General features: G+C 38.5%; 1 long non-coding RNA gene across 1 annotated transcript; it reads right to left on the bottom strand.

Annotated features, from left to right (window-relative positions):
- Nucleotides 1-22,188: 22,188 nt before the first annotated feature.
- LOC132645447 (uncharacterized) lies at nucleotides 22,189-63,441 on the bottom strand. Its single transcript, XR_009584109.1, has 4 exons — nucleotides 63,371-63,441; nucleotides 61,195-61,273; nucleotides 23,483-23,550; nucleotides 22,189-23,356 (listed from the first exon to the last, which is right to left on the bottom strand). It is a non-coding gene; the product is annotated as an uncharacterized LOC132645447 (long non-coding RNA).
- Nucleotides 63,442-72,089: the final 8,648 nt, after the last annotated feature.

Below are 72,089 nucleotides of genomic sequence, written 5' to 3'. Positions count from 1 at the left end.
ACTGTAAAAGAGAAATATCAGCATCTAAAATTTCCTCGAAGGATTTGAAGAAAACTCGTTCCAAAAATCAATAAAACTGTGAGATTTATACACAAAAAAAGAGCAGGAGAGTCAAAGGTAGGCCAAAGAAGTATTGTGGAGAGGTGATTAGAAAGGGCATAGCGCAGAGCTTACCGAGGACATGATCTTAGATAGGAGGTTATGGAGGACTCAGATTAGGGTAGAAGTCTAGTAGGTAGTCCCGCTTATCCTTTCATACTAGTAGTCGAAGTACTGCTCAATAGTTTCTTGTCCTTTGATTTCTGCAGTAATCTATCGTTTCTTGTACTTCGATTATCTTATTTATCTGTGGTAGCTACTGCTCCTTTTTTCAGATTGCTTTATCATGGCTTTTTCGCTTTCATTATTTTCATTTTCATACTGCTTTGAATTGCTTGTCTTTATCTGACCTTTTCTGTCATGTTTTCTCTTGAGCCGAGGGTCTTTTGGAAACATCCTCTTTACCCCCCAAGGTAGAGGTAAAGTCTGCGTACACTCTATCCTCCCCAGACCCAACGTTGTGGGATTTCACTGGGTATGTTGTTGTTATTGTTGTAAAAGGAGCAGTATATATGGTGCTGGATGAAGGGTTCTCACCACAAATGAATATAATAGTTGGTCTCAGAAGAAAGACTAGGATGAAATTATAACAATTCCGAGTTTATCAAATACTGTTCTCAATATGAAAATACACTCCAGTGGGTCATTTATGTTCTCCTTTGCCAATTTACATTTCACTCAATACAACATACACAGATGATCAATTACTACTGCAAGCAGTAAGCTACAGATATGACCACATATTTTTCCCAATTAGCAACTCAAAGTGGTGAACACAGCACCACCCTATATGTCACTATTTGCTACAAATCACAATTCCTTGATCCCAGTCAAGGTTGGTAGATCTTGTCAAGTAGTCATTTGAATTTAGAGATCTTACGCTTACATTACTCTTGCATTGAAATCTTTAGGCTTGACTTGATATTGCTCAAAAATCATCAATTCTCTCAAGTCACAGTTACAGATAGATAATCTAGGACTGGATTGGACAAAGTCTTGTCTCAATACATGGATCATTTACAGGAACCTTACTGCACCTTCAGCTCAAGCTATTCTTTTTCTTCTGTTTTTTTTTTTTTTTTTGAACAGGTAACAACTTTGTATTATAAACCAGTACTTGGAAAGTACTGAAAACTCCTTTACAAAAGAAAAAGCAAAAAAGAAATAAACAGAACAAACTGAAGCAGAATAGCAATCCTAACATGAGTCTAAAACATCTAGGATTGTCACTGCGTCTTCAGGATATGCCTTTGTACACCAAAAACAAAATAGCATAACACAGTTGAGCTTGATCATCTGAATTGTGCTACTGCTAAAAAAAAAAAAAAACTGTCATTTCTTTTTTGCCAGATTGTCCACCATATACAGGCTGGGCTAATCCTCCAGTTTCTCCCAGCTCACTCCCAGCTCAAAAAAGTTTGAACAATCTTACTAGCCATTGTCCAAGAGATGCCCCTGAGATTGAGAAAAATCTTCCATAGCTAGCCTGTGACCTGCAGTGAAGAAATTAATGTCTTACAGTTTCAGCTTCAGTCCCACATAAACAACAGTTTGAGACTAGGGTGATGCCTCTCTTCATAAAGTGCTCATGTGTTAGCACAGATTCCTTGGCTAACAACCAAGTAAAGCAAGCAACCTTGTGTGGTATCTTGACTTTCTAGATATATTTCCAAGGTCAATTAAAGGTATGTGGCTCGATTGTATTCATAATCTTGTACCCAGATATCACCATATACGGCCTTTGATGTGTCAAGTCCACCAAAAAAGTCATCCCCATCTTACACCCCTTGAAAAATTTCCCTAAGGCTATAAAGTTCAGTCAATCTGGGAATCTCCCCATCATTCATCATTCTCCTGAAAGTTAGCTCCCAACCTTGACGTGATCACATCTCAGCCATTGTCTTATTCTGATGCTGAGACAGAACAAACAGATCAGGAAATAAATCCTGCAAACTTCTACTGCCCAACCACTTGTCTTTCCAAAAGATTGCTTTGATACCATTATGAACTCTAATAACAGAGTATCTCTTTAGGAAAGGCCACCAAGCTCTTCTTTTTTTTTTTATGACATGGGAACCCGCAGCCGCTACCCTTCGGGTGCGCACAGGGTAAACCCAGCTCCTATGGGCCACCAAGCTCTTCTAGACCTCCATAAGGTCACGCCATAAGGATTATTTTCTTCCTTAGTGACCCAGCAATCTAATTCCCCATACTTCATCTTGATCACACTTACCATAGAGATTGAGGCTCCCTTTGAATACCTCCATAGCCACTTCAACTTTTTTTTGACAATGGTAACATTAATTGCCACTTCAACTTTAATGCCTTGCTATGGTTCTTCAGATTTTTTATGCCAAGGCCACCATGTTTTTTGCTAGTAATCAGTTCTTTCCACTTGACTAAGTGAAAGTTTCTTTTGTCCTTGTTCCCTTGCCAGAGGAAGGATCTTCTAATCTTATCCAATCTTTGAACCACTCCAAAAGGAATAGGGAACAAAGATAGCATGTAGTTTGGTAGAGCATCAAGCACTGCATTAATCAAAGTAAGCCTGCCTCTTAGAGACACTAAGATTTTCATCTGGACAACTTCTTTTCACACTTCTCCAAAACTGCATCCCATATCTCTTGGATTTTGATTTTGCACCCAGTGGCATCCCAAGATAGACATTGCGTAACTGACCCACTTCACCTCCTAAAATTGAGACCAACAGTTCCAAATTAGGAGTAGAGTTAATGGGATAAATATGGCTCTTCCTCCAATTGATATGCAGTCCAGAGATTCCTTCAAAGAAAATCAGAACGAGTCTCGGATACTTAGCCTGTTCCTCCTCTGCATCGCAAAAGATTAAAGTGCCGTCTGCATATTAGAGGTGAGACACCTCCAGGCTCCTTTTCACCACCACCTCTAGCTACCTCAAAGCCTGTAATCCACCTTTGATTTGGCTACTTTGATCATGTTGTTTAGACCCTCCATGGCTAGAGTGAATAGAAAAGGAGACAAAGGATCTTCTTGTCTAATCCCTCTGTGAGCATCAAAGAAACCCTCAGGGGCACCATTGATAAGAATGGAAACTTGAAAGTGAACACACAAAACCTGATCCACCTGACTCAAGCTATTCTTTTCTACACTTTCTTTTTTTTTCTACAGTTACAGATAGCTAATCTAGGACCGGATTTGACAAAGCCTTGTCTCAATACGCGGATCATTTACAGGAACCTCACTGCACCTTCAGCTCAAGCTATTCTTCTACACTTCCTTTTTTTCTTTTCTTTTTTTTTTTTCTTTTTGATACAACCCAAGTTGCATCAAGGCCCTTTACAAGAAGTCAAACTCGTGAGCTTCAAAACATGCAAGGGTTGTTCATGAAGAGGGATTACTTGAGTACACTTTTGAGCCTCACCGTGGGACCCAAGTTCAAGTGTTGATGATGATTACATGGAGCAATGAAGGGGAGAAGGAAGGGCATCAAGAGGGCCGTTTGTGTGAAGAGATGGCTATGCATGCAAAGGAGGTCATTCCTTAAATTGGAGATTTCAACAAAAGCAGACTAGCCAAATAAGGCCCTTACTTCATTAAGGGTAGAAATGTAATAGCTTATTAGTCTTCTTTCTCTATCTAGTATAAGTAGTAGTTCTTTTATTTTGAAGACTTAGATTATGTTGATTATTGAAATTGTAAAACTCTTGAGAGTTGAGTGCTTGCTAAAGCTTGTGATTGTGAGAATTGTTGAGAGGCTGGTTGCTTGGGGACTTAGTTTCCCTTGAGGTCAACTTAAGAGTTTGGTGCTTAATAGAGTGTGATTAGGAGGTCTTGATTATTATAGAATCTTGGTTGCCTAATTGTGCCTATCTTTGTGTCAATCTATATATCCCTTTTATTTCTTTGTTATTTTCTTGTTTTCCATATCCGTTCTTGTATCAATTTTGGTTTGACAAGTACAGATAATAAGCTATTGATTGTGCACTTACAGCACATGTAGGTTATCATCATGGATGTTGTTTACGATTAAGAAGTTTGCAAGATCATAGATAAGAGGATTTTTTTCGTTCAAATCGCAGCGGAGGCAAAAAAAACTCTAGGTGATTTCTTTCTGGTGGACACAGTTACGCCAGTAGTTGTGTTGGTGGGAGGTAGCGGGTGCCCCGTGTAATTCGTAAAGATGCGCGCAAGTTGGCCCAGACACTACTGATTAAATAAAAAAGATAAGAAGATCTTTACAAGAAACTGAAATTACTTTTTTTAAATAGGCAAGAAACCTGGAGCTACTTTCAGACATGGAAATACACCCTATAACAATTGGTTGCTACAGATAAACCAGCTACCTGTCAGAGGCCTAACTACAGCTCAAATTTAATGGAAAAACATCATTCTTCAACTAACTTTCTGGTAGCTTGCTCACTGCACACCACAAAGCATGCCATAGATGGCAAGGGTTTCATCCTGCTTACCGCTTTTTTTTGACACGGGTATTTGCATTTTCTAGGCACTTATGGAAAGTCAAATGAGCATCCATTATAAATTGTTAGCTTTCCATATTTCTTTTGCAGTAGAGATTATCCGAAAAATAAGCACGCAAAATGGGTAGTGTTCGTATAATCAGCAAATGCACATCCAAGGCTACATGCACTCCATTTACTTTTGTAAACATAATCCTTGATCATATGATAAGAGCTACATACCGTTTATGCCTTCCATGGCACCGCCAACTACATGCTGTGCAGCAACATCATAGACATGACGTGTTGTGGTGGTAGGACCAAAAACCCTATCTGCAGAGAGTCAACCACATTTGTTAGTTAGCCTATGAGAGTAGTTAGATATGAAACAATTGTCAGACAGAATACACGAAAAGCATTGGACTGAATAATTATTATAGTTTTGCTGAAATAAGCAGTCTAGTAAAGAATAATGAGCTCAAACAGTCTTAACTACTGTGAAACACATGAAAGCTGCAATAAACAATCAAACCCCCTGACTCAAACAATCAAGTCTGGCATAGCATGCTGAAGCGTCCTTATGCTAAATTTTCAGTCACATACAAAGTGAAGTCCTTTCCTTGGGATGACCTCAATTGACAAAGTGGCTCAAGTTTCAACTTCTTGTTCCTTCTTGATCAAGGAACTCACATACCTTCAGCAGCATGCAAGAAGAAACAATTTGAGATTTTTCTAGAATCGTTTTGAAAATGTTATCACTGGATATATGATTGAGTTTTCATTTCTACCATTGAATGTGAATTAGGATATCTACAATTTGTTGATTTGTCGTGCTAATTTAACATTTTCTCTGGTATTTAACAAACAGTACTATTGCACTGCATATTTTATTTTGTTTTTTGATAAGTACTACAGCACTTCATAATATTATGACGTAGTTGACAAATATTGTGGTATCTATATCAGTAGAAGACGTGGATTCTTTTTTGATGAAGTAAATAGCTTCATATGATGGCATCAAAAAGATGCCAAGTAGTAAAAAAGAGGTTACAAAATGTAATGAGTTAGCTCCATCACATAACTGGCTATTCTTTATTTTACAGAGATTCTGGTGAAAACTTCAATCTTGAAGCATGGGAGCATTCTAAACCAGGGAGCTAACAAAGTTCATAAAATTATCAGTTACGTAGAGGGGACAAATTGTGCCAGCTAAAAAGATACAAAAGGGATCTAGCCTTAATACAGTGATTTGGAGTTGATAAAGCATAAGAAGAAATTTTTAACTCTAGTCATAAATTAAGTTAACTGCTAACGGAAACCAATTTTGGGTTGAATAATAGGTTATTAGGGGACTCCTCTAAAATAGAAAGATATGAACTCCAAGCAACAAGGAAGCAAACTCTATGTTGTCTATACTATACAGAAAGAAGACATACCATATGCATAAGCTAGTGGAAGATTATGCTCATTTCTAACAATAGTTTCTCCATCTGCGTACCATGAGATTTCCTCCCCTTGTCGAATCTCCCTGGGGCTAATCACAGTAACGACCAAATTAATTTCAGAAGAAAGTAATGCCAATTTTCCAAAACTGAGTAAAATCAGTTCCACCTTAGAGGTCGGAAACGCACTGTCACTGTAACATTCTCTTTGGGTCTCTCAGTCTCTGCTGCTGACACACTCTCCGAGTAATACAACTGCTGCGGCTTACTCCTCACAGATGAGGAAGCCGGCGAGCTCACGCCATCTATAGAATGTTCTGGAAACTGCTTAGATGATGATGCCGTTGATGACGTGGGCGAATTAGCTACTCTTGAGCTCAATTTTTGGGATTTCGACGCTTGTCTTGTCGCCATTTTATCTACAAATATACATTAGAAAAAAAGATAATGAAAACACTGACAATCAGAACCTACATTCAGCGAAATCTCAACAAAAGTTTGTAGCTCAAATTTCTGCTATTTTTTTCCAGGGCCGTATCTTGCTTTGAGACTCGAGGTTAAGTTAGTAACAAAAAAAGCATAGAAGTGAAAATAAAAAAATATGTCCTAGAGGAAAAATTGCTGAAGTAGGGGCATGCATTTACAGTTGAGATTGGGGGAAAATACCTTAATAAAAAAGGAGTATATATGAACAAGTACATGTTCACTTTAGTTTTAAGATCTAAAAGTAGGTGAAGAAAAACATCATCATTCTCTCTTCATCAATGAAAGAGTGCCTTTTAGGTGAGAAGGATTGTCTTTGGATTGGATATTCTGTTTCTCTCTCTATCTATTTTAGCTTGCCTTGGAAGCGATGTACACTCTCTCTATTACCTTCATGAAAGCTTAAACCAACTCCACTATTTAGCACAATGCCACCCTAAGTGTGTGTATATGTAGAGAGAGTAGAGAGAGAGAAAGGACAGTCTCACACTAGTGTGTGCGTGATAACTGTGTGTAGGTATAGAGTAGGCTAGAGAGAGAGAGTACGACTCCGTCAAGTCAAGGGTGTCACAGAGAGATAGCAGTAGTAGTGAAATAAAAGGTTAAAGGGTCAAAAATACCGCCGTTAAAAGGCTAAAAATATTCTTGGTTACAAATGAGGGTCAAAAATATCTCATATTATTAAAAATTTTAAATATACCTTTATCTTAATAAAAAAATTTAAAATATTTTAATTTTTTTTTTAAACTCGATCCAATTAAATAAAAAATTCATATGATTTACCGTTTATATGTCTAGTGGCTCCAGATGTAGAACTCAGAAACAAGTTAGTTGCGTATGGTTTTTTATGTAGGGTCGGATTTAAATAGAGCGGATTTAAAAATAAAATTGAGTTATTTTGGGGGATTTGAGAATTTCTGTTAATTCAGGGGATATATTTAAAAACTTTGATGACTATAGAGGTATTTTTATCTAAATTTATAATAGAAGATATTTTTAATCTTTTTTTCAAAATAGAGGGACATTTTTGACCCTTTTCCCAAAATAAAAGGAGTCGAATGCGGTGTGACTAAACTTCTGTATAAGGAAAACAGTCAAGGGGAAAGCTCACAGTGGAAGAGTGCAGGGGTGATATGCTAGTTTTTAGAAATTGTGGGAGTTTTTGTTTAATTATTTGTTTCATTTTTTGGTTACTATTACTGCTTAAATTGTGGGGGCAACAAGGGCAAATTAATTACAGACAGGTTCACAAGACTTGTGCTCGAAGACGGGTTTTCCTACTTTCTCAACATTCCCTATCATACTAGCTTTATCAGGAAAAGAACAACAATAAATAGATATAGATATATTATAAATAAATAAATGGATGAAAATCATTTTCTTTGAAGAAATATAAGTAGAATTAGAGTATTCTACTGGTATAAATTTGTTAATGAATTGCGGCTACAGTTAAAGAATTGTGGTGCCTAGAAAGAGATTCATTTGAACTCCCTTCACCTGAAAATCATACTATATGATAAGGTATGTTTACTTTTTTATATTTTGAAGTTACTTAATAATAATATTGATTCTTCATCTTTGACTCTGCTTTAAAAATCAAACACCTTCTTCAACTTTGGACAATAGACATTTTTTCTCATTTATTTCAATTTAACAATTTAAGTACCTAGTTTACCCTCTAAGTTATCAACATTTATGTCTTTCTACTTTTTAATATTATAATATATTTTTTTCTCGTTTAATGTATATTATGAACTTACCTATATATAGACGCATATATCGTTTAAAAAAAAATGAACTTACCTATAGAATAATTACTTTTTATAAAATAAAAAAGTAAAAACAAATTTTCAAGCATATATAATGTTGGAACAATAAAAGAATTAAACACTATTAAAAAATTAATTAGTATAATTTGTTCGTATAATTATTTTTAATAATAACAAGCAAAACTCAAAAATTAGTGTACACAATTGAGAATTAAAGTTTTTGTTAGATATTTATTTCGGACTGGTCGCCCATGTGAACTGACTCGACCCAGTTAGGAGGAAAAGATAAGAAGAGATTAAGCGTGAAGTTACCACACCTCTTATTACCTACGGTTATTAACGTGGAGTATTTGTGGGGAAGTTAATTAACTTCTTCTCTGCTTTAAAAGAGAAAACAGACAATGTTTTCTTTTTCAAGAAACAGAGAAATCTTTTTTCTTCTCTTATTCTCCAACAACACACAAGACATCTACTTTGTGATATCAATTTAGCCTCCCAGTGACTCAAAGTGGACTTAGGGCAAATTTTTTTAGTGGTAAGATTAACAACTTCCTCTGCAATTGAAAAGTACACAATTCGTTGTTCTTGCCCCGTTAATGATTTCTAACATTGGCATCAGAGCCTAGGGTTCTAATTAATCCCCTAGTTAGTAACCACGATTTCAAAATTGTTGTTATGTTTGCGTTGAAAGTTCCTTTGGGTTATTTGCGACTCTGGCCACTGAACCTGTTACATTCCGTACTTTCGTACGTTAAAGTGTGTCGTAAGTGAGTCGACGTAAGCTCGGAGAGAAAAACTAATCTCAATTTCACAAGTATTTAAAACCATGTACAGCACATGTTGGATGGTTTAGAAGTTAAGCGAATCGAAGAAAATAAGTTTCGTCGAAAGCCGGCAAGTTGGGAATGTTATAACCCATACTTTTGGGGTAATACTAGTAGTGCTTAACATGCTACGAAGGTCGTGTTATTAGGTATTTCAATAGTATAATCATCGTATGTTAAGTTTTGAAGTCAAGCAAGTTGTAAAACAAAAGTCGGGAAAAGTTATCGCAATTTAAGTTCATAAGTTTACTGAAATTTGGGTCTAATGTCATTGAGCTTTTCTCCCAATATACTTGGAGTTACGGGGTAATCCACCCACCAAATTGAAGGTCTAAAAGTCTAGTTTTTAACTCATTAAACCGTTTGTCGATATTGCATCGGAGTAGAGAGATATTCGCTTCTTCGTGAGATTGCGCAGGCAGCCCCCTTTGGAACCCACTTGAGGCGGTGGAATTTTCTAACTTTTTATTTAACCGGTGCTAGGATTGTTTTAGTCCATTTTTCAACCAGACCAGTCTCTTAACACTTCCCAAACTCTCTCTAAGTGTCCTCCCATGGTTCAAGAGTAAATCTAAAGGTAAACTATTCAAATCCAACATCAAAAGTCTTGTGAGACTAAAGAAAAGTGTTTTTATTGTGTTATTGTCATGTTGAGGGTTGTTTTAAGTTGAAGGAAGTACTTGTTGATGGTTGTTCTTGTTATCTAAGGTAACTTTTCCCCTCTTTTACTTGTGCTTCAGCATATCTAAGCTTTAGCTAAGTTGTAAGGATGAGTAAGTTGCAAGATAACATTTGGAAGTTGTTGTGATGTAATTGAGTTGCGTTGGGCTGTTTAATGTTGTTCTTATGATAGGTATAAGGCTGGAAATTATGCGAATATACTTGTTTAGATGTTGGGAGTATAAACATATAGTATATGAATTAGGTTGACGATTTGATTATGCTTAAAAGATGTAAGTTACAAGTTAAATTACTAGATGAGGTAGCTGAAGTGTTGTTTGTATTGTATAATGTGTTTGGGCTGATTTTGGTGATCGTTTTGTTATAAGAAAGGGGCTGGAAATGCTTAATATATGTTCATATGTTGATTGATAAAGGTTCAAGGATTAGAAGGGAGCTAGGTGAAGATATATGTCGTAAAAGCTTGTATAGGATGATTTGTCGTTCGTCGGCTTGTTGTTATGTTTCTCATTATTAATTATAGTATTGTCTTCTTGATTGTAGCTTGAGTTGCAAGGGGAGCTGATTCGACATTCTGTTGAAGGTCGGCTTAGAGGTATGTAAGGCTAATCGTACCCTTTTCTTTGGCATGATTCCATAGCAAGTTCCTTTTTCAAGAAACGAGTTTCAAATGAAATATTCAAAAATGTTCTCTTCTGGGGTTCAATTGCCTTTATGCTCTTATTTCATTATTGCCCCGATACTATAAGCTTCCCGTATCTATTTATGGTTCGTGCTCCTCATAGGAAATGCAACTAAGTTATAGTGGCTTCCTCATAGAGGCATCCTTCGTATAATGACGCTTAGTATGAATTGCTCCGTATATGTGCTAGATAGCTCTAGAAATTTCCTTATGTAATGTTGCCTTAGTGATACGAGTTCCATATGTTCATTGGTAATCTCTTGTTTTTGTCCCACAACGTATACGAACCACAACGGCTCCCTCGTAAGAACTCATGTGTTAAAACAACCACTCGTAAGATTTGTTGTACCCATGCTCATTGGTAGTTCCATATATGAGGGATATCTCCTAGAATATGAGGATTTTTGGTGTGTTTCTTTTATCCAAATTGAAATTTGTCGGTCTAGTTTCCAATGCAACAAACCGTTCGTCAATGTGACATCGGAGTAAAAAGTTATGGGTGTTTTAAGACAGACTGTCCGAGCAGGAATTTTGACTGACCAGTTTGACGCCCCGCAGGAATTTTGACGGACCGCAGAAATTTCTGTGGTGTCACGACCCAACTAGGGGCCATGACGGGTACCCGGGGCTAACCACCGAGCACTGCTCATTCTGTTACTTATCATACTCGTTAAGCGTTCATTCATCAAATTTATACTCAAATCAAAGGAAAATCATTTTTCATTTGGAAACATAATTACCTTTATATACATAAGCCCTTCGGCTATCAAAATAATACACACATACATATATACATATATACACTTATCAAAATCGTGAGACCATACTACCCACACATACGTATCTACGAGCCTCTATTAGAGTACTAGACATATGGATGGGACAGGACCCCGTTGTGCCCAAAACATACATGTACATAAAATAGTAAATCAATGGCACCTCCGAAATAATGGAGTGCTTTCAAAAGTCTGCTTATCGGCTTCTATAAATTTGGATCGTCTCCCTGTCTACCTGTGGGCGTGAACACAGCGTCCAAATAAAACAGACGTCAGTACGAATATTGTACTGAGTATGTAAGGTATGAATGAAATTAACATAATAGAGAAGTCATAAGACATAAGATGTAGATATGACCTGCGTAACTCTTAAGGGAGGATACCTTTCATGCCTATATCGTATATAATCACAGTACATGTATCATCACAGCACATACATCATCGTCTCATACATATATATCATAATACCATATCTGCTCACACACATTAAACGTTATCCGTATTCGGCCACGTAATGGCTCGATAATATCACATACATATCTTTCGGGCTTTTCATACATATATCATATATAATCATAGTAGTATCGTGCCCGACTATGTAGGGTCGGTGTCTTATGTGCCCAGCTATAATAAAGCTTGGTGTTATATGTGCCTGGCCCTACCAAGGCTCAGTGTTGTCCGTGCCTGGCCCTACCAAGGCTCAGTGTTTTCCGTACCCAACTGCAGTGGTGCGCGCGCATCATCGTATATATATATATATATATATATATACAGATTCTACCCCGCCATATATGTCACGACCCAACCCCGTGGGCCGCGACTGGCACCCTAGCTGGGTACCCGTACATACCTATCCGACCGAATTTCGTATCGTACAGATTTTTTTTTTTTTTTTGAAACAGAAATTACAAAAGTAGGCCGATACAACTACGGCACGCGCGCAAACATATATATATATATATATATATATATATATATCTGAACATACAGAAACATACGGATAAGCCGACAGGGCTAACATACAGACGAAACCCGTAACCCACACATCTATCTACAGGCCTCTACAGACATACAGAGTCATATGACGGGACAGGGCCCCGCCGTACCCAGAATATCCATACATACAGAGTATACAGAAGACAGGAGATATATACCAAAAATATACGCTCCGGATCAAAGGAGCTCTTCAAAACAGCTGAATCAGAAACCCTACGCTGGCGGCGTATCACCTGGTGCGTCGGTACCTGCGGGCATGTAGCGCAGCCCCCGAATAACGGGGGTCAGTACGAAAAATGTACCGAGTATGTAAAGCAGAACATAACAGATATAAACATAGTCCGAACCGGAGTCACAGAAATATAACGAACAGAACCATAAATCAGACTGACGGACAGAGTCATGATCCAGACAGACATACAGAATCGTGTTCTTTACAGATAAACAGAATCATGGTTCGGACAGACAGACGGAATCATAATACGGACAGATGAGCAGAATCAGAATCCATACGGACATACAGACATAGTCGTAATTCAGACGGACAGACAGAAGTATGTCGAACAGAATTATGCATGCAGAGTAGTACAGAGTCATACAGAATCATACAGAGGCATGTGCTTATATAAATATAGATGGCACACGCATACATTCATACAGATCCCGGGCCTGTCTGGGGGCGCGGTAATAGAACCCGGCCCTCTTAGTACGGGACGCGGTGGACAGACAGAATCAGATCAGATCATATGCCATCCTGGCCGCCATCCCCATACACAGATCATAATATCATACAGACATACAGATCCCGGCCCGCACGCCGAGGGACGCGGTGAACAATGCAGAGAAATATGCACGATAACAGAACCTGGCCCGGGACGCAGTGAAGGAATGCATTGAGACAGACACGAACCGATAAATGAGAAACTACTTACATACAGACTCAACATACAGACTCAATCAAACTGAAGGATGCCAAACGGCGAGTCAAAATCAGAGTATCTAGATAGTATGCATAGTACGCGCCTACATCCTACTTGGGAAGGCACGACATATCATTATCAGAATCGAATTCCCAGATGTTCAGAAGTCATTTTGTAAGAATTTCATAAAAATAGTTGTATCATAATCAAAATAATAGTTCAATTGTTTTCTGAGAAAATCGGACAAAATGGAAGTATTTAAAGTATTACAGAAGATATCGGGCCTTGTGGGCCCGCCTCAGACCAACTCGAGGCAACATATGTAATTTACCGACAATAGACCTTATGAGGTCATCCGTAATCGTTTGGAAGTGTTCCGACTCCGTTTAGGGAAGTTTCATACAAAAATTCATTTTAAAGGCAATTGTAAGAAAATAGCTTCAATTGGATTGAAGGAATTGGAGCGGTTTTCCGTCTCAAATTCCGGGGAACGGAGTCGTACTTAAGGCTCGCGGCCGAGCCTATCACATCCAGAACATGCCTAGGAACAAAGGGAAATGCTTCACATACCTCGATAGCGCCTTACGCTCGCTTGGCGTCGACTTCAATTTCGTCCAAAATCTAGAAATGGTCAAGTTTACCATTTGTTAGTTTCAAACTTTTCAATAATTCAACTTAACACAGACTTGCCTACCGAAATTTCGGCAGCATTTCCTCTGTATATAAGACATCCCCGAGACTTAGCTCGGCTCAATTCATCATCACAACAACCCAGAAATAGCATCAATAACAACAATATGCATTAAACATACGATATGGCATCACTAGCCATCCTTTCGACATAACGAAACATCTTTCGTTTCCAACTTACATTTCCAAACCAAACTTGTTATTTTCATATTCATCATCCATCAAAATCATTACAACATACATCGGAGGCATCCATACCATTTTCACACAATATTCATAAGATATGCAAACATTCAAACTTTCCATTAAGCCATTACTTTTCCAATTTTTCCTAACCTTCAACATACAAGTTCATTATACATTTCCATCTTCTAAATTCCTCAACAATAATCATAATTTGCCTCTTGATACATTCATTTCCATTTTTACATAAATCATAACAAAGTTGCATACTTTCCTACAACAACTTGATAACCATTTTTCCAAAACAATAAAGATTGTTATCTTTTCCATTCACTTCACCATAACATACTTAATATACAAACAAGATCAAATTCATACTCCATCAACACATGACCATACCACACGGCCACCTCCTACATTCTTCAATTTTCACTAATTCATTCCACTTCCATTTCTAATACAATTTCCACCACACTACAACTAAATTACAACATGAATTCAAATCATCCAAGACATGTAATACATATACATATATTCGGCCAACATGCATATCTTTCCACACACAAAATTTCCATGTTTTTCATTCATTCACACATACTACAACATACATATACCATTTATAACATAACAAAAGCATTAAATCCTCACCTTTCTTCAAGTTCTTCACTTGGAGGATAGAATTGCTTTCTTGCCACAATACTTATACCAACTTGTAGAGGGCTTTGCACTTGGTAATATTCCCACAAGAACTTGATTTTTAAACCAAAGATTAGGCCTCAAAATTTTTTCTTTCTTTTTCTTTCTTTTTCTCCTTCAAACCCGAAATGGTCTTCCTTTTCTTTCTCTTATTTTGTTCTTTGTTCTTCTTGTTTTCTCTAGAAGGTCCTTAATATATGGGTGACTTATAACATAAATTGTCACATGGAAAATAATTCCATGGACTTGGGCTCAAGCTTGGCCGGTTGGGCCTCTCCCATTTGGGCCTTGTTTCCTTATTTTTTTTTTTTGAGTCCAATGGCTAAATAAATTGTAATTCATGGAACAAGTTTCCAAAATTCCAATTTTTGCCCTTGGCCACCTTTCGTAATTCCACACCATTGTATTCATAGCCTACACATTCATACCAAGTAATGTCCAAATGTGGCCTTATTTATTACAAGCCAAGTTATCTCAAATTTTTTCGAATATGCAAAAATGTCGGATGTAACAATATAAGCTCGAGGTTTCATAATAGCCATACATAGGCACATATATACATAAAAGCCCATAAATATCTTTAGCGTCATCACTATTATCATCGTTATCATTATCATCATCACTATTAACATCGTCGTCGCTATCATCACATATATCTCATAAGCTTATCATAACTTTTCATAGAGCATACATTTGAATTTAAAGACAATCTATGAAAACCATATCATATTCGTAGCATGAACTTCGTATAAATATCGTATGATAGACTTTATAATCTCTAGACTTAGGCTTATCATTACCATCATCGTATCTATGGCATATCTCTTACCTTTATCTCATATGGAACCCCCTATGAACATAGACTCGTAAGTTTTTCGGAAAATTGGTCATAGGACATGCTTTAGAGCTTGTGGACAATCTATAACAATGTCGGGGTAACATAAGGTCGAGAGCTCCCGATTCCATTATGGAGTAATCATATTAATCGTATCTCACCTTGAAGGAACTAACATTTTAAGGTAAGTGTGTACCATGAACAACATCAAGGGATCGTAAGTAGGATCTTTAACTTCGTAGACATCATATCTTGCTTTAGAATCTCTAGGCTTATGTCACGCCCCGAACCATGGCTTGGGCGAAACACGGCACTCGGTGCCTTACTGCATGTGACCGAGCGAACCACATGGCTTGCTGAATCATCATGAGGCATAACATGAGCGGAATATAACGTGAATGCATGATGAACCTTTATAAAACGTCGTAAGTCATAATACTTAATAAAAATACTTGTTTAAACATGAGTGCAGAAATAACATGAATGAGCCAAAATGGCTATACGACTCCGAATGTCTGACATAACATACTGACTTGTCTAGTCTATGAAACCTCTATCATGAGTCTGACTGGAAAACATACTTACTGGGACAAGGCCCCCAGCATACCTTAGATGCATAACTAATCATAAAGCAAAAGTTGACTAAACCCCGAATGAGATGGGGCTTACCAATAAGCTGATACGAATGATGTCCTACTGAGCAGATATGTCGTCCTGTAGATCAGTACCTGCATTGTGAAATGCAAGCCCCCGGGCAATAAAAGGGGACGTCAGCACATTGAATGTACTGGTATGTAAAACAACTGAAAGAAATAACATGGGACATGAAATAACATGATAAGAACTGAAACTGAAAACCTGGACATGGACATGAGCATGAGCATGAGTACATATATATATAACATAAGCAAAACATGATAAGTAGGGAGAGCATTTCATAAACCGACATGTGAAATCACCACGTGGGTACGTGGAGTCTGGTACCTCGCAGGACCAGCAGAGCCCTCATACCTTGCCAGGGTATAAGGTGGTAACGTGCCTGATGGATCCATTCAGTGGAAAATTAAGGTATCGTCCTATCTGGGCGGAGCGATCCTTGTCCTACGGTGGCTACGTAGTTTCAGGCTATCTGAGCCTTCTCGGTAATTCGTGCAACTCCCAAAAACATGAACATAATATAGTTGGCTAAGAAGCCTATGATTTCATGAATTAACTTGTACTAGTCTTGTAATCACGATTTCACGAAATAACTTGTAAACATGGTTTCATGAAATAACTTGTAAATATGGTTTCATGAAATAACTTGTATTTAGTATGTATGTATCTTGTATCATAACATGAAAGTAATTATATAATATAGTTGCATGAAAACTTGTAGACATATAGGATATTCATGACATAATCATTTTTATTCAAAAACATGCCTGCAAGAACCCATGGAATACGAGATATGGGTTTTCATGGATTACGGACTGATTCTCAATAATCATATGGAGTTATTAAGAACACAATGATAGAATAATAGCAATTCGTACATAATATAATCATGGACATGGACCTAGGGTTATCATGAGCATAGTATAGAATAGAAACCCTAGTTTGGTAAAGTTTCATACTTTATGGATTAGGAGGCGTGGGGAAGAACAATGATGTTCCCACACGTAGATAGTAACTCTACATACCTGATAATGCTCCAAAACTTGAATTAAAGACTTGAACTTTGAAGAAGATTTCCAAAATCTTGAATTCTTGAACCTTGAGATGGGTTTTCTTGAAAACCCTAGTTTAGGAATGATGTTTTCTTGTTTAGATTATTAGAGAATATGTTAGAATTCAGTTGGAATAATTAAAGTAGGCTTACCTTAGTGTTCTTGATGATGGAAGAGGGTAGGAGGTCGTTCTAGGGTTTGAAGGAATGAAAAATAATGATTTGAACTGATATGGACGAATATATACTGTTCTGGAAAAATTGGATTTTACGTCCAGCAAAATACTGGCCGTATTTTGAAATACTGGCCGTAATTTGAAATACGGACTGCACTGCGTCTCTACAGTAAAATGACCATAACTCTTTGCAAAGATGTCCGTTTGACCCCCATAATATACCGTTGGAAAGGTATTTCAAAGCTCTACAACTTTCATCAAGGAAGGTTTCCCAAATTCCAAATACATTTTGAAATATGGGCCGTATTTTAAAATACGGTCCGTATTTAACCATATGACATCCAAATGCCAAATTCCAGAATGCTCAGAAATCCTTGGTACCAGTTTACGACTTGAATTACGGGCCGTATACTGAAATACGGTCACTGTTCATGGGCGTAAACCACCATCTTACAACTAAAGAGGAAATTTGCAATTCCCACATTCTTTATCGGGTTTTCTAAGTCTAGGATCATGGTCAAAGCTTAGGTTAAAGGTACGGGGTGTTACAATATCTCCCCCTTGGGATCATTCGTTCTCGAATGATGGGTCATGGTTAAGAATATGGCTGGACATGGCTTGAATACGTGAACATGAAAGAAACATGACGTAAAACATAAGAGCTTGAAATGGTTACATGGGAACATGGTCATGGATCATGAGAACTTAATACGTGATTACATGGAAACATGTACATGGGCAACATGAAACTGACTAGCACCCACATGAATAAGAATCATGAAACATTTGTCCTCGATTTATGACTAGTGGTTAAGAATCGCTACTAACTCTGGAATCTACAAAATTTTATGGTAGGACTTCCTTCATAATTCAGACCCTCACGACATTTCTCAAATGCCTGTCAGCCAACTAAAGTACCAACACACAACTCACATAGCATCTTAATGTGCATGATGTGACATAACGTGATTACTAAATCCTGAATGTAGCTAACATAAATATTGAGCTGGCTTGAACACACGGATATTGGCTGAATGATTACATGATTACTATACATGGGGTTTGGAAGAAAATCCGTAGGCACGAATGACATGAGTACTGGAAATAGGCACGAACATGACATGATTACCTGGGCGTGAGATGCATCCGGGCCAGGTGCTTTATCTATTGCACACAACTTCAAGCACCTTAGCACTTCACTCTCATCAAAGCTACCTTGTAGAGAATCCTTATCCTCCTCAGATAAGACTGGGCAATTGTCATAATGGCATGTAGGTCTCCACTGAGTAGTTTCTTTGTACAGTTTCTGGAAGTAATCAATAATTTCCTCTTCTATTCTAGCTGGCTCCTCTGTTAATTCTCCCTGGATCATCAGTTGGTCAATATTGTTGAATCTTTTATGTGCATTTGCCACTTTGTGAAAAAACTTTGTGTTCCTGTCACCTTCTTTCAACCATAGGGCCCTAGATTTTTGTCTCCATGAGATTTCCTCATTTTTTATCAACTCCTCGTACTCCATTAACAGTGCTGCCTTCTTTACAGTTTCTTCCTCTGTTAAAACTCTGTCTCCCAGCACCTCATCCAGTTCTGCCATTTTGTCACGACCCAACCCCGTGGGCCGCGACTGGTGTCCTAACTGGACACCCATACGTACCTACCGGACGGAGTTATCGTACTAACCAACTAATCAAATTAGACATACACAGATTCATACGGATATAGAATACATCGCACAAAATATATATATATATACATAGACTTAGACATAAGCCGTTAAGGCTATCACAACAAGCAGGGTCCCTTATGTCGCAATCTCACACATACCCGTCAGAACAGTGACAACCCACAACCCACAAACATGTCTACAAGCCTCTAACAAACATAACAGAATCAGATGACGGGACAGGGCCCCGTCGTACCCCAAATGAGCACATGTACAGAATATACAACAGCAAAAAGTGTATACCAAAAGTATGAGCTCCGGATCAAGAGGGAGCACTCCAAATCGCAGAACAGAGATCCTATACTGGTGGTGTATCACGCTGTGCGTCTGTACCTGCGGGCATGTAGCGCAGCCCCCGAAGAACATGGGGTCAGTACGGAAAATGTACCGAGTATGTAAAGCGGAAATGTAACAACAATAATCATAATCTAGATCAGGGGTACAAAGTGTGGCTGACAAAATCGTAATCTGAGTCAGAGGTACAAAAATATGTCAGACCGACCCATAATTCAAATCAGACGTACAGAAGTGCAACAGACAGAGTCATGATCCAGATCAGATTTCCAGAAGTGTGACAGACAGAATCATATTCCAGATCAGACATACAGAGCTGTAACAGACAGAATCATGCATGCAGAGTCATAAGCATATACAGATGCAGATAGCATACACATACATATCAGATCCCGGCCCTTTAGTAAGGGACGCGGTAACAGATCCCGGCCCTCTTAGTACGGGACGCGGTGGACAGACAGATCAGATCATATGCCATCCTGGCCGCCATCCCCATACAAACACATCATCAAATCATATACAGATGTAAATAGAACCCGGCCCGCACACCGAGGGACGCGGTGAACAATGCAGTGGAATGTGCACGAGTAACAGAACCTGGCCCGGGCGCAGTGAAGGAAGCATTGAGGCATCCACGAACAGATTAATGAGAAACCATATGCATACAGACTCAATGAAACTGAAATAGTCTAGATGATAGATCAAATCGAATAATCGGACAAAATTCATAGTAGGTACGCATAAACGTTATTTGGGATGGCACGACAGATTATGTCAGAATAAAATGTCTAGAACCGCTCCAGACGTCAGAATATATTATGAGACTCATAACTATGGTCATAACGCTTGTCATATAGCAGACAGAATAATAACCAAAAGTTACCTGTGAGTTCGGACAGAAATGGGTTAATTAGAGCCTTACAGAAAATATCAGAATTACGTGGGCCCACCTTGGGCCGAGCCGAGTGGACGTACATGAAATTATGGATCATAGGTAATATGGAGTCATTCATGAGAGTCTTAAGGCATTCCGGCTCCATTTGTAAAAGTTGCCTACTTATAGGTCAATTTAGAAGAAACTGGTTCAATCTTACTGAATGATTTGGAGCCAATTTCAATCTCGAATTCCGAGGAACAGGGTCGTTTCTAAGGCTCGCATCTGAGCCTATTATATTTAGAACATGCCTAAGAAAGAAGGGAAAGACTTTACATACCTTGGTTGCGTCCTACGCTCGCTCAAACTCGATTCCCGTTTCGCCCAAAATCTATAAATGGTCATGTTTACCACTTAGAAACTTCAAGCCTTTAGAACTTGAACTTGAACTCATACTTTTCTACAAATATTTGGGCAGCATCTCCCCTATATATACGACATCCCCGAGATTTAACTCGGCTCCAAACATCAACAACCAACCCAACAACAATACCAACAACAAATGACAATCACCACAAAATACAACATAGTATAAATAGTCTTCTTTTCTACATAAAGCGACAACTTCTACCCAAACTTCATACCTTCAAACTAATCTTATTAATTTCACATTCCTTACTAATCACGACCATTACAATACGATTTGGAGGCATTTCATATCATTTTACACAATATACACAAGATACACAAAATATACAAGTTTTCCTTCAAAATCATAATTCACTCAAAACCTCCAACTTTCAACATAAATGTTCACAACACATTTTTATGTTATCATTTCACTTACAACCATCACTATTTGCACCCTACAACTTCAATTCTTATAATTACATAACCTACTACAAGGTTACATATTTTCCTACATCAACCTTACAACATATTTTCCATAACAACAAGAACCATTAACCTTCCATTTTCATCACAAGACTTCAACAACTCGATTAACATACTAAATAATTTAATTCATATTCCTCCCTCCAACTAGAGGCATACGGCCAACACACACATATCCCCAACACACAAAAATTCATACTTTTGTTCATTTTCACATGCTACAACATATATGTAGAATTCTTCCAATATAACAAGAGAAAAATTATTACCTTTCTTCCAACTTCAATCTTCCGCAAATGCCGCTCTCTCGCTAAACCAATTATATCACGTCGGAGAGCGTCTTGAGTTTACTATAAATACAAGAAGAACAAGATTTTTGGACCAAAGATTGATGAACACAATTTTTTTCTCTCTTGGCCGAAACCCTTGGCCCTTTTGCTCTCAATTTTTTTTTTTTTTTTTTTGTTTCTTGAACTTTCTTGAACCTTAGCCCCTTATTATAATTCTTGATCACATGATAAAACACATGACCAATTTATGGGCTTGGGCCTTTAGTTGGCCGGCCACCCCAATTGGGCCTCTTATTTGTAATAATTTTTTTTTTGGGCCAACCCGGTTGGTCACGAGTTGGGCCTAGCCCACTGACCTTTCGACCTTAAAACGTCCATATCTCCTTGTACCGACGTATCCTGGGAGCCCACGACCTATGGTTGGAAAGCTATTTCAATTATCTACAACTTTTATTTCTGGGCGTTTGCCCAAATTCCAAACTTATAATGCTGTTTTTGCCCCTCCAAGTCAGGTCATCTGAAAACGTTTTCTTAAAAATATTCGTTTGGAGGGCTTCCATTTTGATTTGGCCCCAGGGCCCTTCACGAGTTGTGTTTAACTTTACATATACGACTCATATAACTTGTCACATGTCCCAAAACAAATCTTGACGTGTGGGCCCCACCTCAGCTTACAATTAATTCGACGTTCGAAAATGCAGGATATAACACATTTGGCTTAACAGCTTCTTCCTTTGATGACCCAAATTTCCTGTCTCACTTCTGCTCCAGTCCTTGAGTTTTGATTTGAGAGCTTTTAATTTACAAGCCAGTACATAGTCAGGCATGCCTGAAAAAATGAAAGAGCTCCACCATTCTTGGACTCTGTCATTGAAAAACCAGTTGTTCCTAGCCACCAGTTCTCAAACTTGAAATAGTTTTTGCTCCTGTTCCACGTGCCCCCCTCTAAAGCTAGTGGAATGTGATCAGATGCTAATCTTTGTAGGGGAATCTGTTTTATATTACTAAAACTGTCATCCCACTCCTCAGAAATCAGGAACCTATCAATTCTGGAAGCTCTATCTTGATTATCCCCTTTGAACCATGTGTAGTTACCATCTTCTAATTGTAGATCAATTAAGTTCATGTCTTCAATGATATCAGAAAATTCCACCATACTCCTTGTTCTTCTCCTAAAACGAGTAGTTTAGGCCAGTAACAGCTTGTTTGGATGGTTGTTATACATCGTTACATAGTGTTTCGTATCATCTTCTATTGTATTGTTTTGATAACTATAAACGTTTGATAAATTGTATCGTTTTTCGTCGTCTCATAACACCACGTACCAGCAATATGAATAATTAACTCACAATATTAAAAAGAAAATGTTGGGCACGACTGGAATTATTATAAAAAATAAAAAAAAATGGGGTAAAGGGTAAAATAGGATTATTAAATATAATAAGGTCAAAATGAAAAGCGGGAAAAAAGGTAATAACGCGACCACACCAAATAGGCCGTTACATAAATGGCACTTTTGATCGTTACATTACAATGAATTTAACAATACGATACAGTAAAACTCAAGTAACCATCAAAACAGATATTGTATTTAAAGTAATAATTTGACACAATAAAATAGGTAACAACCATCCAAACAAGCTGTAAGGAATGTATTAAGGCAGCCTGGTGCACAAAGCATCACGCGTTAGCAGGGTCCGATGAAGGGCCGCACCCCTTTCCCAAGGGGTGTGATGTACACAGCCTACCCTAATGCAAGGAATGTATGATTTGTTCAAAGTAATTATGTTGAAGTCTAACAAGTCTAGAGCAGAGTTTTTACCAGCTGTGACAAAGTAACTGCCCCTCCTTCACTATATTCACCGCAGGGGCTACTTTCTATTGTCTGTCCAAAGAAAGTTTGCCAAAATTACTATATACGCATTGTTTCGACGAAACTCAAGATGCAAGTACGATCAAAATAGCATAACTAATCACGGATTTATAGTTCATTGGTAAAAACATAAAATACCAGCGTAAATATTGTATGACTTCTGCTACTGAGTAGATTGAAGTTTGTGGAACCAACATGCCTATGCTCTGCAAGAAGAAAACGAATTTTCATAAAACTTAAAACATTAATATATAACTGTAAACTCTAACGAAGGGCATAAAAGAGATATGACCAAGGCAACAAGGAGGATCAGGAGCCCTTTATTGTTGTGTTTATATGTTTGGTGTAATTAAGTGTTCCTTTATGTATAGGTCGTAAAACTTGGCACAATCTTGGTGCAATTAATAAAAAGACTTTTAACAGTTAAAATCACTGTAAAGTTAAAAATAAAAGAAAGAAGATAAATACAGCCTATCCAAGAATTGACCCGTCAAGATAAAAACAATATATGTCTGTGCATTATAGGTCGCATTTTTTTTTTTTGACAAGATAACAGAAATAGGTCGTAGTTTCAAACTCTAAGCTTCTGAACTAACATATCCTTGCCCTTCTGGCAGGAAGAATTCAAAAAGGCAGTCATTCTACTCGTATTCTCCACTTATTATGCCTTTCTGAGTTATCATCATATGCCATCATCCCATTATGCCTTTATGTTGTCATCGTCAATTGTTTCTATTCCTGAGTCGTCTATGGGATGTGATTGACCCGTAGCGCATAAGATGAAGGAAGCGAAATTGAGATGGTTCGGATATGTGAAGAGGAGGTGTGAGAGGTTGGCTATAACAAGAGTTAGGAAAGGTAGAGGTAGACAGAAGAAGAACTGGGGGAGGTGATTAGACAAGACATGATACAACTCAGCTTACTCAGGATATGACCCTATAGAAGGTTAGTAGGTAGCCGAGTATTCTCCTTATTAGTAGTATTAGTAGCAATTGCATAGATTCTTTTTTGTTGCTTCATTTGCTTTTTATCTTACTATTTTATTGTCATATTTTTTCTTGATACCATGCTTCAAATCCTTTTCTTTTTATTTGAGTTGAGGGTCTATTGGAAACAACCTTTCTACCCCACAAAGGTAGGGATAAGGTCAGCATACATCCTACCTCTCTAGACCCCACTTGTGGGCCTATACTGGGTATGTTGTTGTTGTTGTTTTGTACCCTCTACTGATACTTGAAAACTCATTCGTGTCCCTCCAACTAAATCTACTTTTGGTTGTCAGTAGGTCTTAAAAGTAAAGGTTAGTCTTGATAGTCAAAGTGATTGCCTCAACACATGTTAGGTTGCGAAAGGTTACATATAGATTTTTTAACTTGACTATGGTCATAATACCTTCTCCCTACACCTAAGAATTGCTTTCATCCGCCTTTTTCTGTTCATGGTGTTGTTCATGATTGGCCGCTTTATCAGCTGGTATCAAGAATGTACTTTTTCCAAGGGAATCTAGAAGATACGATATATATATATATATATATATATATATATATATATATATATATATATATATATATATATATATATATATATATATATATATATATATATATATGGAACAACCACCGTATTTTTTTGCTCAGGGAGAGTCCTTTGATTTGGTGTGTCGAGTTACATCAATCACTATATTATCTGAAGTAGTCCCCTTGCTAATATCAACATAAACATTTAAGAGGTTGGCGTGAGTCACCCTAATGTTGATCATGTATTTGGTGGTTTATTGATCACATGTAATGATCAAGTGGCAATTACTAAGTTAAAGCACCATCTCTTTTAACATTTTTCTATCAAGAATCTAGGTAAGTTGAAGTACTTCGTAGGTATTGAGATCGATCAATTGCCATTTCATAGGGAGCATGCTCTTAAAATTCTAGAAGAAACAAGATGACAAATTGTAAGGCTATTGACTCTTCTACGAATCTAAATGGTAAGTTCCTACCAAGTCTGGGAGCTGTTTAGAGATCCTCAACGATATAGAACGTTGTTTAGCAAGTTGAATACTCAATATTACTCTCCTGATATTGCCTTCTTGATAAGCGTTGTAAGTTGATTCATGGAATTCCCAATGATATTAATTGGGATGTAATAATTCGTATTCTTTGATATATAAAACCTGCTTCAGAGAGAGATAATCAAGCAAAGATCAAAGGAAATAAGCAGAATTTTGGGTATAAAGATGCATATAGGCCGGATTACCCTCTGGTAGATGTCTACTTCTAGTTTTTTGTTGGACACAATTTAGGGCTTTTGGAAGAGGATGAAACAATCTAATGCATAAGCAGAATCTCATGCTATGGTAGTGGTGGATCAAGCAACTGCTCGAAAAACCGAAGTTCGGAGAGATTAATCAGATGAAGCTTGTATATGATAATCAAACTGCACTTTCATATTGCATCTAGATTGATCTTTTGTGACAAAACAAGCAAATCAAAGTTAATTGTCAATTTATCAGAGAAAAAAAGATATTCTCAGGAAGGCCCAAGCGCTTTGCTCTAGTGGCGTGACACGTGATGCATGAATCAGGAACACAAAAATATGGTATTTCAGTTGAGAATTCCAGAGGAAGGGGCCCATCAGCCACCGAACCGTGCGCCACTAGACCTTGGAGATTTCTCGATTATAAAAAGAAAAATAACTCTCAGAAAGTATCATCATAAGGTTTATAAATTCGAATAATCAACTTGCAAATATATTCACCAAGACACTTCCCGGTCTCCGAACTAGTTATATGTGTCGCAAGCTTGGTAATTACGATTTGTATCCACCAATTTGATAGTAGGAACATATTGTAAATATACTGGATATCAATTAGGATCAGTAAAATTAACTAGGAAGACTATTTAATCTTGATGCTCTGATAACAACAAGGTTAGGGAGATCCCAAATTTAGAACTGAATATTAGAAGTGCAGAAGAAAAAATAAAAAATAAGAATCTGAAAACTACAAAATAAAAATATGGGAAATTTGAAGGAACAATCTAAGAATTTCCAAGACCGTAAGTTATAAAGTCTTGACAGGAACCAAGTAACAAGAACAACAACAATAACATACCCAGTTGGATCCCACAACGTGAGGTCTGGGGAGAGTAAAGTGTACGCAGACCTTGCCCCCACCTTGGAAGGTAGGGAGGCTGTTTCCGAAAGACCCTCGACTCAAAAGAAAACAAGGAAAACAAGGGAAACAAGGGAAAAGAGTCAGATACGGACAAGCAAATCAAAACCATGTGAAAATGAAAAATAGCAAAAGCAACGAAGTCATGATAAAATAACAAAGATAGACAAGACCAACACATAGAAGCAGGATAAAAATACTCCTAATACGAGAAAGGAAACCTCGCGGCCCCCCACTAGCCCTCTACCCTCATACTCGACCTCCACCCACCCCTTCCTATCACCGGTCATGTCCTCGGTAAGCTGGAGTAACGCCATGTCCTGCCGAATCACCTCTCCCCAGGCCTTCTTTGGCCTACCCCGCCCTCTTTTCAGGCCCACCACAACCATCCTCTCACACCTCCTCACTGGCGCATCAGCGCAACTCCGCTGCACGTGGCCGAACCACCTCAACCTCCCTTCCCGCATCTTATCCACCACAGGGGCCACACCCACCTTTTCCCGAATCACTTCATTCCGAATCCTATCTCTCCTGGTATGCCCGCACATCCATCTCGGCATCCGCATCTCAGCTACCTTCATCTTCTGGACATGCGCTTTCTTAACTGGTCAGCATTCCGTCCCATACAACATAGCCGGTCTAACCACCGCTTTGTAGAACTTTCCCTTTAGAATAGGCGGTACCTTCTTATCACACAACACCCCCGATGCGAGCTTCCATTTCATCCATCCCGCTCCAATACGATGTGTGACATCGTCGTCAATCTCGCCAGTCCCTTGGATGATCGACCCCAGATACTTGAAACTTTATTTCTTTGGGATGACCTGAGTATCCAGCTACACGTCCTCATCCTCTACTTGACTCCCATAACTAAACTTGCACTCTAAGTACTCTTTCTTAGTCATGCTCAACTTGAAACCCTTCGACTCCAGAGTCTGTCGCCAAACCTCCAGTCTCGCGTATAGATAAGAGAAATCTAACGCCTTTACCTAAGATAACGAATCAAACAATAGATTCGGATCTCGACCGCTTTGTGAGTAACATAAGATAATCATAGGTGGTGTGGAAACAATATTTTGAAACTCACTTTTCCTAACATGTATTGGATTTCTTGCCAAAAAAAGATGTCGATTTTACAATCATGGAGTTTACAAGGGGGAGAAAGGTTTTGGGATTTGAGGTTTAGAAGAAACTTGCGAGACTGGGAAGTTGGAGAATTTCAAAACCAACTTTAAGGGTATTTTTTATGAAGTAAGAATATTATTAACAAAAAGAAGAGGAGATCCTAGATCTTTAAGGGTAAGAAACAATCAATTTTTCTTACTCCTTTGGTCTTGTTTTAAAAAATCCTTTCCTTGTTATCCGAGTCTTGTTTCAACTAAATCCTAATTCTTTCTAGGATTCATCCTTCACTTTCTTTAGTGTCCCAAAATTCTTTATTTTACTATTAAGAGCTTGATATGAGTGGGGTTTAATTATAGATCCACAAAGTAATTTCCCAAAGGTTATTTGAGGGGAAAAAAATAAGATTTGGTGAGAATAATTGAGGGAAAAAGCCAAAATTTGAGTGATACACCATTACAGGTTTTTTCTTTTATAAATGAAGATGGTCTTTGACAGGTGCAAGAATATATGATTACGAAGGATTGGCCAAATGGGGTAGTAGTCATATGGTACTACCAAAATTGCACATGTATGCTAGTGAAGAAACTGACCTCCAATGGGAATATTATATGAAGCATATATTTGCTTGTAACAATTATTGAGAGATAGAGATATTGGAGTTTGCCACAATGGCCTTGTCCAAGAAATTACAGAAGCTAGTGAATGATTATAATAACCCCCATTAGGTGAGATTTAATCAACTACTTTTGACTTGGGGCAATTTAAAAGAGGAATTGAGGCGTATTCATTCTATAACACAGTGTCAAGATGAAGTTAACTCCAAAAGTAATCATCCTACTCTTTCTCATAAGATTGTGAAGTATGTAATCTTCCAAGAGGGGAGTCAAGTTGCGAAAAAGATAGTGACTCTTCCTCATGTGTAACTTCTGTGTGTAGAAGTTCCTCCTTGTTACATCCGGCATTTTTGCATATTCAAAAAAAAATTCGAGATAACTTGACTTGTAATGAATACGACCATATCTGAACCTTACTTGGTATGAATGTGTCGGCTATGAATACATTGGTGTAGAATTACGAAAGGAGGCCAAGGGCAAAATTAGAATTTTGGGAATTAGTTTCGGAAATTGCAAAACAAGAATTTAGCCATTTGGACTCAAAAAAAAAAATAAGAAAATGAGGCCCAAAATGGGAGGCCCAACCGGCCATATATGGCCCAAGCCACAAAGGCTTATTTATTTTCCATAAGATAATTAAATAGAGGGATTATGTGTCATTTTCATTCAAGAAACTTCAAGAAAAAGGAAAAGAAGAGTGGAGAGCAAAACAAAGGGGCAAGGTTCGGCCAAAGAGAAAGAGAAAGAGAAAAAGAAAAAAAAAAATTCTTGGAGCTTGATTTTTGGTTCAAAAATCCATCCCTTTTGGAATTTCTACTAAGCTCAAGATTCTCTTCAAGGTGATATAATTATTTTGGAAAGAAACTACCATTTGTGACAAGTGGAAGAGTTGAGAAAAGGTAAGAATTTTTACTATTTTTAAACTATGGAATATATGTATATATGTTGTAGTGTGTGGGAATGAATGAAAAGTATGAAAATTTTGTGTGTTAAGGGTGTATGTACATTGGCCGTGTATATGTATATGATTGCATGTTTATGGTGACTTGAATTTAAGTTATAATCTAGTTGTGGTGATGGTAGAAATTGTATTGAAAGTGAAAGTTGAATGAATTAGTGGAAGTTGGAAAAAAATAGGTTATGGCCGTGTGATACTATGGTGATGATGGAATGTGAATTAAATTCCGTTAGTATGTTAATTGTGTTATTGTGAAATGAATGAAAGAAAAATGGCTCTTGTTGGTATGGAAAAATGGTTGTTAAGTTGTTGTAGGGAAACATGCAAGTTCATTGTAACTTATGTAAATATAGAAATGAAAGTATTAAGAGGCAAATTATGATTATCATTGATGAAGTTGGAAGATAGAAATATGTCATGAATATGTTTGCTTGCTAAAAGATTGGAAGTTGTGGGTGAGTTATGCCTTTGGTAGGAAACTTGTATATGGTGTATACCCTATGTATATCTTGTGAAAATGGTATGATATGCCTCCGACGTATGTTGTAATGGCCTTGATAAGTGATGAATATGAAAATGGTAAGATTGGTTTGAAAGTGTAAGGTCGGAATGGAAGATGTTATGTTATGCCGGAAAGATGGCTAGTTATGCCATATAATGTGTCTTGTAATGCTTGTTGTTGTTATTGATGTTGTTTCTGGGTTGCTGTGTTGATAAATTAAGCCGAGCTAAGTCTCGGGGATGTTATATATATAGGGGAAATGCTGCCGAAATTTCGGTAGGCAAGTATGTAACAAGTTTGGATTATTGAAAAGCTTGAATTTGACTTTTGGCAAACTTGACCATTTGTAGATTTTGGACGAAATTGGAAGTGAAGCTAAGCGAGCATAAGGCACAATTGAGGTATGTAAAGCCTACCCCTTTATTCTTAGGCATGTTCTGAATGTAATAGGCTCAGCCACGAGCCTTGAATACGACTCCGTTCCTCGGAATTCGAGATGGAAATCCGCTCCAATTCCTTCAGTACGATTGAAACCATTTCCTTATAAAATGCCTTTAAAGTGAACTTTTGTACGAAACTTTCCTAAACGGAGTCGGAATACTTCCAAATGATTATGGATGACCTCATAAGGTCTATCATCAGTAATTTACGTATGTCGCCTCGGGTTGGTCCGAGGTGGGCCCACGGAGCCCCGATACCTCTTGTATGACCTAAATTGCCTTATTCCTGTCCGTTTTTCAAAAGTAACATCTGAACTATTATTCTGATCATGACATGACTATTTTTATATAAATCCTACGAAATGGTTTTGATATCTGGAAATCTGATTTCGGTGATAATTTGTCGTGCCTTCCCAAGTAGGATATAGGGGCGTATTATGAACGCTATCCGAATACTCTAATTTGACTCGCCATATGGCCTAACTCAATTTGATTGGGTTTGTATAATGATCTGTATGTATGTGGTTTCTCATTAATCAGTTCGTGCATGTGCTATGATTCCTTTCACCGGATCCCGGGCCGGTTTATAACGTGCGGATGGGCCGCCGAGTCCCTTGTCAGGGGCCGGGTCCCATGTATGAATTCCGAAGTATGATGTGTCCGGTTCCGGGGTACTGTGGTATATGTCCGTCCCCGGTTACTGTGTATATGTTACGAAGTATGATGTGTCCGGTTTCCCGGCGTGTGATCTGTCCCCGGGGTTACCGTGGTTATGATATGATGTGGTATGTGACAGAGATGTTCGAAGATATGAAATCTTCTAAAATATGATATGTTGTGGCGCCAAAGGCAGGAGTGGCGACCACGTTCCTGTGCCCTATTATGATTCTGTCTGTCTGATTGGACTCTGATTCTGTCTGTCCGTATGAATTCTGATTCTGTCAGTCCGTATGGATTCTGATTCTGTCTGTTTGATTGGATTCTGATTCGGTCTGTCCGTATGGATTCTGATTCTGTCTGTTCGTATGGATTATTATTTTGTCTGTCCGTATAGATTACGATTCCGTTTGTCCGTATGGATTGTGATTCTGCCCGTCCGTCTGGACCATAATTCTGTCCGTCCGTTTGATTTATGGTTCTGTCCGTTATATTTCTGTGCTTCTGGTTCATGCTATGATTATGTTTGTTAGGTTTCTGCTTTACATACTCGGTACATTTTTCGTACTGACCCTCGGTTCTTCGGGGGCTGCGTTACATGCCCGCAGGTACAGACGCACCCGGTGACACGCCGCCAGTCTAGGGTTCTGATTCTGCTGTGTTTGGAGAGCTCCTTTGATCCGGAGCGTGTACTCTTGGTATATATCTTTTGACATTTGTATATTCTGTACGTATGGTAACTCTGGGTACGGCGGGGCCCTGTCCCGTCATATGATTCTGTATGTCTGTTAGAGGCCTGTAGATATGTATGTGGGTTACGGGTTACATCTGTTCAGGTAGGTGCGTACGATTTTGTGACTCTGTCTGTTATGTTAGCCTCATCGGCTTATGCAAAAGTTTCAGTATGCATATGTATATATATTTTCGCGCGCGCCGTATCTGTATTGGCTTGAATCTGTAAACACCTATTTGAAATGTTCTGTCTGGTACGCCAATTCTGTCAGGTAGGTACGTATGGGTACACAGTTAGGGTGCCAGTCGCGGCCCACGGGGTTGGGTCGTGACAGAAGTGGTATCAGAGCGGTTAGTCCTCGGTATGTCTACAGGCCGTGTCTAGTAGAGTCTTTTTTATCGGTGTGTTGTGCACCACATCTATAAACAGGAGGCTACAGGGCATCTAGGATGTTACCCTTCTTTGGATCTTAGATCGTGCGATAAAGCTGTATGGTTAGGATGTTGCTTCCCTACGAATTGTTGTATCTACAACGAGGCTCCAAAAAGAGCATCAGTGTCAGTATTTGGAGAGAATGTTTCTGACCCTCTTCCTGCAGGCGATTGTAGATTGACAATAATGAAGAGGACTGCTTCTGATAATGGGGATGGGGGTGCTAAGAAGGCCCCTAGGATATCACCAGGACCGAGTAGGCAGATCCCCAGCTACTCGATTGAGACAGACCCTTCGGAGGATCCAGAGACAATTCCTCCAGAGTTTCTGATCCCCAGAGCAGAGGATCCCAGAGAAGATAGTTATGATACTGACCCTTCGGAGGACCCGGCGACGATACCTCTAGAGCTTCTTACTCCCAGGGAGGAGGATGGCCATGATGCGGATCCTCTCGAGCATTCCTCTGGGACGCCGGAGGAGGAGGTTTCCGCGGATGTGCCAGTAGCTCATGTGATAGAGCACTATGTTAGACAGGCTTCCCCGGAGAGTGTTACGCCCTACTCCAGTCCGTTGTCCTGGCCATCAGTGAACCAGGAATTGCCGGGCTACCTATACTCCTCTGATTCGGACGCAGGTAATAGCGGGGGCCAGGCGAGTGGGGGCCAGACAGAAGACGATGATGATGGACACAGTTCCCACGGCAGCTCCCCAGGTTAGACCCGAGATTGATCATTTATGAGTACATAAGTTTCCTAGAATTTCCGATGTGTGTATGATATCTGTAAAATATTATTCGACGACGACGACGAAAAGTTTAAAAGGATTAAAGACCTAGTGGTTAAAAGCAAGGGTGACTGAGATGTCCCCACTATCAGTGTGAATCTAGAAACCCCAGATGAAGGTGAATATTGAAGATTCAGAAAGACAACATGGTAATTGTATGGTATAGCCCGGGGTGGGACCCACTACGAGAATTTTTTGAAAATTTATTAAGACCCCGATCTGCCCTAAATTATGTAACAAAGGTCGTGCGGGGCTGTCGACGAAATTATACCAGCCCTAACGCGTCAAAATGCATGAAAGTTTCGAGGTTAAGCGTGCTAAGGCCAGGGCAATTCTGGGATGGGTGACCCCCTGGGAAGTAATACAAAATTTTTCACAAGTGTAAGTATGATATATATAAATGGAAATTTGGGGTAACATAAAGGAAAAGAGAATGTGTGGAGTAACTAGTGCCCTTACAGGAGTCGCGCAGACCGGTGCGGACTAAATGGGCGAAAAGAAGAAGCGCAATACCGCTCGAGGAATTGAGCGAATTTGAATAACGGTCGGAGACGTTCGCAAGTAGGATATTAGTAAATGTATATGTATGTGTGTATTTGTATGTGTATGATTTTCGTCTGGTGCCCATATGGATCAAGAGCCGAGCCCCGGCGACTAATGTTGTGATAGACGAAAGGTTTTACTAAACCGAATACATGAAACGAAGCGGAGACGAGGATACGAATGTCGTCAAAAATATATATAATAGATAAACTCCGGTTACGTTACCACTTAGTCTAGTGCGACGATATTTGGAAAAGAAAATGAGTATGGATAGTAGGAAAGATGAAGGATAAGAAATGTCAATAAGCAGAATCTTTGAAAGAGTCGATAAGCGACACGTAAGACGATTTGTATGACAATTTGACGAACAAGTTTATGAATGAGTGAACAGGTTTCGAAGAGATAATCCGTGGTATAATTGTCGGGGTAAATAATGAAATGTCGACAAAGGGAAATTTTCGTAAATCACTGGAGCCTTAATAGGAGTGGTCTGATTCTAATCAAAACTCTACCTGTTATACTTCTGCACCTCTGACTTTGATAAGGTTCTGCCTAATACGCCCCTGTACTTCTGAGTCCAATTACATTTCTGTCTGATATGCCTTTGTACGATTGACTCTGGATACGAATCTGTCCGATATATCTCTGTACGTCTAATTCTGATCGCGGAACTGTCTGACATACTCCCATACACCTGACCTTGATCACGAATCTGTCCGCCATAGTTTAGTACGTTTGCCTCCGATTACGAATCTGTCCGATATGCTTCTATGCGTCCGATCCCAGTTATGAATCTGTTTGGTATGACGTGGGATTATGATAATGTGGTAAGGAACCGAGGGGTGTGACAAGAAGTGATATTAATTATAATGTTTGAAAAGCTTTGAAGGAAGGGAAGAAGAGACATAACGTCCGTGAAAGAGCGAAAAGCATTCATCGGTTACTAGAATATAGTTCATGGCCCAGTGACCCTGTGGGATATGAGAAAATACGTTATGAAAGCATATGAGTCGGTAATGTGAAGAATTATTCCATCATATTGGTAAAGAATCCATATCGGGAAGTCAACGAAGGATAATTTTAAAAAGAACCCTCCCGAAGTAGTATGACGCCCCATGAGGTCAATTTAACATTCCAGGACGAATGTTTTAAAGGGGGGGAGGATGTTACATCCGGCATTTTTGCATATTCAAAAAAACATTCGAGATAACTTGACTTGTAATGAATACGGCCATATTTGAACCTTACTTGGTATGAATGTGTCGGCTATGAATACATTGGTGTAGAATTACGAAAGGAGGCCAAGGGCAAAATTAGAATTTTGGGAATTAGTTTCGAAAATTGCAAAACAAGAATTTAGCCATTTGGACTCAAAAAAAAATAAAAAAATGAGGCCCAAAATGGGAGGCCCAACTGGCCATATATGGCCCAAGCTACAAAGGCTTATTTATTTTCCATAAGATAATTAAATAGAGGGATTATGTGTCATTTTCATTCAAGAAACTTCAAGAAAAAGGAAAAGAAGAGTGGAGAGCAAAACAAAGGGGCAAGGTTCGGCCAAAGAGAAAGAGAAAGAGAAAAAGAAAAAAAAAATATTCTTGGAGCTTGATTCTTGGTTCAAAAATCCATCCCTTTTGGAATTTCTACTAAGCTCAAGATTCTCTTCAAGGTGATATAATTATTTTGGCAAGAAACTACCATTTGTGACAAGTGGAAGAGTTGAGAAAAGGTAAGAATTTTTACTATTTTTAAACCATGGAATATATGTATATATGTTGTAGTGTGTGGGAATGAATGAAAAGTATGAAAATTTTGTGTGTTAAGGGTGTATGTACATTGGCCGTGTATATGTAAATGATTGCATGTTTATGGTGACTTGAATTTAAGTTATAATCTAGTTGTGGTGATGGTAGAAATTGTATTGAAAGTGAAAGTTGAATGAATTAGTGGAAGTTGGAAAAAAATAGGTTATGGCCGTGTGATACTATGGTGATGATGGAATGTGAATTAAATTCCGTTAGTATGTTAATTGTGTTATTGTGAAATGAATGAAAGAAAAATGGCTCTTGTTGGTATGGAAAAATGGTTGTTAAGTTGTTGTAGGAAAACATGCAAGTTCATTGTAACTTATGTAAATATAGAAATGAAAGTATTAAGAGGCAAATTATGATTATCATTGATGAAGTTGGAAGATAGAAATATGTCATGAATATGTTTGCTAAAAGATTGGAAGTTGTGGGTGAATTATGCCTTTGGTAGGAAACTTGTATATGGTGTATACCCTATGTATATCTTGTGAAAATGGTATGATATGCCTCCGACGTATGTTGTAATGGCCTTGATAAGTGATGAATATGAAAATGGTAAGATTGGTTTGAAAGTGTAAGATCGGAATGGAAGATGTTATGTTATGCCGGAAAGATGGCTAGTTATGCCATATTATGTGTCTTGTAATGCTTGTTGTTGTTATTGATGTTGTTTCTGGGTTGCTGTGTTGATAAATTAAGCCGAGCTAAGTCTCGGGGATGTTATATATATAGGGGAAATGCTGCCGAAATTTCGGTAGGCAAGTATGTAACAAGTTTGGATTATTGAAAAGCTTGAATTTGACTTTTGGCAAACTTGACCATTTGTAGATTTTGGACGAAATTGGAAGTGAAGCTAAGCGAGCATAAGGCGCAATTGAGGTATGTAAAGCCTACCCCTTTATTCTTAGGCATGTTCTGAATGTAATAGGCTCAGCCACGAGCCTTGAATACGACTCCGTTCCTCGGAATTCGAGATGGAAATCCGCTCCAATTCCTTCAGTACGATTGAAACCATTTCCTTATAAAATGCCTTTAAAGTGAACTTTTGTACGAAACTTTCCTAAACGGAGTCGGAATACTTCCAAATGATTATGGATGACCTCATAAGGTCTATCATCAGTAATTTACGTATGTCGCCTCGGGTTGGTCCGAGGTGGGCCCATGGAGCCTCGATACCTCTTGTATGACCTAAATTGCCTTATTCCTGTCCGTTTTTCAAAAGTAACATCTGAACTATTATTCTGATCATGACATGACTATTTTTATATAAATCCTACGAAATGGTTTTGATATCTGGAAATCTAATTTCGGTGATAATTTGTCGTGCCTTCCCAAGTAGGATATAGGCGCGTATTATGAACGTTATCCGAATACTCTAATTTGACTCGCCATATGGCCTAACTCAATTTGATTGGGTTTGTATAATGATCTGTATGTATGTGGTTTCTCATTAATCAGTTCGTGCATGTGCTATGATTTCTTTCACCGGATCCCGGGCCGGTTTATATCGTGCGGATGGCCCGCCGAGTCCCTTGTCAGGGGCCGGGTCCCATGTATGAATTCCGAAGTATGATGTGTCCGGTTCCGGGGTACTGTGGTATATGTCCGTCCCCGGTTACCGTGTATATGTTACGAAGTATGATGTGTCCGGTTTCCCGGCGTGTGATCTGTCCCCGGGGTTACCGTGGTTATGATATGATGTGGTATGTGACAGAGATGTTCGAAGATATGAAATCTTCTAAAATATGATATGTTGTGGCGCCAAAGGCAGGAGTGGCGACCACGTTCCTGTGCCCTATTATGATTCTGTCTGTCTGATTGGACTCTGATTCTGCCTGTCCGTATGAATTCTGATTCTGTCAGTCCGTATGGATTCTGATTCTGTCTGTCTGATTGGATTCTGATTCGGTCTGTCCGTATGGATTCTGATTCTGTCTGTCCGTATGGATTATTATTTTGTCTGTCCGTATAGATTACGATTCCGTTTGTCCGTATGGATTGTGATTCTGCCCGTTCGTCTGGACCATAATTCTGTCCGTCCGTTTGATTTATGGTTCTGTCCGTTATATTTCTGTGCTTCTGGTTCATGCTATGATTATGTTTGTTAGGTTTCTGCTTTACATACTCGGTACATTTTTCGTACTGACCCCCGGTTCTTCGGGGGCTGCGTTACATGCCCGCAGGTAGAGACGCACCCGGTGACACGCCGCCAGTCTAGGGTTCTGATTCTGCTGTGTTTGGAGAGCTCCTTTGATCCGGAGCGTGTACTCTTGGTATATATCTTTTGACATTTGTATATTCTGTACGTATGGTAACTCTGGGTACGGCGGGGCCCTGTCCCGTCATATGATTCTGTATGTCTGTTAGAGGCCTGTAGATATGTATGTGGGTTATGGTATATATGTTGTAGTGTGTGGGAATGAATGAAAAGTATGAAAATTTTGTGTGTTAAGGGTGTATGTACATTGGCCGTGTATATGTAAATGATTGCATGTTTATGGTGACTTGAATTTAAGTTATAATCTAGTTGTGGTGATGGTAGAAATTGTATTGAAAGTGAAAGTTGAATGAATTAGTGGAAGTTGGAAAAAAATAGGTTATGGCCGTGTGATACTATGGTGATGATGGAATGTGAATTAAATTCCGTTAGTATGTTAATTGTGTTATTGTGAAATGAATGAAAGAAAAATGGCTCTTGTTGGTATGGAAAAATGGTTGTTAAGTTGTTGTAGGAAAACATGCAAGTTCATTGTAACTTATGTAAATATAGAAATGAAAGTATTAAGAGGCAAATTATGATTATCATTGATGAAGTTGGAAGATAGAAATATGTCATGAATATGTTTGCTAAAAGATTGGAAGTTGTGGGTGAATTATGCCTTTGGTAGGAAACTTGTATATGGTGTATACCCTATGTATATCTTGTGAAAATGGTATGATATGCCTCCGACGTATGTTGTAATGGCCTTGATAAGTGATGAATATGAAAATGGTAAGATTGGTTTGAAAGTGTAAGATCGGAATGGAAGATGTTATGTTATGCCGGAAAGATGGCTAGTTATGCCATATTATGTGTCTTGTAATGCTTGTTGTTGTTATTGATGTTGTTTCTGGGTTGCTGTGTTGATAAATTAAGCCGAGCTAAGTCTCGGGGATGTTATATATATAGGGGAAATGCTGCCGAAATTTCGGTAGGCAAGTATGTAACAAGTTTGGATTATTGAAAAGCTTGAATTTGACTTTTGGCAAACTTGACCATTTGTAGATTTTGGACGAAATTGGAAGTGAAGCTAAGCGAGCATAAGGCGCAATTGAGGTATGTAAAGCCTACCCCTTTATTCTTAGGCATGTTCTGAATGTAATAGGCTCAGCCACGAGCCTTGAATACGACTCCGTTCCTCGGAATTCGAGATGGAAATCCGCTCCAATTCCTTCAGTACGATTGAAACCATTTCCTTATAAAATGCCTTTAAAGTGAACTTTTGTACGAAACTTTCCTAAACGGAGTCGGAATACTTCCAAATGATTATGGATGACCTCATAAGGTCTATCATCAGTAATTTACGTATGTCGCCTCGGGTTGGTCCGAGGTGGGCCCATGGAGCCTCGATACCTCTTGTATGACCTAAATTGCCTTATTCCTGTCCGTTTTTCAAAAGTAACATCTGAACTATTATTCTGATCATGACATGACTATTTTTATATAAATCCTACGAAATGGTTTTGATATCTGGAAATCTAATTTCGGTGATAATTTGTCGTGCCTTCCCAAGTAGGATATAGGCGCGTATTATGAACGTTATCCGAATACTCTAATTTGACTCGCCATATGGCCTAACTCAATTTGATTGGGTTTGTATAATGATCTGTATGTATGTGGTTTCTCATTAATCAGTTCGTGCATGTGCTATGATTTCTTTCACCGGATCCCGGGCCGGTTTATATCGTGCGGATGGCCCGCCGAGTCCCTTGTCAGGGGCCGGGTCCCATGTATGAATTCCGAAGTATGATGTGTCCGGTTCCGGGGTACTGTGGTATATGTCCGTCCCCGGTTACCGTGTATATGTTACGAAGTATGATGTGTCCGGTTTCCCGGCGTGTGATCTGTCCCCGGGGTTACCGTGGTTATGATATGATGTGGTATGTGACAGAGATGTTCGAAGATATGAAATCTTCTAAAATATGATATGTTGTGGCGCCAAAGGCAGGAGTGGCGACCACGTTCCTGTGCCCTATTATGATTCTGTCTGTCTGATTGGACTCTGATTCTGCCTGTCCGTATGAATTCTGATTCTGTCAGTCCGTATGGATTCTGATTCTGTCTGTCTGATTGGATTCTGATTCGGTCTGTCCGTATGGATTCTGATTCTGTCTGTCCGTATGGATTATTATTTTGTCTGTCCGTATAGATTACGATTCCGTTTGTCCGTATGGATTGTGATTCTGCCCGTTCGTCTGGACCATAATTCTGTCCGTCCGTTTGATTTATGGTTCTGTCCGTTATATTTCTGTGCTTCTGGTTCATGCTATGATTATGTTTGTTAGGTTTCTGCTTTACATACTCGGTACATTTTTCGTACTGACCCCCGGTTCTTCGGGGGCTGCGTTACATGCCCGCAGGTAGAGACGCACCCGGTGACACGCCGCCAGTCTAGGGTTCTGATTCTGCTGTGTTTGGAGAGCTCCTTTGATCCGGAGCGTGTACTCTTGGTATATATCTTTTGACATTTGTATATTCTGTACGTATGGTAACTCTGGGTACGGCGGGGCCCTGTCCCGTCATATGATTCTGTATGTCTGTTAGAGGCCTGTAGATATGTATGTGGGTTATGGTATATATGTTGTAGTGTGTGGGAATGAATGAAAAGTATGAAAATTTTGTGTGTTAAGGGTGTATGTACATTGGCCGTGTATATGTAAATGATTGCATGTTTATGGTGACTTGAATTTAAGTTATAATCTAGTTGTGGTGATGGTAGAAATTGTATTGAAAGTGAAAGTTGAATGAATTAGTGGAAGTTGGAAAAAAATAGGTTATGGCCGTGTGATACTATGGTGATGATGGAATGTGAATTAAATTCCGTTAGTATGTTAATTGTGTTATTGTGAAATGAATGAAAGAAAAATGGCTCTTGTTGGTATGGAAAAATGGTTGTTAAGTTGTTGTAGGAAAACATGCAAGTTCATTGTAACTTATGTAAATATAGAAATGAAAGTATTAAGAGGCAAATTATGATTATCATTGATGAAGTTGGAAGATAGAAATATGTCATGAATATGTTTGCTAAAAGATTGGAAGTTGTGGGTGAATTATGCCTTTGGTAGGAAACTTGTATATGGTGTATACCCTATGTATATCTTGTGAAAATGGTATGATATGCCTCCGACGTATGTTGTAATGGCCTTGATAAGTGATGAATATGAAAATGGTAAGATTGGTTTGAAAGTGTAAGATCGGAATGGAAGATGTTATGTTATGCCGGAAAGATGGCTAGTTATGCCATATTATGTGTCTTGTAATGCTTGTTGTTGTTATTGATGTTGTTTCTGGGTTGCTGTGTTGATAAATTAAGCCGAGCTAAGTCTCGGGGATGTTATATATATAGGGGAAATGCTGCCGAAATTTCGGTAGGCAAGTATGTAACAAGTTTGGATTATTGAAAAGCTTGAATTTGACTTTTGGCAAACTTGACCATTTGTAGATTTTGGACGAAATTGGAAGTGAAGCTAAGCGAGCATAAGGCGCAATTGAGGTATGTAAAGCCTACCCCTTTATTCTTAGGCATGTTCTGAATGTAATAGGCTCAGCCACGAGCCTTGAATACGACTCCGTTCCTCGGAATTCGAGATGGAAATCCGCTCCAATTCCTTCAGTACGATTGAAACCATTTCCTTATAAAATGCCTTTAAAGTGAACTTTTGTACGAAACTTTCCTAAACGGAGTCGGAATACTTCCAAATGATTATGGATGACCTCATAAGGTCTATCATCAGTAATTTACGTATGTCGCCTCGGGTTGGTCCGAGGTGGGCCCATGGAGCCTCGATACCTCTTGTATGACCTAAATTGCCTTATTCCTGTCCGTTTTTCAAAAGTAACATCTGAACTATTATTCTGATCATGACATGACTATTTTTATATAAATCCTACGAAATGGTTTTGATATCTGGAAATCTAATTTCGGTGATAATTTGTCGTGCCTTCCCAAGTAGGATATAGGCGCGTATTATGAACGTTATCCGAATACTCTAATTTGACTCGCCATATGGCCTAACTCAATTTGATTGGGTTTGTATAATGATCTGTATGTATGTGGTTTCTCATTAATCAGTTCGTGCATGTGCTATGATTTCTTTCACCGGATCCCGGGCCGGTTTATATCGTGCGGATGGCCCGCCGAGTCCCTTGTCAGGGGCCGGGTCCCATGTATGAATTCCGAAGTATGATGTGTCCGGTTCCGGGGTACTGTGGTATATGTCCGTCCCCGGTTACCGTGTATATGTTACGAAGTATGATGTGTCCGGTTTCCCGGCGTGTGATCTGTCCCCGGGGTTACCGTGGTTATGATATGATGTGGTATGTGACAGAGATGTTCGAAGATATGAAATCTTCTAAAATATGATATGTTGTGGCGCCAAAGGCAGGAGTGGCGACCACGTTCCTGTGCCCTATTATGATTCTGTCTGTCTGATTGGACTCTGATTCTGCCTGTCCGTATGAATTCTGATTCTGTCAGTCCGTATGGATTCTGATTCTGTCTGTCTGATTGGATTCTGATTCGGTCTGTCCGTATGGATTCTGATTCTGTCTGTCCGTATGGATTATTATTTTGTCTGTCCGTATAGATTACGATTCCGTTTGTCCGTATGGATTGTGATTCTGCCCGTTCGTCTGGACCATAATTCTGTCCGTCCGTTTGATTTATGGTTCTGTCCGTTATATTTCTGTGCTTCTGGTTCATGCTATGATTATGTTTGTTAGGTTTCTGCTTTACATACTCGGTACATTTTTCGTACTGACCCCCGGTTCTTCGGGGGCTGCGTTACATGCCCGCAGGTAGAGACGCACCCGGTGACACGCCGCCAGTCTAGGGTTCTGATTCTGCTGTGTTTGGAGAGCTCCTTTGATCCGGAGCGTGTACTCTTGGTATATATCTTTTGACATTTGTATATTCTGTACGTATGGTAACTCTGGGTACGGCGGGGCCCTGTCCCGTCATATGATTCTGTATGTCTGTTAGAGGCCTGTAGATATGTATGTGGGTTACGGGTTACATCTGTTCAGGTAGGTGCGTACGATTTTGTGACTCTGTCTGTTATGTTAGCCTCATCGGCTTATGCAAAAGTTTCAGTATGCATATGTATATATATTTTCGCGCGCGCCGTATCTGTATTGGCTTGAATCTTTAAACACCTATTTGAAATGTTCTGTCTGGTACGCCGATTCTGTCAGGTAGGTACGTATGGGTACACAGTTAGGGTGCCAGTCGCGGCCCACGGGGTTGGGTCGTGACACTCCTCCTCCAAAAAAAAGAGAAGATGAGAGAATAAAAGAATTGAGTGAAAAAAGAAAATGAGAAGGAAGAGAGATACAAAATTGAGAAGAGTTAGGGAGAGCAAAATGACAATCCAAGAGAGGAGAAAATGGAGTTTCAGTTGAGAAAAGCGAGTGAGTTATCACAATAAAAGGGAGGAGAGAAAGACAAAAGCAAGATTGAAAAGAAAGAAAAAAAGAAGTTGAGACAAAAGACAAACAAGAGAATTTGGGTGAACTTTAACTATTATTCTTATACTAGCACTAATGATGCTTCTGCTTTTTCTTTTGGTAGTTTTTCTTTTGTAGGTACTCATGGGAAGGAACAAAAAGAAGAAGCCAACTATGATTAAAATCTTTAATCTTCAGTTCTGTTAGTTTCTTTTATTTACCCAATGTTTGTGAAATTCTTGTGAGCCAAGTTACTTTGTTTGGAGAGATAATCTTTGTTGATTCTGATGATGTTTGGCAGTGCCATAAAAGTATTCAATTTAATGCATGTTGTAGAGATACTTGGGCTAAGTTGGTGCTCGAACAATCTTGTACATTGCCTTCTTTACCATACTAACAGCGGAGAAGTCTTGGTTGGCAAGATGGTTTGGGGTACATAATTGGTGAAACCAACTTACATATGTAAGTTTTATTCCTCAAGATTATTGGTGTTTCAAAATCTTGTGAGTATCTCTTTCTTCCTTTCCAAGTGAGTAGTGAATTGCTTGAGAGAACGGTCTTTATAGAATTATATGATTCACGGCTATATCTCAGGAAGGAAAGATTTCCTGCCGAAAAAAGACCCAAATTAGACCCAAGAGGAGATGGTCCATTTGAAGTCCATGAAAGTATTGGAGACAATGCTTACAAACTTGATCTTCCGAGCGAATATCAAGTTAGTGCTACCTTCAATGTTTTTGATCTTTCCTTATTTGATGCAGGTTTGAATTCGAGGATGAATGTTGTTCAAGAAGAGGGGAATGATAGCATCCATGGCAGCTCAACGTCATTAAAGGACATGGATGAAGCTTTCGAGGTTCCAAGAAGACCCATGACAAGATCTCAAACAAGAAAATTTCAAAATAAGCTCAATGGCCAATTAGCTAATAAAAAGTGTCTTGTGATGGAAGAAGAGCTCCAGCCAATGAAGATATTATGTCCAAGTCTTACACCTATTTGGAGGCCAAATTAAAGTCCAAGATGAGATGAAATGAGGCCAAATCTGCCCCAAAAAAGAGATAAATACAGCAGCCCAAATCTGCCCCAAAACTAGTTTCTAGAATACATATTTAAGAGTTGTTTTAATTTATGTTGACTTGCATTGGTCTAAGTGTGGGAAACATTCTATGCCCTTAGGAAATATCATTCCTATTTAATTTTGTGTTTGACCAGCCCCCTTCTTTACTACTATATAAAGGGGTGCTTCGTTCCTTCGTTGAAACTTACATTTGAAGAATATTTTATAACCAAGAGTTCTTTTGAAACTTTGTGGCAGATTGCTTTGGGATTTATCTTTCAACCTAGCTAGTTCATAATTCAAGGTAGTAAGATAACTTCTTCTTTGATATCTTTGGTTTCTTCTTGGTATTCTTAGAAGGCGACTAGTACACATACTAATTGTTGTCTAACGTTACTCAAGAAGGGGTCAAGATCCGAATTCTAAGTTTGATTCGTTTAAAGTAAAGACGTTTGGTCCACCCAATAATCAATTCGTTGTTACTTGGAGCTTTTCAATCTTCAAAACTTGTGTTCTTGAATTTCTCATATCTTTATTTTCTAGTTTTCAATTTCCCATATCTTTATTTCCTTGAATTTCCCATATCTTTATTTTCTAGTTTTCAAATTCTTTTCTATTTTGGTTTCTGCACTTTTTTATCAAGTAAAGGTATTTTCATTCATAAACTGGCCAAACTAGCCGTATACAAGGTATATACCAAAAGGTAAAGCATCTACACAATATGATTCTCTACAAACTCTGCCCAATCATCTACACTACAAGGAACTTTCTGTTTTCACCAAAAGAAAATAAGGGAGCGGAGACTACTCCTCAACTGAGAGAAACTCGACTCTACTCCATCAAAAGCTCTCCTATTTCTCTCTCTCTAAACCACCCACAACGCAAGCGAAACCATATTCCAAGCCCTTCATATTCTCCTCCTCCTCCTGCTCTTCCAACTGACCATCAACTCTTTCACACTTCTTGGCATTGCCCAAGAAGTTCGAAATCACTTTAACATATCCCACCATAATCTCATTGTAAAGCCGCAATGTAGAAGAAGATGGTTCACGTTCTCGCCCGCAAGCCGCAATGTAGAAGAAGATGGTCCACGTTCTCGCCCGCCTCCTAGCACATGTAACACCAACTAACACAGGCAACCTTCCGCTTTCTAAGATTTTCCAATGTCAAAATCACCCCTCTAGTAGCTAGACAGGTGAAGAAACACACCTTCCTCGACACACTTGGAACCCATATTACATTACATGGGAAATCAACCTCCTCCCAAACCAAAAGCTTCTCATAGAAAGACTTCACAGAGAACACTCCATTATTTTCCAGGCCCCACCACCATGACTTGCCTATAAAGCAATTCTATCAATCTTTGAAACTCACTCACTTCCCACTTCTAAATCTCAAGTCCCAAAAAGTCGCTCCATCTTGTGTCCCCCTAATTTGTTGAATTGACAAGTCTCTTTGGCAAGAAATTCTGTACAAACTATGAAAATCATCTTTCAATAAAATGTTCCCACACCAGTTATGTCCGCAAAAAAGTACTCTTCTCCGTCTCCAACCTTGAATGAGATATTTTCCACTAAATGATCTCATATCTTCATGATATTCCTGCACAACCCATATCCAAAAGGCAAAGCGATGTCTCTAGTTTTCCACCCCCTTTCCGTAATCCCATACTTATCAACTATCACCCCCTTCCACAAAGCTTGTGCTTCCACCCCGAACCTCCACAACCATTTGCCTAATAAAGCTTTATTAAAGACTTTTAAATCTTTAACTCCAAGGCCTCCCCGTTTTTTAGGAGATGTGATAGTCTCCCACCGCACCAATTGAAACTTCCTTGTCCTGTCCGCCAAATCTCTCTGAAACTTTTCCAACTTTTCAATGACCGAAGTTGGAGCAAGAAATAAAGACATTGTTGTTATCATGCTCCTTCTGCACATCTAATAATTTATTTATATATTTAGGATCTCCCTAACCTCGTTGTTATCATGCTCCTTCCCATTTTAAAATATATACATCACAACCCAAACCTCTCATAGTTTGATGTAATAATTGTAATAACCCATATTTTTTTTAGGCTTAGTTGGTAATTTAAATAAAAGAAGGAAATAAAAAAAAATATATATATAGAAGAATTAAGTGGTACAAAATAAAAGAAAAGAAGGATAAAAGGGTCCTTTAAAAAAATAAAAAGAGATGTGGGCCAAGCCCACAAAAAGAAGAAAAAGAAAAGAAAAAGAAAATAAAGAGAAAAAGGAATAAGAGTCTGATGAGCATCAGACGTGAAATAGAAAACCAGAAACGATAGAAGCAGAAACAAGGTAAAAAAAACGCAGTAGAAGAAAGGGAGAAAAAGAGAAGAAGGGAGAGGAGAAAAAAAATAAAGATTTTCCTCCCAACTCATTAAGGTAATGATTGTAATCTTTTATTTAAGTTTATTACATAATAATGGGTGAATCATTATGGTGAAAACATGGGGATATTTTGAGGAATTGAGAAAGTTTAGCTCTAGGATTTCTTCAACCAAAATCATTGATTTGAAAGGGCAAATAGCGTCGGATTTTAGACTTCTATATATCGTTGGAATCCTCTCGTTAAGGCCTTTCCGAAAACATAAGTCTTGTCGGGTTTTGAACACATTGACCAGAGGGCGTTTTCTTCCTTTAAAATTTGACTTTAACCGTTTAAGCCTCTAAAAATATAGAAGTGGTTTACCCTAAGGGTTTTGACCATTCTAAATCCGTTTTTGTATAGTTTGAGGCAATTCGGAGACTCGAGAACGCAATTTTGATTTATTGGGAAGTGTGCTTGAATTGTGAATTTGAGGTAAGTGAGACTTTAAGCTTTGGGTACTTGCTTTTCAAAAACCATTTTAAAAATATGTTTTGTCTGCCTGGTCCATGTGTTGGGGCGAGCGTGTGCTTGGCAGAATCGGTGGTCCTTAAGGCCAACCGCATATACTTTATTTTCAAATAATCCAAAACTCTCTTTATAAATTATTTTGTGATGTGATATATCTGTGAGCCATGATATTGGGGCAGTGTGTATGCTTCCCTTAGCATTGTGTATGCTTCTTGATTATATTGGGGCATTGTGTATGCTTCCCTTAGCATTGTGTATGCTTCCTGACATATTTGGCACATTGTGTATGTTGCCGTGGATTCATAGTGTTGACTAATTCTTTAACTGCCACTTATGACGGTTCGTAGTGTAAATTGTGTTGAGATATATAATATATTTGATAAACAGTGGTTTGGACCTTGGTTGCTATTATATAATGATATATTCATGTGCATAATATTTTTGTGCTTGTTGTGTGTTTGTATTTTCTAACACTTGTTCCAGGGGTATTTGAAGTGGCGGGTCGAGGATCTTACTGGGTTATATTTATGTATAACTCACTCCTTACCTGCATGTCGATGCAGATACTATCGTTGAGAACGAGGCTAGTAATTGAAGACTTCGTGAGTGGATTCTATTGCTGAGGTGAGCCACCGCATTGTTCGTGGAGGCAGCCATTTCAGCTTTATTCTGTTTAGTTCTAGTTATTTCTTTTATTTTGGGTTTGGATGCCCGACACTCAAACTCATGTAACTCTGTTAGATGCTCCATGGTCTTAGTGTGGGATGTAGGCTAGAGATTTTTTTTTATCTTAGCATTGATTGATTTTCATAAATCGATTATGGATCTGGTTGGCGACTATTTCACATTTTTATCATTAATAACATTGTTGGACCTGCACTTATTTTCTTTTAGTGCTTTTGTAAATAGTTAAGAGTATGATATACGGTTCGCCTGGCGGGTGGTGTTTGCTGGGTGCCAATCACGTCTAGCGGGTATTTTGGGACGTGACAAAGTTAGTATCAGAGCCTAGGCTTCAAGTCCCGGGTCATGGAGCAGTGTTTAGTAAAATCTTTTTCATGGGTATGTAGGCGCCCATACTTATGACCTTGAGGCTACTGGACATCTAGGAAGTTTTCCCTTCTTTCATTCCTTGTTCGTGCGTGAGTTGAATCAAGTTTAACCTTGTAATATTTATTTCGCAGATGGCTAAGAAACGTGCATCTTCATCTGCTAAACGTGGTGCTGGACAGAGTGCTACCCTCGGTGGTAGACAAGCTAGTGCTCATCAGACTAGAGCTCAGACTAGGACTCAGGCCACTCCTCAGCCTGAAGTTGTGAATGGGGGTTAGCCCCGAGTTGCTTCAGAGCAACTGCAAGAACAAGTGGTTCAGAACACTCCACCGGCACCAGCTGCCGCCCCTACTATTGCTATGCCCGCAGATGTGGTGACCAGATTATTGAATGTTTTGGAGGCATTGGCGCCTAATCATGGTGGAATTACAGGTCCTCAGGCTACTTCACAAGCACAAGCTCAAGTTCAGTTGAATGTTGCAGCTAATCAGACGCCTCAATTGGCCCCTCAACAGGTTGTCCAGTCTATAGGGCAATCTAAGGAGTTTAAGAATTTCATGGATCTTAAGCCACCAGAGTTTGATGCTTCACCAACTTCTATTGAACCTCAGAAGTTCATTGATCATTGTGAAAAGATATTGACTACGTTGGGGCTGAAGGAGACTCGTGGTGTGGAATTTGCCACTTTCTTATTCTCAGGCTCTGCAGAGTCTTGGTGGATTTCGATTCAGAGAGGTAGGCCAGCAGGGTTACCACCTATTACTTGGTCAGAATTTTTAGCACTGTTTAAGGACAGGTTTATTCCATTAAGCAAGCAAGATGACATGAGACGTCAGTTCAATAATCTGCGGTAGGGAACTATGACCATTACAGAATATGAGGCCAAGTTTATAGATTTATCCAGGTATGTACCTTATTTGGTAGAGGATCCGAGAGAGAAGGTGAGACGATTTGTGGATGGACTTGAGCATCGCTATCGTGGTCCTGTGGTACGAGATGTGCGATATGGTACCTATTCAGATGTAGTTGACACTGCTCTCCGTTACGAGTCCTATCTAGAGATGGACAAAATTGAGCGTGAAAGCAAAAAACCACGTAACACATGTGGGTTTAGTGGTGCTCCATCTGGGGGCAAGAGTGGTTTTTATCGTGGGCAGTCCAGATCTACTCAGCCCAGAACTACTACAGCTACACAGGGTCAGATTCAGCCAGCTAGGACCGCTCCACAGGGTGCTCGTGGACAGGGTCGACAGGGTGCACAGGTTGCTCAGGGAGGGGGTGGACCGCCGAGATTCTTTGCTATGACCAGACAAGATGTCGAGGCATCTAATGCAGTAGTCACAGGTATTATTACTATTGGTTCTCATGGTGCATATGCTCTTATTGATCCTGGTTCTACGTATTCGTATGTATCTCCTTCTTTTGCTATATTCTTAGAACGGGGAGTTGAGTCTATTAATGTGCCGTATGTGGTAGAAACCCAGTGGGGGGGAGTATATTAGTGGATAGAGTTTATAGAGATTCTGTGATATCTATTCAGGGCAGGGACACCGTAGTTGATCTATGTGTTACCGATGTCCGCTTTCGATGTGATTATGGGCATGGATTGGTTGGCATCATGTTATGCATCGGTTGATTGCTACGCTAAGCTTATACGTTTTGATTTTCCTGGAGAAACTTTAGTGTGGAAAGGCATGACTTCTGTGACTTAAGGAAAAATAATATCTTATGTAAAGGCACGTCGAATGATTAATCATGGGTGTTTGGGTTTTATTGCCACCGTTCATGATACTCGAGCGGAGAATGTTACTATTGATAGTATTTCTGTTGTTCGCGAATTTGCGGATGTTTTTCCTGACGATTTACCCGGCCTACCCCCGATGAGAGAAATCGAGTTCAGCATTGATTTAGTTCCAGGGACTCAACCTTAGTGTTCCTGTTGTTCGCGAATTTGCGGATGTTTTTCCTGAAGATTTACCCGGCCTACCCCCGATGAGAGAAATCGAGTTCAACATTGATTTAGTTCCAGGGACTCAACCTATCTCTATTCCTCCATATCGTATGGCTCCAGCCGAGTTGAGAGAACTGAAGGTTCAACTCCAAGAGCTACTTGATAAGGGGTTCATTAGGCCTAGTGTATCGCCTTGGGGTGCACCTGTGTTATTTGTGAAGAAGAAAGATGGCACGATGAGAATGTGCATTGACTACAGGCAACTGAACAAGGCGACTATCAAGAATAAGTATCCATTGCCTCGTATTGATGATTTGTTTGATCAACTGCAGGGTGCTACTCATTTTTCCAAAATTGACTTGAGATCAGGTTATCATCAGCTGGGAATCAAGACTGAGGACATCTCCAAGACAGCTTTTCGGACAAGATATGGGCACTTCGAATTTTTGGTGATGTCATTCGGGCTTACTAATGCCCCCGCAACATTTATGGACCTCATGAACAGGGTATTCAAGCCATACTTAGACCATTTTGTGATTGTGTTCATTGATGATATTTTGGTCTACTCTCGGAGTGAGGCTGAGCATGGACAACACTTGAGAATTGTGCTACAGACACTTAAGGAACGAAAGCTTTATGCCAAGTTCTCAAAATATGAGTTCTGGTTGAGCACAATTTCCTTTTTAGGACACGTGGTGTCCTGAGATGTGATTCAAGTTGATCCAAAGAAAATTGAAACAGTTCGAGATTGGCCTCAACCCACTACTCCCACAGAGATACACAGCTTCATGGGACTAGCTGGATATTACAGAAGGTTTGTGGAGGGTTTCTCGAAGATAGCTGCTCCATTGACACGCTTAACTCAGAAAGGTGTGGTACTCCAGTGGTCAGATGAATGTTCAGAAAGCTTTCAGAAATTAAAGATTGCATTGACTACGGCCCCGATTTTGACCTTACCTACTGATGAGGGTGGTTTCACCATTTATTGTGATGCATCTCGAGTTAGGTTGGGTTGTGTCTTGATGCAGAATGGTAAAGTGGTAGCTTATGCGTCTCGACAGCTAAAGAAACATGAGAAGAATTATCCAACTCATGACTTAGAATTGGCCGCAGTTGTATTTGCACTCAAGATCTGGCGTCACTATCTTTATGGTGAGCCGTGTGAAATCTATACTGATCACAAGAGTTTGCAATACATATTCAAGCAAAGAGATCTGAATTTGAGACAGCGACGGTGGTTAGAGTTACTTAAAGATTATGATCTTACTATTTTGTATCATCCTGGTAAGGCGAATGTGGTGGCAGACGCCTTGAGTAGAAAGTCTATGGGCAGCTTGGCCCGATTTACTGCTGGAGAACGACCTATGGCTAAGGATATTCAGGCATTAGCCAACCGCGGAGTTCGGATTGATCATACAGTACAGGGCAGGTTACTTGCAGTTATGGTGGCACAATCGTCCTTAGTGGGGCAGGTCAAGGCTTGCCAATATGAAGATCCCCGTCTTGCTAGACTGCGAGATCGAGTGCAAAATGGGGGCGTTAAGTCATTCTCATTTTATACCAGTTCGGGTTACTCATACCGCAGAGCAGTTAGCAAATATTTACCTCCGTGAGATAGAACGACTTCATGGTGTGCCTATTTCTATAATATCTGATCGAGGTGCACAATTTACTACCGAGTTTTGGAAGTCTTTTCAGAAGTCGTTGGGTTCGCAGGTCGAGTTGAGTAGAGCTTTTCATCCACAAACTGATGGCAGTCTGAGCGAGTTATTCAAATTTTAGAGGACATGCTTAGAGCTTGCGCGATTGATTTTGGTGGTCATTGGGATGATCAGTTGCCTTTGGCAGAGTTTGCTTATAATAACAGCTACCAATCGAGTATACAGATGGCGCCGTTTGAGGCTCTATATGGTCGCATGTGTCGTTCACCAATTGGATTGTTCAAACCGGGCGAAGCACAACTATTAGGTCCAGATATGGTTCAGCAAGCCTTGGAAAAAGTTGCATTGATACGAGAACGGCTTCGGACAGCACAAAGCAGACAAAAGTCCTATGCAGATAAGAAAGTACGTGATATGGAGTTCATGAAGGGGGAAAAAGTCTTTTTAAAAGTATCCCCTATGAAAGGAGTTATGAGATTCGCTCGGAAAGGAAAGTTAAGTCCTAGGTACATTGGTCCTTATGAGATTTTGGATCGAATTGGGTTGGTGGCATATAGACTTGCTTTACCTCCGATATTGTCTGCTGTTCATCCCGTATTTCACGTGTCTATGCTAAGACGATATGTCGGTGATAACAGCCATAAGATTCAACCAGAGGATGTGGAGCTCGATGAAAATTTGACTTATGAGGAGGGTCCGATATCTATTCTTGATAGGCAAGTGCGACAATTGAGGTCGAAGAAGGTAGCTTCAGTCAAAGTGTTGTGGCGTAATCATCCAACCGAGGAGGCTACTTGGGAGTCTGAGACGGATATGCGAGATAAATATCCTCATTTATTTGACGCGACAGGTATGATCTAGATCCGTTCGAGGATGAACGTCATTTTAAGTGGTGGAGAATGTAATAACCCATATTTTTTTAGGCTTAGTTGGTAATTTAAATAAAAGAAGGAAATAAAAAAAAACAAATATATATATATATAGAAGAATTAAGTGGTACAAAATAAAAGAAAAGAAGGATTAAAGGGTCCTTTAAAAAAATAAAAAGAGATGTGGGCCAAGCCCACAAAAAGAAGAAAAAGAAAAGAAAAAGAAAATAAAGAGAAAAAGGAATAAGAGTATGATGAGCATCAGACGTGAAATAGAAAACCAGAAACGATAGAAGCAGAAACAAGGAAAAAAAAAACGCAGTAGAAGAAAGGGAGAAAAAGAGAAGAAGGGAGAGGAGAAAAAAAATAAAGATTTTCCTCCCAACTCATTAAGGTAATGATTGTAATATTTTATTTAAGTTTATTACATAATTATGGGTGAATCTTTATAGTGAAAACATGGGGATATTTTGAGGAATGGAGAAAGTTTAGCTCTAGGGTTCTTCAACCAAAATCATTGATTTGAAAGGGCAAATAGCGTCGGATTTTAGACTTCTATATATCGTTGGAATCCTCTCGTTAAGGCCTTTCCGAAAACATAAGTCTTGTTGGGTTTTGAACACATTGACCAGAGGGCGTTTTCGTCCTTTAAAATTTGACTTTAACCGTTTAAGCCTCTAAAAATATAGAAGTGGTTTACCCTAAGGGTTTTGACCATTCTAAATCCGTTTTTGTGTATTTTGAGGCAATCCGGAGACTCAAGAACGCAGTTTTGATTTATTGGGAAGTGTGCTTGAATTGTGAATTTGAGGTAAGTGAGACTTTAAGCTTTGGGTACTTGCTTTTCAAAAACCGTTTTAAAAATATGTTTTGTCTGCCTGGTCCATGTGTTGGGGCGAGCGTGTGCTTGGCAGAATCGGTGGTCCTTAAGGCCAACCGCATATACTTTATTTTCAAATAATCCAAAACTCTCTTTATAAATTATTTTGTGATGTGATATATCTGTGAGCCATGATATTGGGGCATTGTGTATGCTTCCCTTAGCATTGTGTATGCTTCTTGATTATACTGGGGCATTGTGTATGCTTCCCTTAGCATTGTGTATGCTTCCTGACATATTTGGCACATTGTGTATGTTGCCGTGGATTCATAGTGTTGACTAATTCTTTAACTGCCACTTATGACGGTTCGTAGTGTAAATTGTGTTGAGATATATAATATATTTGATAAACAGTGGTTTGGACCTTGGTTGCTATTATATAATGATATATTCATGTGCATAATATTTTTGTGCTTGTTGTGTGTTTGTATTTTCTAACACTTGTTCCAGGGGTATTTGAAGTGGCAGGTCGAGGATCTTACTGGGTTATATTTATGTATAACTCACTCCTTACCTGCATGTCCATGCAGATACTGTCGTTGAGAACGAAGCTGGTAATTGAAGACTTCGTGAGTGGATTCTGTTGCTGAGGTGAGCCACTGCATTGTTCGTGGAGGCAGCCATTTCAGCTTTATTTTGTTTAGTTCTAGTTATTTCTTTTATTTTGGGTTTACATGCCCGACACTCAAACTCATGTAACTCTATTAGATGCTCCATGGTCATAATGTGGGATGTGGGCTAGAGATTTTTTTTATCTTAGCATTGATTGGTTTTCATAAATCGATTATGGATTTGGTTGGCGACTATTTCGCATTTTTATCATTAATAACGTTGTTGGACCTGCACTTATTTTCTTTTAGTGCTTTTGTAAATAGTTAAGAGTATGATATACAGTTCGCCTGGCGGGTGGTGTTTGCTGGGTGCCAATCACGTCTAGCGGGTATTTTGGGACGTGGCAATAATCTCAGTATTGGATTCCCACCTGTTCTTTCTCCCATTCTCTTATATTTCTCATAAAGGCAACTTAGCTAAGGGCCGAACAGGCGACAGGCTGTAACCTTATAAAATTATAGTCAAGGGCTATACTGAACAATACCCAAACTAGAGGATGAATTTGGGGAAAGAAGTTTCCCAAAAGGAATAAAGTATGGAAACAGAATTACTATTGCTGCATTCAACTATCATATATGCACTTTGGGAAACATTACCAATATACATATGTTCTCTTGGCATGATATATGTAGCAAAATTTTGGTTCTTAACTTGTAGTGAAAGAACTTCCCAACAATGGAGGAAAAACTGGTCTAATACAATTTATGCAGAAAAATTAGCGTGAAATGCGAGCAATTGCTGATTGTTGATTTGGTATTAATGATTAAGATTGAGATGTTGATTTGATATTGATGATTAAGATTGATAGCTTAATTTTAGGAATATATTGTATTGATGTAAATGATTAGGAATTGATTGTGTAATATTGTCTTTCCTTATTTAGTCTTAGAACTCATGTATAAGTACCCATTCTTATGGATTGTATATTCATTCAGAAATACAAGAAGCCCTTTTTTCTTGCTAAAAATCTTCATGGTATCAGATCCATTGCTGCCTTTTTGAGGTGAGTTTTCTCCCTCGCAGCACTAGGGTTCCGTGTTTTATCAAAGAGGTCGAGTTTTTCTCTCTTTGTGGCTGTCCGCACAAAAAACTCCTCCCGTTCAGTTCGTTTCTAGATTATTTTTCTCTGTTGGGGTCGCTGGAACATTCTGAGCCTATCCCTATTAGTTTTGATTTTTTCCGATCATCGGAATTAGGATTACAGAGTGGCAGCCAACTTTCCGGCGATTTTCTTCTGGATTTTTTTTTCCAGTTCTCGGGTCGTAGGCCTATTCTAACCTTTCCCATCCAGATAATATGGGTGACACTACTTCTGGAGAGACTTTGTCTCGAGATGAAGTTCAACATCTTCGCCGTCTTCTGAACAAACTTGACTCTTCTAGTGTTGCTAGTCCTAATTATGTGCAGTCAGGTATTGCTTTTAATGCTCAGCTTAATTGTTGGATTATTGATTCTGGTGCGAATAGACACATGACAGGCTCTTCTAAAGGCCTTCAAAATTACTCTCCTAGTCCCAAAGGGGATTATGTCAGAATAGCCAATGGCTCCCTAACCCCTGTCTCTGGAACAGGTTCAATCTTTTGTACTCCTAATATTACCTTATCATCCATTCTTCATGTGCCTGATTTTCCTATTAACCTATTATCTGTTCGCGCTATCACCAAAGAACTAAACTGTAGTGTCAGATTCTTTCCTGATTATTGTGTTTTTGAAGACCTTCATACAGGGAAGAAGATTGGCAGTGGTAGATTGCATAATGGCTTATATTTGATCGATGGAACTCGAGACTCTGGTCAGGCCTTTTTTGTAGGAAATAAGGATATTGTTACACCCCGTATCTTGGAACTAAGGTTAGACTCATATCATTAGAGTTTTAGTGAAAAAACTGAAGGTTTGAACGTTTTGCGAAAATGGTTGATAGGCCTACTTCGGGCAGTGATAACTCCTTGATTAGTTGGGAATTTGGGAAAGTACCCTTAATGAATGTTGTAGTATGTAGAAATACCTTTCTAAAGATATAAGGACCAAGCCAATCAGAGATCGGAGCAAGGAGATATGATCGTCTCAATATGGCTAATAGTAAGGCACTTAAAATTCGATAGAATCGGCTAAATTTTCGATATGTCTGTCTTCCAGTCAAATTTCGTGAAAATCCGTTGGGAATTGGAGAACACTTAAAACACGAAAGTTGTAACCCTTTGAAATAGCTTTCCAAAGGTATATTGTGGAGCCCAAACAGAGCTATGTACAAGATGTTATGCCTATTTTACCGAACACTGTGCAGAACCGACACCCGTCGCTTCTCGGGGCGCGTGAGAGAGCGCGCGATGGCCCCGCTTCGCGGACCGATCGCGCAACTCTGAGTTTTGAGCTACAGAATGTCGCGCGATGCACCCGCATCGCGGACCCATCGCGAAACAGGTCGATTTCGGGTTAAAAGTTGGGATTTCGCGTTTTAAGTTATATTTAACCTTGGGGTTTATTTCCCTAACACCCCTAGTCACGAAAAATTACCCTAAAGTCAGGAAGAACAAGTCCCAAGCATCAAGAACCTTCCAAGGTAAGTTTATCATGATTCTAGGTTGAATTCAAGTTCCTAATCCCTTTCTAACTTGAGTAAACCTTTCCAACTCAATTCTAACATATACTCTAATAATCTAAGCAAGAAATCATTGTTCCTAATCTAGGGTTCTCAAGAAAACCATCTCAAGGTTCAAGAATCAAGATTTTGGAAATCCTCTTCAAAGTTAGAGTCTTTAATTCAAGTTTGAGGCATTACCAGGTATGTATAGTTACTATCTATGTGTGGGAACATCATTGTTCTTCCCCACGCCTCATAATTCATAAAATTATGATTCTCTACTAAAACTAAGGTTTCAATACCATGCTCATGATAACCCTAGGTCCATGTCCATGATTATATTATGTATGAATTGTTATAATTCCATCATTGAGTTCTTAATATTTCTTTATGATTATTGAGAATCCGTCCGTAATCTGTGAAAACCCATGTCTTGTATTCCATGGGTTCTTGCATGCATGTTTTGACTAAGAATGATTATTTCATGAATATCCTACAATGTCTACAAGTTTTCATGCAACTATATTATATAATTACTTTCATGCTATGATACAAGATACATACATACTAAATACAAGTTATCGCATGAAACCATGTTTACAAGTTATTTCATGAAACCATGTTTATAAGTTATTTCGTGAAAACATGATTACAAGACAAGTACAAGTTTATTCACGAAAATCATGGGCTTCTTAGCCAATTATATTATGTTCATGTTTTTGGGAGTTGCACGAATTACCGAGAAGGCTTAGATAGCCTGAAAACTATATAGCCACCATAGGACAAGGATCGCTCCGCCCAGTTAGGACGATACCTTAATTTACACTGAATGGATCCATCAGGCACGATACCATCTTATACCCTGGCAAGGTATGAGGGCTCTGCTGGTCGCGGCGAGGACCAGACTCCACGTACCCACGTGGTGATATCACATGTCGGTTTATAAAATGCTCTCCCGACTTATCATGTTTTACCTACGTTATATATATATATATATATATATATATATATATATATATATATATATATATATATATATATATGTACTCATGCTCATGTTCATGTCCAGGTTTTCAATTTCAGTTTTTATCATGTTATTCCATGTCCTATGTTGTTTCTTTCAGTTGTTTTACATACCAGTACATTCAATGTGTTGACGTCCCCTTTTATTGCCCGGGGGCCTGCATTTCACGATGCAGGTACGGATTTACAAGACGACGCTTCTGCTCATTAGGATCTGCACGTACCAGCTTATTGGTTAGCCCCATCTCATTCGGGGTTTAGGCATTGTGTTTCTTTATCTAGTTTTGCATCTAAGGGTATGTTGGGGGCCTTGTCCCAGCAAGTATGTTACGTGTTTTTTTCAGACTCATGTTAGAGGTTTCATAGACAAGACAAGTGTCATGTTAGACTTCCAGCCGGTTTGGCTCATTTATGATATTGTCCGCATTCATGACTTAATCAAGTATTTATGTTTAATATTATGACTTACTATGTTTTATAAAAGCTCATCATGCACTTCACGTTATATTTCCGCTCGTGTATGCCTCATGATGGTTCAGCAAGCGATGTGGTTCGCTCGGTCACATGCAGTCAGGCACCGAGTGCCGTGTTACGCCCAGGCCATGGTTCGGGGCGTGACAGATGTCAACCGAGAAATAATAGACGGTTGGGACACCCATCTTTTTTTGCTTTAAAAAAGTTATACCCTGGTTTATTTTCTAGAACTGAGTTTGAATCTTTGTCTTGTGATGCATGTGAATATGTCAAGCACACTAAAAACTCTTATCCTCTGAGTGACAATAAAAGCACAATTCCCTTTTCGACTATTCATTCTGATGTCTGGGGTCCTACTCAAACACTTTCTTTGTCTGGTAGCCGATGGTTTGTTACTTTTATCGATTGTTGCACTAGAATGACATGGGTATATCTGTTAAAAGCCAAAAGTGAAGTTTTCTCCTGTTTTAAGTCATTTCATAAGATGATTTGTACTCAGTTTGAGGCTAAGATAAAAATATTTCGAACTGACATTGGCACAGAATACATGGATAAAACTTTTGGAGCTTACTTGGAGTCTTTTGGGATAATCCATCAAACTAGTTGTCCTTATACTAGTGCACAAAATGGGGTTGCTGAAAGAAAAAATAGGCATTTGTTAGAAGTAGCAAGATCCCTTTTGTTTACCATGAATCTACCGAAGCCTTACTGGGGGGATGCCATTCTAGTAGCTGCCTACCTCATCAATAAAATGCCACTTAAAACTCTTAATTTCCGAAGTCCTTTAAAAGCTTTAAAGGGTAAAAATGACTATACTGTTCCTCCAAAGATATTTGGGTGTGTTTGCTTTGTTCACGCTAGGAACTCTGGGAAACTTGAACCTAGAGCTCTTAAATGTGTCTTTATTGGGTATTCTCCAACACAAAAAGGGTACAAATGTTATCACCCTCCTTCTAGGAGATTCTTTGTCAGTATGGATGTTACCTTTCGGGAATCTGAGCCCTATTTCAGTATTACACCATCACCTCTTCAGGGGGAGAATTATAAGGAAGAAGAGATGGGTTTTCCTAGTTCTATTGTTGAAACTACTGCCACAAGGGAAAGTGAGATTGGAGAAAGAATTCAGGGGGAGACTATTGAAACTACTACCATAAGAGAAAGTGAAATTAGAGAAAGAATTCAGGGGGAGACTGTTGGGCGTTTGGATAGGCCTGATTTGATAACTTACTCAAGGAGAAATAGAGCAGAAGAAGCCATCATGCAACCTGTCGAAGCCGAACCTTCTTCTTCTGGTGAGTTATCTATACTTCCTAATGAGTTAGATTTGCCTATTGCTCACAGGAAAGGAGTCAGATCTTGCACTAAACACCATTTATCTAATTTTGTTTCCTATAATTCTTTATCGCCCTCCTATAGAGCCTTTGCCTTGTCTATTTCTTCTGTGTCTATTCCCCAGAATTGGAGGGAAGCTTTTACAGGTTCTAAGCGGAAGCAAGCTATGATGGAAGAAATGAAGACCTTATCAAAGAATGAGACTTAGGAACTTGTCGCATCACCACCAGACAAGAAGTTGGTTGGTTGCAAATGGGTCTTCACTGTAAAACATAAAGCCGATGGTTCCATTGAAAGGTTCAAAGCAAGATTGGTGGCTAAAGGATTCACTCATACTTTTGGAGTGGATTATCAAGAGACATTTGCTCCTATTGCAAAAATGAATACTATTAGAATTCTTCTATCTTGTGCAGCTAATCTTGACTGGGATTTGCAACAGTTCGATGTGAAGAATGCATTTCTTCATGGAGACTTAGAAGAAGATGTGTACATGGAGATTCCTCCTGGTTTTGGTACTGAACAAAGTCAAGGAAAGGTATGCAGACTGAAGAAAGCCTTGTACGGATTGAAGCAATCTCCTAGAGCTTGGTTTGACAGATTCTATAAAGCAATGATCTCCTTTGGTTACCAACAAAGAAATGCGGATCACACCCTCTTTATACGACATTTAAAGGATAAACTCACTCTTCTCATAGTTTATGTTGATGACATAGTAATGACAGGAGATGACAAAAAGGAGATGACCCGATTGAGGAAGTTGTCACAGGAATTTGAGATCAAGGATCTAGGAAAATTGCAATACTTCTTGGGAATTGAAGTTGCTAGATCAAAAATAGGAATCTTTATTTCTCAAAGAAAGTATATTCTGGATCTCTTGAAAGAAACAGGTATGACAGGTTGCAAACCAGCAGAATCACCCATTGAAAGCATTCACAAACTACAAAGCGGAGTTGGAAAGTCAGTTGATAAAGAGAGATATCAGAGGCTGGTTGGAAGACTCATTTATCTCTCTCACACTAGACCAGACATAGCTTATTCGGTCAGCCTAGTGAGTCAGTTTATGCATGATCCTCGAGATCCTCATATGCAAGCTGTCTTTCACATTTTGCGGTATCTGAAGTCTGCTCCAGGAAAAGGTCTACTTTACTCCAGACATGGTCACCTCCAAATAGAAGCCTTTACCAATGCAGATTGGGCTGGATCTTTAGATGACAGAAGGTCTACATCCGGTTACTGTACACTCGTAGGAGGAAATTTGGTCACTTGGAGAAGCAAGAAGCAAAGTGTAGTTGCTAGATCAAGTGCGGAGGCAGAATATAGAGCTATGGCCCAGGGTGTTTGCGAACTTTTGTGGTTACAAAAGTTACTAGAAGAATTGAGATTGTCTGAAAAAAGGAAACTTTCCTTGTATTGTGACAACAAGGCTGCAATCAGTATAGCTCGAAATCCAGTCCAGCATGACCGAACAAAGCACGTTGAAATTGATCGACACTTCATCAAAGAAAAAGTCACGGGTGGTGTCTTGAGTTTATTCCACATGTCATCAGAAAAACAACTAGCTGATGTGTTTACTAAAGGCCTCAACAAACGGACTTTTCATACACTGGTTTGAAAGTTGGGCATGTGCGACATCTTTGCACCAACTTGAGGGGGAGTGTTGATTTGGTATTAATGATTAAGATTGAGATGTTGATTTGATATTGATGATTAAGATTGATAGCTTCATTTTAGGAATATATTGTATTGATGTAAATGATTAGGAATTGATTGTGTAATATTGTCTTTCCTTATTTAGTCTTAGAACTCATGTATAAGTACCCATTCTTATGGATTGTATATTCATTCAGAAATACAAGAAGCCCTTTCTTCTTGCTAAAAATCTTCACTGATCAACATCAGTTAAATGTATGCTTTTGCAGGGATACAAAGGTAGACAAGGAAAAAGTAAAACATGAAAATGGAAACATTTCTGTTTATATTTTCTCTTGTTGAAGATAGTTATGCTGTGACTTGTAAAAGCATCGGCTTATACCTTCCCCAGCAGCAATAAGGGATAGAGCATGAGCGGGGGATAAAACAACTTCTTCCTTAATTCCTTCCACAAAGGTCCCCTATAACCAATAAGGAGACAACAAATAAGAACACTGTATGTTTAGAAATCAGAAAATTGAAGGGCAATGTGCTATAAAATTTCAAAGCAGCTTGCATCAAATAGAAGATTCAACACACTAAAATAGCTTAGGATGAAGAAAAATGTGCATAAGCAATACTTTACAAACGAACCTGAACACTGTAAACTGCTTTAAATGAAAAAAAAAAAAAAGACCAGTGCAGATTGAAAAATAAGCATCTAATACTCTGTTTAAAGCAGCTAGAATCTCAACAAATGTCAACAGCTTTAAGGACTCTTTGCATGTGAGATTGGCTTCTATGAGAAGGTCCTTATTGCAGATTTAGTAGCACCTTGGACATCCCATCAGGAAGATGCTTAGTAGCATTTAATACAGAAAGCTGGCTAGAGATATGTTATATACCTTGCAGTAGATATGTTATTTAAGTGAACTTAGTATTGTCCTGCTTATTATCTCAAGAGGGCTCGCACAATTTTTATTAGTTGCCAGTAAAATCATTCAAGTCACACTTGGGTCACGTTAGATGTGGACCATGAATTCATGAATCGTGATAATATATCTGTTATGTTCCCGGATTCTCTCCAACATACCAGGTAAGCTCTTACTAGCTGAGCCTTTTTTTGGATTGAAATGGTAAGAGAAGATCTCCTTTTAGATTGATAAGAATTGCTAGCAAAAAAAAATTGCTAGACGAGTTGCTTTTCAAAAATTTAGTTCAATGGAAACGTGGATGTATGAGAGGCACACAGGGGCGGAGCCACATTGGCTCCAGGGTGTTCATCCGAACCCCCTCGGCGAAAAATTACAGTGTATTTTCAAAGTTAAAATTATTTTGTTATGTATATATAGTAGATGTTGAACCCCCTGACTTCTTCGTGTATTTACCTTTTAGAATTTTTGAACCCCCTGGATGAAAATCCTGGCTCCGCCACTGGAGGCACATGTCACAAGTTCGAATCTTACCAGGCGAACCAAGTTCGATACTTAGTGGAGAAGGGAAAGGTGCAGACCATTATTCATCGAGTTTCAAAGTTGGAGTACAGTGAATTCCTCGATTATCAAAATCCTTTCCAGAATTAGAAGCCACCTTTGTAAAGTTAGTCATGTAGTTAAAGTAGTTATGGTTCACATTGTAAATGAAAGGACTCCTCTAATACAGGAACAAGCCTTTTGCTTACATTCCAGAGGATTACCTCCTACACTTTTGTCAAAGATTTGAATGGTTTCCTTTCTTAGCTTAGGGATTGAACTTGTTCATTTTTTATTTTTTGAAGAGTAAGGCAGTCAAGTCCCCCTCTTTGTACTTTATTCATTAACTATTAAATTACCAATGAAGGGTTTATTTCGACAAAACAAAAAAATAGTAGAATAAAAAAAGAATGGCTAGGAGAGTTAAAAAGTTTTTTTACTGTCTACTCAATATTAGTTCAGAAGTAGATTTGCTTCGCAAGTATATCTCAATTTTATTTCCAAGTTATCTTAGTTACCAAGTAGTTCATGCAACTACTTAACCCCCAAGTTATCATATGCTCCATGGCCTATTATGGTAGTTGTACTAACCAATGAGGCAATGGAGATATATGTGCAATAACCAGCAGCTAGAGAGCGCTTTCAGATTTCGTAAGCTTGGAGGTGAATCTAGTATTTGGAATAACCTGCTGACAATGCCATTGTAGCATTTCTAAGGAAGCAACTATTCATGCATGTCATTTATGATTGTCCACCATTGTAGGTTCACAACATTTTACATGTGTAGATATATTTGTCCAATAGGTTGATCACGAAACCTTTTGTTTCTTTTTGACATGTAAAATTTCATTGATTGAACCAAGAAGGTGCAAAGAATAGATTGATCACGCTTAATTAAACTGCACTTCCTCCAAGATGTAGAAGTGGCAGTTTCTTATTATTAAAAGGGCTACCTAGCAGAAAAACAAGAGCTGCCAAATGAATGGAAGTTATGAAACAACAAGGAAGTCATACAGTTAATGACTTGATACAGCATCATAAAGAAAGATAGGTGTGTAACAGCATTGTTTACATGAACATGCATAAGAATCTTAATGGAAATAAAACCTGAGTGTCCTCTCTGATTCTTAAATTCTGCCCAGCTGGATTTAGCAAGTCATTAACAACCTGAATAGAGCAGACATTACTGATACTATCAACTAACAGAAAAATGCTTCATCTTTAAACAGAATCAACCCTTTAGTTTTCAAGTAACCACAATTAAGCAAAAGAAATTAGTAGTATGATATGAAAGAGGCATGCAATTGAGACTGATGGTAAAAGATAGCAAATGAATGGATTTTTTTGGGTCTGATAGCTTTTAAATAATGATTTAAAGTAAGATCCAAGTTATCTAGATTGGGTCTGATAGCTTTTAAAGCATTTATTATGGATATGCAGATGAAGATGTTTAAATTTAGCTATGTGTCAATATGGTAAACTGTTGAGCTTGGGTATGGAGTTTGTTAATTTGAGAACTTAGTATGTATACATGAACTACAATAGATATGGTAAAATAAGTTGGACCTCTCTATGTGGCTAACAATATCTATCGACAACTCTCGCATTGCCTACTACTGTTTTGAAAATGACAAGTATCCCACGCATTATAACATGCCTGTTTAATTACTCGAAACAACGATGAATTTGATCTAGCTTCAACTGTTATGTCCCTGGACTGTTTTGTGAGAGGAGTTGTTGGGGTTGTCTGTATGATACAGTTTGTTGCATTTTGCTGGGTTGGTTAAATGGAGGTTTATGTGCGAAAAGGTCAAAACTCAAAGAATGTTTTGTCAATGTTTTGCGATAAATTAAACCAGCTCGACAGGGTAGGTATTAAGATAAACCAGTGCTATACATCCTAAGTGTGAAAAGGTCTGGTGACTGTTGCCCCTATATTCGCGATATAAATGGCTTGTGGTGTTGATTTATATAGGTCATGAAAACTGGCAGTCGTTTACTACAAGAATGGGAAACATCATGCATACCTGAGGGTATACCTGATATATGCATGAGTTATTTATTCTGGAAATTAAAACTGCTTTGCTTTATTTGTTTCTTCTGCTGCTTGGACACGTTATTGGGCCTGCATTTGTTTTCCTTTAACTGCTTTGCTGTGTATTGGCTACTGCCCATTTTATCTACTTTTTTTTGCCTGTTATCAGTTTGGCTGTAGCTTCTGTTTTGGGCTGGATATTTTCCTTCGCATAGGATAATTACCTTTGAGTTTTCCACGCATGATGATCGCATAAAATTATGTCATGTTTAACCCCTTTCCTTTCCCTGGCTGTTCTTCTATCCCTTCTGATCATCTGGTGCATGCTACTCTCATCCCGAATCCCGTGATACATATGAGTGGCGTTTTATTGAGTAGTGTATCCTTTTATGGAGTGTGATCTGTACGCCTAAGAACAATAGTATGGATATGTGTTATAGGTGAAATTTTATGTGTTACCCATGCCTAAATAAAGTTTATACTTGAGTATACATGAAGTACCCTTAGATACATCTGGCACTTTGTACGTCTTTTGGTATGCCTTTGGTGTATCGCTAAATGGCTGATGATATAGTAATATGTACCAGTCATGGTTGTTGCTTTTGTTTTTACGTATTCAAAGTATAGGCCTTGTAAATCCTCACTACCCTAATCCTTTCTTTCATTTTTTTTGTCACATGACCACCGCATACGAGTCCAAGGGATTCGTCTTCCGTATTCGGAGTTGGGCCAAGACCCAGCGAAATATCAGTTCCCTCCCTGTCCGCAGCCAGTGAAAAATAAAAAAAAAAAGAAACAAAGCTCTGGGCTAAAGCCCAATGCAGATTGCAGCAGCTTTTGTTCTTTAAAATGGGTTGAGCCCATTTTAAATTATCTATTCCTCTAGTTATTTTGTGCATATTAATTGTATTATGCAACTAACTCTTTATTTGTTTTGTTCTCTTTAAGTCTATATAAATCCTAATGAATTAGTAGGTTTAGTTTAGAAAGGGGTAGTTAATTTAAGGAAATTAACATTAATTCCACAAGTTTTTATTCTCTTCTTTTCATGTTAAAACTATTTATAAGGTTTAATATTTATTTGGAATAATTGATTCGCAAAATGCCATGACTATATATTTTAAGTAAAAGGGAATCATATTTTTTATCCTAAACATTTCAAAACGTCATTAATACGCAAGTATAAACTCAAGTATATTTTATAAATAACTCTTTAAGTTTGAATCAATCATGTCTATTTTTAGCCGAGCATAATTAAATAAAAATCAGTCAAAAAAAAAAAAGAGAGAAAGAAATTCGTCATCTTTGCATTCTATTTTCAAAATAAGTTTAGATTTCTTACACTATTATACGGATATAATGTCATATTGGTTAGGTTTCTCTTAAAAGCTTCTATTTACATACAAATCATTATATTCTGCCAGTCTCATTTTTACAATAAAAATTATTATTTTAAGCTTAACAACATTTATAAGTTTTATTTTTAAGTGGACTACTATGCATTTCTTCAAGTTAGTTTAAATAGCATCATTATGTTTTCCTTTTAAAACTCTAATAATATTTACAACCTATTTTTCTTAAGATTTAAGCATTATAGTTAATCTTAATTAATTAACCTAAGTTTGGTCGGATAACCGTAGTTAGCGGATTCTAAAGGATGCCTAACCCCTTTTCTTTAGGGTAATATAGAGCCCTTACCTAGAATCACATTGGTTAAGCAGACTATTAACGGAGGTTTAGTTTTAACTTTACTTTAGTTAACATCTAGGTGTCCTAATTCACCGTTAAATTAATTAGGTGGCGACTCCTTAAAACAAAATAAATAGGAATCACCAAAATGTTATACTCTAAATTAACCCGGTTAAAATGGGGTGTAACAGCTTGGCGACTCTGCAGGGGACTTTAGGCTCTAACCATAACAACTTAGGTTAATAAATAATTTGTGGGATGTTTTGTTTGTTTTGCTTTATTTTGCCTATATTGTTGCTTTATATGCTTTTAAGCATTTTTTATTGTTCCATTCCTTATGTGCACTTTCTATGTAATATGTCGATTATTGCTTTCCTTAAATTGGCATTCCGCTCATGTTTCTTCCACTCCTGGAAAACTCACACATATTCACAAACTTAAAACGGCTTCGCAGTTTGCGCCCGTGCACTACTAAATTACCCCTTTAGTTGGATTGGTCTTGTGGATTTAGTCGATCGGCGGTGCAGTCGACGGCCACGGACTTTCCACTCCCAAGTTGTCCGCTTGGGGGAGCCTTGTGTCATAAGAAAACCACTCTTAGTCTACCTAGGTAGAGCGAAAACCAAAACCTTGTAAGGACATGCATCATTTTAAACCTAGGAGGCTTAATACCCTTGGTGTATTAAGTTCATTAGTCAACCTTACCAAACGTCCAAATGAGTCTATGACTCTAAGTGACACTTCTCACTATTTATGTGCATTATTTGGAGGACAAATATGTGGAATATGTGAACCTAGTACTCTATAGATAAATATTTCAAGGAAACTGACCTTTTGTTGCAGGTTGCGTGGAGCATTCAATTAATGCCTGAGGTTGAAGACAACCAAAGGAAATTAGTGAAGATTGAAGTATTAGATATCTTAGATTAATGTTGAGATGTATTATTGATTGACATGTAATAATTTTTATTTTTCTCGTAAATCAGGAAGAGTTGTGGAATGATACATAAAAGACATGTTTGTCCTTCAAATATTCGTTAGGCCTACCTCTGGCATAAAGAGGTCCCTTGCATTATAAAACGCGACTTATGTGTGCAATAATGTGTTTATATGCAATAATATGTCCTTACCGTATACTGACTCATTTTCTTTTTTTTTCTTGTTTTATCTTTTTTCTTTTTAAACTCATTTTTCAAAACCAAAAGGTTGACTTGTGCTAAAGGGGGACTGGCGGAACATTCATATTTCACACAGTCTAAAGCCAATAAATTAGACTCTGGCTCATCACCAATCACCTGGTTAACCAAAAAGTCTCGTTCTAAAATGGAGCAATTTTGATCAATGCAACCACTTCATCTGATCCATCTCTTAGTTTACCGATCACAAGTAATCCCACATCCTCTAATGAACCAGAAACACATTTGGAGATCATTCCTCGTCTTGAGCAACAGTTGCTGAATTAAGCCATATGGTACTTCAAAATCGGTCATTTTCTCAAACTCCACCACATATGACTCCATTTCGGGGGGTTCGTTAGACTTTGCCTATGCCAGATTTTCAAAACAAGCAAGCTATTTTACCTCTTCTCGACCAGCTCATTCCAATTCAGGCACCCACCTCAGAATGCGGGTATTTTTAAATTTTAATTTGGGCAACCCACATAGGGTTCGGCCCTCCCTTTTATTAAAAACAAAACTTAAAAGTTCTTATTTTGAGCACGAACTACGTCTGGCCTGATTCCTTTGGGATACGTAGGCAACCCGAGGCGGGTTCGGCCCTTTTACCTTTAATTTTTCAATATCTTCGGTTTGTCCAAACCATTTTAGTTCCTATAAGATACATAAGGATTTTTATATAAGATTTTGGTCTTCCCACTGTTTAAATTCATATGTCTTAGTATCTTGAAACTGGGACAAATTTTTGAAATCGATCAAATCGCTTCCAAAAAAAACTTTCATCATAAGTTCTCACTTTTCAATTATTTAGAACCAAGTGTCTCCAGGACTGGAAACTGGGACAATTTTAGAAGTAGCATAAAAGTAGTCTTAAATATTCAACAATTTTAAATAAAGTCCGTTTCATATCTTTCTAGAAATGTTGATAAATTCGAATTCGAGTCTTCACGATCATTTCATCTGTTAAATCCATTAAGTATTTCCCTTCGATGTCATCCAAATCTCATGACTCTTATTTTGCAAAATACACTTTTATAACTGAAACTCCCCGGCAAGGCAAAATATGGAATGAGGCATCGAAGAACGTGGACGCGACCGAAACAAGGATCAATTCAAGGGCAAGTTCCCCGACATGCACAAGTCAACCAATTTACTTTTAAACTCACAATTTTTCTTTGATGAGACAGGTTCAATTAACATGAATGTTGCATATCTGACTCTTCTTAAAATTTTAATTATGGACGTGATCATAGAGTTAGCTTTCTTCAAAAAAGCAAATATTCTTCAATGTGGATGCAAAGGTAGCTTGCGCTAAATGGTGGATGTTGTTCCACTCATCATGAAATTTTGATCGCAACAGTGGACACAAATTTATCTTCTCAACCAAGGGCTGTGAGCATAATTCTTTCAAACCCAGCTATTTCCATATTCTTATCACTAACAGTTGTTTTAGCTCATGGCATTTCTCGATGGATCAAGTGCACATAATCGTGGATTACCTTCTTCAAAGTGGATATTGACATTGGACACCTGTTATTGGTACATATTTATTTATTTCAAGTCGCTAACAAGTTCTTTTAGAAGGTGGTGTTTGATAAGATAACAAGATCGAAATCTTGCATCATATATTAAATTGTGGGGATGATTATAGATTTAACTTCCGTCACAACGGGACATGGATTGGGATATAAACGTGGATACCTTTCTACAATACTATTTTAAAGTGGACGTGGATTTACATTTTTTACATTGTGGATGTGGATGTGGAAGTGGAAGTAGATTTATATTATAAAAAAATAAAATTGTGGAAGGGGATGTGGATTCATATGAATATTGTGGACGTGGAAGTGGATTTATTTTTAAAGTTTGTGGAAGGGGATGTGGATTCATATGAACATTGTGGACGTGGAAGTGGATTTACATGTGGATTTATTTTTGCACCGTATAATACGGACGTGGAAGTGGATGTGGATTTATTTTTGGTACCGTATAATACGGATGTGGAAGTTGTTTTTTTTTTTGTACCGTATAATGCGGACGTGGAAGTGGATGTGGATTTACATTGTTGTACCGTGAAATACGGACGTGGATTTATATCTTTTGAACTGTGGAAGTGGACGTGGATTTATCTTTCTGCACTGTGGAAGTGGATGTGGATTTACATTTTGTACCGTGGAAGTGGACGTGTATTTTATATTTCAGTTCAGGCACCCACCTTCTAATGCGGGTATTTTAATTCCAGTTCAGGCACCCACCTTCTAATGCGGGTATTTTAAATTCCAGTTCAGGCACCCACCTTCTAATGCGGGTATTTTAAATTCCAGTTCAGGCACCCACCTTCTAATGCGGGTATTTTAATTTCAGTTCAGGCGCCCACCTTCTAATGCGGGTATTTTATATTTCAGTTCAGGCACCCACCTTATAATGCGGGTATTTCAAATTTCAATTCAGGCACCCACCTTATAATGCGGGTATTTCAAATTTCAATTCAGGCACCCACCTTATAATGCGGGTATTTCAAATTTCAGTTTAGGCACCTACCTTATAATTTATAATGCGGGTATTTCAAATTTCAGCTCAGGCACCCACCTTATAATGCGGGTATTTCAAATTTCAATTCAGGCACCCACCTTATAATGCGGGTATTTCAAATTTCAATCCAGGCACCCACCTTATAATGCGGGTATTTCAAATTTCAATCTAGGCACCCACCTTATAATGCGGGTATTTCAAATTTCAATTCAGGCACCCACCGTATAATGCGGGTATTTGAAATCTCAATTCAGGCACCCACCTTATAATGTGGGTATTTCAAATCTCAATTCAGGCACCCACCTTATAATGCGGGTGTTTCAAATTTCAATTCAGGCACCCACCTTATAATGCGGGTATTTCAAATTTCAATTCAGGCACCCACCTTATAATGCGGGTATTTCAAATTTCAGTCCAGGCACCGACCTTATAATGCGGGTATTTCAAATTTCAATTCAGGCACCCACCTTGTTATATCCCGTGTTTTCACACGTTTGGAGAAACTTGAATTATATGGGATTCTTGAGATATAAGATTAATTTTATATCTTGTTGAACATAGGAGTTATGCATGAAAGAATAGAGTCATGAAAGTGTGGGACAAGGCTAAGGGTAATTTTGGAATTTTGGAAATTTGTTTCGGGAATTACAAAATACGATTCACAAGTTGTTGGGCTTGTAAAATAAGAAACAATTGAGGCCCAAAATATTAGGGGGTGGCCGGCCATGATGGCCTTGGCCCAAGCCCAAAATTTGTATTTAATTTCCATAAGATTAATTAACATAATGGCCTTGATCCAAGCCCATTTTTACTTGGTCATGTGCTTGGTCATGTGACCAAGTCTTGATATTATATGTATAAGAAGATTCAAGACATTAGAAGGCAAGACCAAACAAAGCAAAAATAAGAAAGAAAAGGGAGAGGGTTTCGGGTTTGAGGGGCAAAATTGACCCTCCAAAATCTTGCTTCAAAAATTCATTTCTTGTTAAATTCCTACTAATTCAAGGTTCCTTTGCATCTTGGTATAGTTGGATTGGAGTGGGGAGCACTAGAATCTCCAAGGTGATCATATATTCAAGTGAAGGAGACTTGAGGAAAAGGTAAGAATTTCTACCTTTTTATTGTGTTGTTGAGTTTTGTTTGTGTTGTAGTATGTAGAAATGTGTTGATTGGATGGAAAAATGGAAGTTTGCAATGTGGGTTTGGAATTGGAGGTGTAGCCGTGTGTATATATATGTTGTATAGCCAAAAATGTGTTGAAACTATGTTGTATTCTAGTTGTGAATGTGATGGAATTCATGTTGAGAATGAAAGTGGAATGAATTTGATTGAATTGCTAAAATAGCACTTGGCCGTGTGGTGTATTTGGCTTGAGAATAAAATGGATTAAGTTTGTTTAGTGTATTGGAGTGTTATTGTAATGCTTGATATGTGAATGAAGTTAGAATGATATAAGTTTGTATTGAATTGGAATATAGAAACTTATGTCGTTTTAGTATAATTTTCCGACATTAAGGAAATGAAGTTGTTTGATTGCTAATAGTGATGATCATTGATGAATTTGGAAGTTGGAAACTTGTTATGAAGTTATATGCCAAAGATTTGATGTTTTGCATAAATTAAGACTTTGGCGGAAAATTGTATATTATGTATATCAAGTGTATATCTTAAGGAAAATGATATGAAATGCCTCTAAATCTATGTTGTGATGATCTTGAGTAATTATGGATGTGAAAGTAATGATGTTAGTTTGAAAGTTTGGATTAGAAGGGAAGTTATGGCAAGTTGTGGAAACAATGACTAGTTGAAGGATAATTGTGTTGTTAATGCTTTTTGTTGATGTTAATGTTGTTGTTTGGGTTGTTGTTGATGAATTATAGCCGAGTTGAATTCTCGGGGTGCTATATGTATAGGAGAGGTGCTGCCGAAATTTCGGTAGCCAATTATGCATCAAATTGGAACTTTGGTATTATTAGCTTACAATTGGTAAACTTGACCAATTGCAGTTTTTCGACGAAACGGGAAGTGAGATTGGAAAGGCTTAAGGAGCGTGAAAGGTATGTAAAGCAAACCCAATTCTTCCCTTGGCATGCCCCTAGTATGTTAGGGTCGGATCCGGGCCTCGAAGGACCTCTTGGCCCTCGGAATCCGCAAGACAAAATTTCAGTTTTTCTTTCAATAGAATTGAACTACTTTGATACGCTTTTTCTGAAATTATGCGATTTTGCTCCAAATTACTCAGAAAGTCATAGAATGTCTGTAGAACCTTTTTAGGTGACTCGATATGCTTAGAGGGCACAATTTGAGCCCGCCGCCTTATTTGTCCCGAGGCGGGCCCGCTATTTACGGTTTTGCCCCTAATATGCTAAAGATTCCTTTTTAAGCGATTTTTGAA

The sequence above is a fragment of the Lycium barbarum genome, chromosome 1 (assembly GCF_019175385.1).
Source record: "Lycium barbarum isolate Lr01 chromosome 1, ASM1917538v2, whole genome shotgun sequence".
NCBI classification, from domain to species: Eukaryota; Viridiplantae; Streptophyta; class Magnoliopsida; order Solanales; family Solanaceae; genus Lycium; species Lycium barbarum.
Note: the sequence above shows the minus strand (reverse complement) of the source record. Positions and strands in the feature narration are given on the sequence as shown.